This window comes from Chenopodium quinoa, unplaced genomic scaffold (genome assembly GCF_001683475.1).
Source record: "Chenopodium quinoa cultivar QQ74 unplaced genomic scaffold, ASM168347v1, whole genome shotgun sequence".
NCBI lineage: Eukaryota > Viridiplantae > Streptophyta > Magnoliopsida > Caryophyllales > Amaranthaceae > Chenopodium > Chenopodium quinoa.
Window position 1 is genome coordinate 34943 of NW_018742890.1, and position 72089 is coordinate 107031.

General features: G+C 34.9%; 5 protein-coding genes, 4 long non-coding RNA genes and 2 pseudogenes across 12 annotated transcripts in view; 4 read left to right on the forward strand and 7 right to left on the reverse strand.

The window, feature by feature from the left end:
• LOC110726875 (sterol 3-beta-glucosyltransferase UGT80B1-like) overlaps positions 1 to 3570 on the reverse strand; it is a 6584-nt gene extending 3014 nt beyond the window's left edge. The window contains exons 1-2 of the mRNA XM_021906393.1: positions 2054 to 3570; positions 1 to 1675 (exon numbers count right to left, since the gene is read on the reverse strand). The exon at positions 1 to 1675 is cut by the window's left edge and continues 78 nt beyond it. Coding sequence (XP_021762085.1) covers positions 1 to 1449 — 1449 coding nt within the window. The 5' untranslated portion in view covers positions 1450 to 1675; positions 2054 to 3570. The remainder of the gene's footprint in view (positions 1676 to 2053) is intronic.
• A 7884-nt stretch (positions 3571 to 11454) lies between these two features.
• LOC110726878 (aspartyl protease family protein At5g10770-like) lies at positions 11455 to 16440 on the forward strand. Its single transcript, XM_021906397.1, has 4 exons — positions 11455 to 11724; positions 14075 to 14401; positions 14944 to 15404; positions 15726 to 16440. Exons 1-4 carry the CDS (start codon positions 11532 to 11534, stop codon positions 16239 to 16241), a joined length of 1497 nt encoding a protein of 498 aa, XP_021762089.1. The 5' UTR covers positions 11455 to 11531; the 3' UTR covers positions 16242 to 16440.
• Positions 16441 to 19299: 2859 nt separating this feature from the next.
• Positions 19300 to 22032, forward strand: LOC110726879 (protein ENHANCED DISEASE RESISTANCE 2-like). Its single transcript, XM_021906398.1, has 2 exons — positions 19300 to 20048; positions 20869 to 22032. Exons 1-2 carry the CDS (start codon positions 19682 to 19684, stop codon positions 21405 to 21407), a joined length of 906 nt encoding a protein of 301 aa, XP_021762090.1. The 5' UTR covers positions 19300 to 19681; the 3' UTR covers positions 21408 to 22032.
• Positions 22033 to 22657: 625 nt separating this feature from the next.
• On the reverse strand, positions 22658 to 26628 carry LOC110726880. The gene is made up of 3 exons (XR_002512416.1): positions 26430 to 26628; positions 26246 to 26341; positions 22658 to 22975 (listed from the first exon to the last, which is right to left on the reverse strand). It is a non-coding gene; the product is annotated as an uncharacterized LOC110726880 (long non-coding RNA).
• A 2608-nt stretch (positions 26629 to 29236) lies between these two features.
• LOC110726881 lies at positions 29237 to 33853 on the reverse strand. The gene is made up of 3 exons (XR_002512417.1): positions 33525 to 33853; positions 33356 to 33443; positions 29237 to 29581 (listed from the first exon to the last, which is right to left on the reverse strand). It is a non-coding gene; the product is annotated as an uncharacterized LOC110726881 (long non-coding RNA).
• An 8598-nt stretch (positions 33854 to 42451) lies between these two features.
• Positions 42452 to 45298, forward strand: LOC110726882 (U3 small nucleolar RNA-associated protein 18 homolog). 3 transcript variants are annotated; one of them, XM_021906400.1, is made up of 2 exons: positions 42452 to 42615; positions 43137 to 45298. In XM_021906400.1, exon 2 carries the CDS (start codon positions 43147 to 43149, stop codon positions 44860 to 44862), a length of 1716 nt encoding a protein of 571 aa, XP_021762092.1. In that variant the 5' UTR covers positions 42452 to 42615; positions 43137 to 43146; the 3' UTR covers positions 44863 to 45298. The 3 variants fall into 3 exon arrangements, with proteins under 3 accessions (XP_021762092.1, XP_021762093.1, XP_021762091.1); XM_021906401.1 differs by having other exon boundaries at positions 43142 to 45298; XM_021906399.1 differs by having other exon boundaries at positions 43118 to 45296.
• A 7979-nt stretch (positions 45299 to 53277) lies between these two features.
• Positions 53278 to 56502, forward strand: LOC110726884. The gene is made up of 2 exons (XR_002512418.1): positions 53278 to 54996; positions 55133 to 56502. It is a non-coding gene; the product is annotated as an uncharacterized LOC110726884 (long non-coding RNA).
• Positions 56503 to 56985: 483 nt separating this feature from the next.
• Positions 56986 to 57804, reverse strand: LOC110726886. Its single transcript, XR_002512419.1, has 2 exons — positions 57553 to 57804; positions 56986 to 57475 (listed from the first exon to the last, which is right to left on the reverse strand). It is a non-coding gene; the product is annotated as an uncharacterized LOC110726886 (long non-coding RNA).
• A 348-nt stretch (positions 57805 to 58152) lies between these two features.
• On the reverse strand, positions 58153 to 60208 carry LOC110726883 (annotated as a pseudogene).
• A 1176-nt stretch (positions 60209 to 61384) lies between these two features.
• LOC110726887 lies at positions 61385 to 66982 on the reverse strand. Of its 2 annotated transcripts, none has more exons than XM_021906403.1 (4): positions 66168 to 66982; positions 64571 to 65746; positions 62888 to 63919; positions 61385 to 62387 (listed from the first exon to the last, which is right to left on the reverse strand). In XM_021906403.1, the coding sequence occupies exons 1-4, from the start codon at positions 66177 to 66179 to the stop codon at positions 61491 to 61493; spliced, it is 3117 nt and encodes a 1038-aa protein (XP_021762095.1). In that variant the 5' UTR covers positions 66180 to 66982; the 3' UTR covers positions 61385 to 61490. The 2 variants fall into 2 exon arrangements, with proteins under 2 accessions (XP_021762095.1, XP_021762094.1); XM_021906402.1 differs by having other exon boundaries at positions 61385 to 62558.
• A 306-nt stretch (positions 66983 to 67288) lies between these two features.
• Positions 67289 to 70251, reverse strand: LOC110726946 (annotated as a pseudogene).
• Between the last annotated feature and the right edge of the window lie 1838 nt (positions 70252 to 72089).

Sequence of the window (72089 nt, forward strand, 5' to 3'; positions counted from 1 at the left end):
AATCTCTAGAGCTCGTGCTTTTATATCAGGACTCATAGCATGATTTATAGCATTCTTCAAAGCATAAGCACCTTCCCTGATGTTCATGTCATCACAATTTTCGGGAAGCAATTTATTTCTTCCTAAGGGTTCAGGAGCTACTCCAAGCCAGCACATCCTTTCGGCCCAGTAAAATTGATCTAGCATAAAGGGGCATACAACTTGAGGTATTCCAGCTCTCAGTGCAGCTGCAGTGGATCCACTTCCTCCGTGATGGATTGCAATTGCACATTTTTGGAAGAGCCAACTGTAGGGAACAGAACCCGAAAAGCAAAATAAATGGTCATTGCACAAAGAAATCCCATAGTTTAGACTGATACTTTGACTTAGTATTAATGAATCAACTTCAACAGCAAAATTTTGAACAGCCACATCCAGTGGTTCATATTTAGCTGTCAGAAGGATGAATCTACACTTGGTGATCTCTACAGCAGCTTGTAAGATGCAAAGCAATGCTCTAGGATTCCTCAAGAAACCCAAATTACCAACTGAGCTCAAACCTATGAAAACAAGAGGCATTGATAAATTAGCATCAAGAAAGCTTTGTAGCCCTGTATGAGTCGAACAGAGTTCCCCTCCTGAATCAATCATATCGCTGCAGCTGCTGCATGAAAACTGCCACTTGGAAGGGAGAAACCAAAACCCAGAAACGCGAGAATTTGAAGGCCAATAATCAGGACACTCAACAACCTCTCTGCTGAATCCATACAACAGTAAGGGAGATGACAGCCTTTCATGCCACATAGGAAGACCCGTCACCGGGTCTGTAAAAGGCAAAGGGCTAAGATTCAGTTCATCGCTCCTCCATGATCCCCAATCTTCAGTAAATAGTGGCCACATCCAATGAATTACATCCTTCCAGCCAAGCTTATTATCAGGTGCCTCTATCAGGTACTGGTAAAGAAGTGGAAGTTCTCGCCTGAACTGCCTCTGAAACGAAGTGGGAGCAGTGTAATTTACGACATAAGGAGCTGCAACAACACACCGAACATGAAACAGTTCAGCAAGACTCCATCCTTCTAAAGCGAAAAAATTGATCAAAACAAAATCACCCTTCATGCTCGGGCCATCTCCATAGATCTTTTCCATGACTGTAAGACACTCCCGCCTATGTTCCCTTGTAACCGTGTTTTTCTCACTATAGAATGACAGAGCGAGAGACTTATCATTCTCACAACTTATTGGAGGAGGAAGAACCGGTGGAGAAGAAATTGGAATATATCTTATATTACTTACAGCCAAATTTGCAGCTAAGTCCTGATCGGCAGAGTGACTGATGAAAATAACTTCATACTTTCTCTGATCACAGGCAAAAACTGCAGCTACTGCGGCAATAGGGTAGACATCACCCTTGGTGCCAAAGGCCATAAAGGCTGCAATCGGCCTACTTCTTTCTGTTTTCACCTCCATCTATTACTAATACAAAGTTACAATGGTAACTTTGAATGAGGATTTAAGTTTGAAATTTTCTAATTCTCACGAATTCACGCATCCATATTTCAGGCACAATATCCCTTAGATTTCACACATGCTGAATTCTCTGAGCTACAGGATCCACGTCGTCTCTATTGGGAATACCATAAAAGATAGCAACTTTTCCTCATCTTAAGAGCACAAGGATACCATGCATCAGAAACTGCATAATGTTATAGTGTGATTCATGAGTAAGCATAAAACAATAGAAAGTTGTACATGAGGCCCATGAGCAGTCACTGATTATGCACAACACAAATATAATAGACACCTTGATCACCCTCTCTTTTTTTGCCCCTCAAAAACTATCACTCAAAATGGTTGATACTCAACAAATATACATGAATACTTTAGTTTGCTGAAACAATGGAGCTATAAAATTACACAATTTCACATTTAATTACGAAACTAAACAGTAATCCACATTCATACATCCATATACTGATATCCAGCCAAATAATTAATTAAAACCCTTAAAAAATTGAGCAATAGAAAAATCTAACACTACCCAAAAAAGGAAATTGAGAGAAAATATATATACCTTAAATAATAAGCTTGTCTTCGCCAACACCATTCTGCTTCGCCAACACCATTCACCAGCAGAAGTTGCAGAAAACGAGGAGAGAAATTTTGGGAAATCTTGCTTTAGGCTAAACCCAATAATTTCTTTTATTTTGGGGGCCCAAATAGTATATAAATATCTGGGCCCTAATTCTTCCCTCTTTATTATCCCCTCCAAAATTTTAAAATGCAGGTTATAAAAAAAAACGATCATATTTATCAGATGATTTTGGAAAATGCTGGAATTAAAGTTGGTTATTGTAGAAAAGTACATGAATTGCAAATAATACCATAATTGGGTATGCAAAATATGGGCTTTTGGGGATCGCACACCAAGTGTTCGATGAAATGTCTCGGAGAAATATTGTTTTTTTGGAATAGTATGATTGCTGGTTCTGTAGAGTGTAAACATTGGTATTTTGGTCTCACTTGGGATTTGTTCAGCGACATGAGACGGTGGTTGATGAGTACATTTTGGTAGACTTCTCAACGGGGTTGCTTGCAATGGTGAGGTTATTTGTGGGAGCAAATTAGCAATTGCACTCTTTGGTGACTTTGGTCATCAAGCATGGGCTGAGTTTTTATAATGCTCTCCATACATCATATTCTGAGTGTGGATCGCTGGAACGTGCTGAGAAGGTGTTCTATGGTGTTTTTTATGTGCATGATTTGGTAACTGGAAGGGAATAACATGTTAAGGCTTAACTTCTGTATAACAAGGAAAGGCTTGCTCTTAAATTCTTCTTTAATATGCAAAAGATTGGTTTTGAACCTGATTTATATACGTATACTAGTATCATCAGTTCATCACTGCCTGTTTTGAAGAGTCATTTTAGGTCCATGATAAATGTTTTCGTTGCTTGGTATTAAAGTGAGGGCTAGAGTCTAGAGAGTTCTGCGACAATATCAAATTCTTTGATAGCTATGTATATGAAGTCTAATGAAAAAGTCATGGTTAATCTGCTGAGGTTGTTTTGAATAAATAGACCTGAAAGGTTCTGTCTCATGGAAGTCTGTTTTGACTGGTTTTTCACAGCATGGCTTGAGTGAAGGTCCCATAAAGTTCTTTGGGTAGACGCAATCACATGATGTTGGGATTGATCGCTACTCTTATTCTGCAGCCTTGAGAATGGCTGAGATCTTGTGCTATAGAATGGCTTGAGTGAAGGTCCCATAAAGTTCTTTGGGGAGACGCAATCACATGATGTTGGGATTGATCGCTACTCTTATTCTGCAGCCTTGAGAATGGCTGAGATCTTGTGCTAACTTAGCAGCCCTGCAATTGGGTCAATAAATTTATGTGTTGGCTCTTAAATCAAAATTAGATCAACTGAGCATGTATCCCTGAAATGGAATTTTGAATTACGCCTCTGATTTATAAGTTTCTATAACATAGTGTGTTCTCCTGGATAGATTCTGTGGTTGATTGCTGATGACTCTGGCAATGTCCTTGCGGCTACTTTCTGGAACACAGTCACAGAGAAACATGTAAGTTTAAGCATGCATATATCTCACATAATGTGCTTTGAATATTATGTCAATCAATTGATCTTTATATATGAGTGATCTATATGAGATTTACATGTTAGTGGCATGGTAAACTGTGTCATAACTTGCAATATAATCAAAGCCTTAATCCCATAAGTGGGTCGACTACATGAACCAAATTTGATTATTCTGTGTAATCATCAACAAAGATCCTTCTCCTCCATAACTTGCAATATACATTATTATAAATATAATTGCTATCTTACTAGCCTAGTTCGAGACATAAGCATCTCATACAAACAAATTTTCTCAAATGTTTGTAATACTATTGAATAATAGTTAAAAACATGATTATTTATGCATTTTTTTTATTTTTTTGTGTATAATTTGATTGTATTCAGATAATGAAATGCATTTATTGTGGCGCCCATTTGATGAGTATGTTTAATAAATATGATTAGCATGAGTTTCAAACTTTATGTAATAACAAGTCAACATTGTTAAGATGGATGTTCTTTATCCATCAGCTACTGAATTCTGTGTCTGGTGGAAGCTGTTTTTGCTACCTCAGTTATCATGAAGGTTGGCTGGACGGGTTTTTTGCCTCATGTAAATAGCATAAAGTGGAGATTTATGATGCTCATCCGAGGCATAATATGGTTTTTATTTGTAGTATCTATTCTTTTATGGCTTTTATTTGTAGTATCTATGCTTTTTTAGGTTCTAGGTGGATTTTTTGTATAGGAAATTTTTTAAATGTGTTTCAGTTGCATGCTGCTCATATGATCACAATGCCCATTTGCAAGGATAGCCGGAATGACCAAATTCTAATTGCATCAAACTCAATTACTGTCGTATTTTCCCTCCCATACCTATGATCCATATAGATCAGTTCCTTCGCAAACAGCCTTCTTCACGGTAAGGCTATGTATGAATAATCTGGCAGGCACCTCCATGGTGCGAATATAATGTAGACCATATAGCGGTGGTTGTGGTTGGTAAACTATTTGTAATGCATATATATGTTTGATAATGGGAGGAAAGTTATAGCACATGCAACAAAAGCCAAGTGCTGTTATTCTGCTGAATCTCTTTATTATTTTTAGTGGACAGAAAATGAAAAGCTATCTCTAAGCGGAGCATAAAGTGTCACAATGAAAATGCCAAAGTGAATTATTGTTAGCCTGTTCCAAATTCTGTTGGTTGGTATGAAACTTCTAAGAGCATCATATAGAAGATTGTCTGAGTGACCAAGACTAGCTTTTCCATTAGAATTTAATCTTCTGTTGCAGCAAATGTGTCTGTTTGTTTAAGGTTTAACCCTGCCCGAATTTTGATAAACTAATGTATCGTAGTTAATTTGATGTCATACATTTGAATTCTTTTACCGAGTGATATTCAAGAGTTTTGATCCTCTCTAAATCCTTTCAACTATATTCCATATTGAAACGTCGTTGTGATTGATAGAGTATAAAACCAATCCTGCATTTTCTCGTCAATTATTCACTTGGAGTTGAATATTGCCAATTTTGAAAATAAGACTCAGCACTAACAGTCCAAGTGTCCAACTAGTGGGTTGTTGAGTACTTCTCAGGGTGACCAAAACGCCTTATTCTTAGAAAATTTTAGTATACAGATTACTTTGATAGTTTGACTAATGACTAATTATGCACTTGTTGATTTTTGAGAGTGTGAACACCTTTTATTTTTTTATTTTTTTTTGTGTCATGAAAAAGCATGATAACAGGAAAACATGAGTGATCAAAGAATGGATGAAAATAAATTCAGACTTTCTGAAAGTGGTAAAAAGTTCTATATGCCCTACCTTTTGCTTAACTGTGAAGTTTTTTATATTGTTTTTCGAAAAATTGACAAAATGCAAGATTTAACTCTAAATTAGCTCTGTTACTGATCACAGAAACATAATCTATAATAACTTTGGGTTAGGGATTATTTCTGGAACATGTACACAGCACATGGTTTAAACCGTAACAAACATAACCTATACGGCTATCCCCACACCCGCCTATCTCCTGAGATGAGATGAGATTCGAACCTGCGATTTTGAAGGCTTACCACCCTTTACCTTCTAATTTTGTTACATGAACATAGGTATAAAGATGACATTTATCATTCTGTAAGCATCCAAATTAAAGGATGAAATGTAGAGTCTAATTCATGCTTAAAATGATAGACCGATAATGGCTTTTGTGATGGAGCACCACCTTAGAATTCGACATGAATTTCTGTGACATGTAACAGAATGATATAAATGATTTATTATAGTAACAATGATTTAATTCTTATCGAACTACTGTTGTCTGTTAATGAAATAGCATTAACCAAGTACTATAATGATTTTCTGTTAAAAACTCATTGCCTAATTATCAATTTATTTATTTATTTTGGTGGGGGTAAGAGTCTCATTTCATGTCATAAATCATGATAACGTGTTAGCTTCTAAAACTAAGATTATCATTTTGGCTAAGTTGATTGATATCCCATCAATCCCTATATTCTTTTCTAATCAGAATAAGTCCCAATCCAAAATTATTAATTTGTTGAATTTGGTGAATAATTATTATTAAGATTCTAGCATCTTTAGCCATAGAACATGCCCTTGCTACCACACGTATAAGAGGATTCCAATCAAATAATGTATCAAGTTATTCTATTATACAAGATTTTTTTTTCGCTCTCAGCTACACCATTATGTATCATATAAATGGTACACTAAAATGTATAATAGATAATTAGGACAATTTACTCTCATGCTACTATGACAATGGGAAACCGAATTTCTTGATAAGTAAGAAATTTGGGCTGTTAGGGCCACTGCCAAACAAGATTCCAAACATAAGGACAATTGATAATGACTTCAACTTTGGTGTAATTCCCTTCAATAATGAAATATGTACAAGCAACACTTTATTTTATTTTATTTCATTTTTTAAGTTTTTATGTTTTGGCTTGCAAGCATTATTTGTTGGATAGAATGGATACTAGTGTTGGCTGCTAAATTATATAGTGAATAAAAGTACAAAGAGGACGACATTAATTGTCCCAAAAATAAAATCTATTGGTATAATAATTCATTTGGCTGTGATAGCTAAATCAGATGAAGATGGAATTAAAGCTCATCTTGTATTTTAGATAAGGAGAAAAGGGATGTATGATTGTGTGAATTCTCTGAGAAAAATGAGTGATACAAGTGCTTCAATCATATAGGATGTTGCCTCATCTTAGGAGTAAAATCTTAATAGTCCTATATACAAAATATTATTTAGATTTGAATTGTATGTTCATTTACTTTATACCAGTATTTGGATTTGAACTATATGGTCATATACGCTACGATTTTTAGTTTGTACATCATATTTTTGTCTCACCATTTTCTCCGATTGTGAGGCACACACGTTTAATGCTGATTGAACTATTGTTTCAATACGTGTGCACAGTGAGCATTGGTAAAAATTATTAGTGTCTATTGTCACTCCGTCTTTAGTTTTATCATGAAATGGAACACCACGAGCTATATTATGATTGGCCTACATAACACGAGAATATTAAAATATACTTTGTATCTTCATTAAACCTTTATTTACTTAATTATTCACAAACTTCTTTCATCACTACTTACTCCCTCCGTTTCATAATGTTAGTCACATATAAAATCAATCACATAAAATAAGAAAAGAAGAATATTTGGAAATTAACATTAAAGTACAAAATATTTCATAATTAATTTACCTTATTTAAGTTTTTTGATTTTTTTTGGGAAAGCATAAGTTATAATGCATAATTCAAGATAGAAATTTCCTTACTTAGAGTCATGTCATCAATCCACAACCAATTAACTCCAAAAAAATTAAGTTAAAATTGGAACATATTCAATATATATGGGTAGATCTTTTTGAAACGCCCAAAATAGTATATGGGACTAGCATTATGAAACGGAGAGAGTATTATTTTTAAAAAAATAAAATAAATAAACTCTGTTTACAGCACTTATTTAAAACCAAACCATGTAAATATGTAATTGTTTTTTAAGGAACTATGTAATTGCTATTCTAACCTAAATTAAAATCCTAAAATCTACCCCTTACCAACTAGATAGACAACAACATACTTAAAATTGTTATTAGTCGATTTAATTAAGAGAGAAGTGGAGTGTGATTACACTCCCTTAAATCTTTGATTAGATGTATGCTTGGTTATGGATAATCTCTAATCCAAGATTTGTTATCCTTAATCTATAACTAGAAATAATGATTCAAATGAACATCCTTTCAAAAAATAAATCATCATTATTAAATCTTGCGTATACTCCTCATCGGTCCTCATAAATAATGTCGGCCACCACCAGAATTTCTTGATTTTAATTGGTTCAATAATGATTAATGACTTAATGTATGGCATTTAACATCTTAACTGACCAGTTATTGTGTGACAAGACTTGGATTATAGCAACTGGACCTGCCTGATTTCCAACTAATTGATGTTAAGTTTGGGATTACAGTCTACTATACTAAAATTGCTAGAACTTTACCCACTTTCCACTCATTAAACCAAACCTTTAACATTGTGTCAAGCTTTATTTAGGCTTGGTTTCATTAAGCTCTAAAGTTATTGATGTTTGAAGTCTGAAATTGATTTTTGTACTATATGAGAGTCCTTTAGGGTTAAAATGTGGGTGTAATATGAATCTCCTCATGTGGTCACGCCCATCACTATATATTCCACTAAATAGAGGGGTGGATGAGACTTAGATGCGTGACCTTTTTATCACACTAATGGCTCTCTTGATATCAACTTAGAGGATCAACTCAATCGTACCAAAAACCTAAGGTGCAGTGATGGTTGAAATCTTTAGTTTTTACAATGTATTAGATAAGATAAGTTCAATAACTATGATCTGATAAAAATATTTTTAAGGATTATCCAAGCTCAATTACAACTAGAATGAGGTTTAGTAAATTATAATAAGCTACTACTTTCAATTAAATTTGAATAAATGAAAAATCAAGTGAATTGAACATATCCGTACTTCTTAACGTCCTTTTGTACAGAGTATTCTTTTCGTTTTTTTCTTTCCATGTCAAAATTTTAAGTTGGTTTGGCCCACTTTTGTTCATTGTATTTCCACTTATTTTAGGAATTAAGTTATAATCATTGTATTAAATTCTTATATATAAGATAAGTTCGGGAAAAATAGATTCAAATAATAAACTAAATTTCAGTTAATAAGAGCTACAAAAGTTCAATTTCAGTTCTCGTTATGGATGTTAAGCGTGAATACTGTTTTTTGTACCACCATCAACTATAATATTAATAAGCACTTAATTATTCTCCCTAGATGTTATTATTACATCAAGCTTGTGCAGTGGCATAAGAGGTCGCCTTGCATCCTTGAGGTCCGAGGTTCGAGGTTCGATCCTCATCAGCGACAAATTTCACCCCCATCCCTCTAGGACAAGATCAGTTAGGTTTCCTGTGATAGGAGCCTTCGACTGTGACCCAATTGACCTTATCATGTTAAAAAATTAAAAAATTAAAAAAAAATCAAGCTAACATAAAGAATGTCCATTCTGTTGACCTTGTATGGAACCTTCCATTGAATAATAATAGAACAATACCATTGTTGGTGGATGCCAGAATTTAATAAATAGTGAGTGGAAAGTGTATCATATGTGGATTATGTAAGAAAAGAATATCTTATAGGAAAGAAAATGATAAATAATCTAGAATGTTGAAAAGAAAAGCTATTTATGTAGTACTCCGTATTAAGTATTACTCGTAATAATCTTCAAAACAAAAAAGTATTACTTGTAATAATATCAATCAACACATAATTTTGTCATCAACTTATATTTCTTTTTTTTCTGTATTATACTTGTAATACATATTTTCATTGTAATTCGTACCGTTTTCATAAATTATACCTTAGTCATCTATTAATATATTTAATTACGCATTTCCTAATATTATAAATAATAATTAATATTGTAAAATTAAACATTGATATATAAACAGTTGTGTTTATAAAATACTTCAACTTTGTATATGTGAACATTGTTTTTGTTTTTTTACAAGATACTTCGTATATGTTAACATTGTTAGTGTACCTGTGTAAATAATTAGTGGAACGTGGACCCATAAGCTAGAAGCTAGTTCACAATATAGAATAGTAACGCGTGAAAAGGAGGTATCATGTATTTATGTATCATGTCCAATGTGGAAGCACATTAATGCTGGACGCATTTATGCATACATGAGTAACATGACCAATTAGAGATAGTTTTGTTTCGTGCCTTATATTGACCAAGTTTGCTGCTTCTCTCTATTAGGCAAGAGTGAAGAGCCACTAACTCATTTGATAAAATCGTAAGAGTATCACTTTAGATCCTAAGATGTGGATTCGCACCGATTCAATCCACTTACTTCAATTCACCCTTACTTCTAAAGTTTCAAATATTTATACAGCTCGCAAATACTGGACCTAAAGACCATAGAAGTTAAATTTCGATGAGTGTCACAATTCTCCTTGCCTAAATATCTTACTAAGTAAAATTACTAGTCTTTAATTAGTACTCTATAAAATTAAAGTAGACTTTAACTTAATTTTATAGATGTACTTTGTAGTTAATGCTCTGTTCTTTCTTTCAAACCAAATTTAATACGATATGCATTTGATCATGAAAATCTATAATTACGAAACAAATCATTTAAATTAAAAGGTTCTTATTTTAGAAATTCACCAATTTCCTATGAGACTTGTTTCATGCTCAGTTCTCATATATATATATGAAGTTTGGTGGATTGGTGGGAGAGTATATGTTAAATCGAGATAAATTATGCAACAAAAAGTCAAAAATCCAAACTTATTGAAAAACCACTCATATAGAGTGTCTGAGTTGTCTAATGAAGTAAATTTCCTGTATTTTCAATACTATATATAGTGTATATACAAGTTTATCACAATAAGTGTACTTATTAGAGACAAAGTCGTACAAAAACATGTATTAATAGGAAATAAATTAGATCAAAATCTGTCTCAAAAAAATGTAAAACAGTGACATATAAAGATCGAATATAAATGAGTCAAAGTAAATGATAAAATATACAATTCATGCTTGAATAATCACCAAAGTTTAATTTTTGTCAAGATATAAGTTATCAACTAACAAGAAATTAAAGCAAGTAACTTTTTTTTTTGTTGAATTATTGCTTTTGTTAAAGGGAATAGGGCATATCCGACAAAAGCAACAAGGAATCAAGTCATTAAACCAATTGATTGATCCTAACAAATATTGTCTAATAACCAAAAAGAAAAGAGAAAAAACTTTAAATCTATTCTCTTAGAGTTATATACACTTCTATCTTTTACGGAGTAAGTTATAAATATTTTAAGCAATATAATTAGTGGAATCACACCATACTTACAAAGCCCACTAATACTCATAAAAGATAAATAAAATAAATTAAACCCACTAACAACAATAACCCCACTACAAAAATAACCTTATCCCCCAAGCATGTTAATACTTGATTTTTTTTAGTGAAAAAAGTAAATAATAATAATAATAATAATAATAATAATAATAATAATAATAATAATAATAATAATAATAATAATAATAATAATAATAATAATAATAATAATAATAATAATAATAATAATAGTAAATACTTCGTATAACTAAATATAAATAAAACTTCTAAGTCCCTACCACCAAGAAAACCACCAAGAAATGCAGATTGTATTTGTATGTATTATGTAAATAATGTAATAGTGGGCAAAAGGTGACGTGCAAATTGAAAATTGATATTTATATACAATTTTAAGTTTTATAACTCAAAACCTAGCCTTATTATATAAATAGGCCTTCTTAGAGTTGGCATTTTTGCATACAAACTTGCAAAGAAAGAAAAACTAGTAGTAAGTAATAAAGAGAGTGGGGCTTTAAACAATGGCCACTATTATTATTCCTATTCCAACCATTATTATTTCTTTGGTTATTCTTTTCCTTTCTACTAATTGCCAATGTTTTGCCAAAGTTCATCATCCTCCAACTTTGGAACAAGAACATCACTTTCATACTGTTGAAGTTAGCTCTCTTCTTCCTGCTACTGATGAAGAGGGTTGCAATCCTTCCCCAAAAGGTAACGCCTTTGCCTTTTTCGATCTTGAATAAATACTAGTTTGTGTATTTATGTATGGTTTTGTTATGGTAACTAGTATATTGACAGTCGCTAAATAATTTTGTTTAGCGACGGCCATCAATAATTTTAAATTGTTATATCTTTTAGCGTATATAGTCATATATGAAACCTTAGAGTACCATTTTTTTTATTTCAAAACTTCGAAATTAAATGCCAAGCAAGGTACGTAATAAGGTAATCTTCTCGGTTTTCGTTAATTATTACTTAGTTACCAAGTCTAATCTTTGATAAGTTGCCTTATTAATTCATACAAATAATAGACTAAGAAATATTATGAAGAACAATATAGTATTAATTTCCATTATTATTCTTTTTCAATCTATTGGGATTAGAAGTGTAATAACAAGTTCATATATAGGAAGTGAAAGATTACTACTACAAGCGTAAATTTTGTCCACCAATAAAATTGAGGCAACAATATAAGCTATCCATATACATCGTATAAATCGATGTTGATGTATGGCCTATCTAATTAATTAAATTGTTTTCTTATGCGTCACCCACGTTAGCTTCTTACCTTCTTGTATAAAATGATATACATTTTTCAAGTTAAGCATAGCTTGTCCATAAAGATTTTCCCGCAATTATTGAATTTCATATAATCTTAGGTACAACAGTTCACTTAAGATCATTCATATATAGTCGGATGTAATAAGCTCATCATAAACATTTCCCCGCAACTGAATTTCATAAATTCTTAGGTGCACTTAACAACATTCGTAATCGGATGTAATAAGCTCATCATAGTAGCTAGTATATCTTATCAAAGAAGTTGAGCATTGAATTACTAAAATAGTGACAATTAGATATAATAACAAGTTAACTACATACAAAGTAATTTGATGGCTAATTAACAATGAAGACAAATATGTAATTTTCGTGTCAATAAATAGCTAGCGGAATAGAAACGTCGTAGTTGTGGCTCCCAATTTTGAGTGAGCCACTTTATCCACACAATTAAATCTTTATGTTTAACTAAGTACTTAATACACCACCAAATAGAATGATTATAAATCTTTTAATAACCTAAGACAATATGATGTCGAATTATTCATATACTGCCTAACAAAAGTAGGTGAGCACTTTACTATGTCATCATGTGACTTATATACATTCATTAATTCATGCATATATTAATCACCAACTTTGTCTCGTTTTATTCAAATATTACTACAAGTAAAACAATTTTTTGGCATCACACAAAAAATTTCTAGTGAGTAAGACTTTGCTTGTGAATAAGACTTTTCTTCTATCTAAAATATATTTTTATTAATTTATAAATAAAGTTTGAATAAATCCAATTAATATAAGTGGGTGTAGGTCTTTGAGCACGGGTTTTGCCAACCTGTTGATTATACTCAAAACAAAAGGCAACCAATAAAATTATTCCCCCTTTTTCTTCTTTACACTACTTCTTCCTTTATTTGATTATTCCTTCTTTTATGGATGGAAAGGTACTTGGTAAGAAATCTATTAGTTCTTTTATTTATTAATTATGTAGTTTATAGACGGTGGAAATGTTGTTGCATTAATACCTCTAGTAACATATATATGGTGACAATTGACAAATATATATGGTGACAAACTGACAATGGTGTACTAAATTTAAAAGTTTAAGCTCAAAACTTAACTTAAAGAGTAACAACAAACACCAAACTCCGATTTCGCTCATAAAATAAACTAGTTGACATATTTGGTGTACAATTGGTCACTATGCATAAGAGTATTTACAATTAAAGAAAAATAACTACTAAGTTGTCAACTAGTTAAAATAAGATATAGAAAACCGATTAATACAACTCTAATTTTTTTTTTTTTTTTTTAAATAAATGCAACCTTAAAAGTTGAATACGAAGTTAAAAGAAAAATTATACGGAGTATAATACTATGTACTTACATCATTGTAGAAAACAAACATCTATATATCATTTGATGCTTGATATTTTTATAAAAACCTAAAATAAAAGCCATACCCAGTATTATTTTATAAGTATATACATTCATTGCTTATAAGTAAGTTTTAAAATTGTATACATATTCAATAATCGAATCATGAATGACAACTTTACGTGCAACTTATTATTACGGTAAATGTGCTGTACATACATTAAATATACTATCTCCATTAACGGTTATTTACAATTATGAGACATTTTTCCTTTCTATTTTATATTAAATCGTTGCAGTTCTTGTAAATAATTATTAACGGAGATAATATGGTATTTATAAACTTCAGCAAAAAAAATCATACTGTAAATAGATATGACAGAAATTTGGGAAAACAATGCAGGAATTAAAAAGGGAAATTCTCTAGAAGTGAGGCATAAGCATGGGCCATGTTCAACATTGGAGTCAGACAAAGAAAGCCGCACAATCCACGTTGAAATTCTAGAAAACGATGAAAAACGAGTTGACTCAATTAGGGAGCGAGTCAAGCCTAAATCGGTGGAAGTTGACTCGGTGACGGACCACAAAAAGGCACCAAAAAAGGACAGAGTTAAACAAAAAGCAGTGGGCCTTCCAGCAAAGTCCGGTAGTACTATTGGGTCTGGCAATTTCATTGTCACTATTGGCCTTGGTACCCCTAAAAAGGACCTCTCCCTTATTTTCGATACAGGTACGTAGTAATACCAGTATAAATAGAGGTGACAAATAAGTTATTTTAAATCGGGTTAGATTTTATGTGTCGGATTGTGATTAGGTGAGGAGATTTTGGTTTGGATATGGGTTTGGTTGAGTCCATGTAGGTCTATTTCAAGTTAAATATTACAAGTAGTATCATTATTATGTGGTGGATGACAAATCAATTTTACGTATATTTAATTTTGGTTGGATCAATTCAATATTGGACTGTGTCAATTTTGAATATGGGCTGGGTTCGGATAAGTCAATTCGGTTTGGATTAATTTTGAATCTTCTAGTGTCAAGTATAGTCCAAATGCGGATTAGATATTATTTGTGTTCATTAATGAATATTAACTCATTAACTAATAATTAGTGACTCTAAATGTCAAACAATGATGAAATATATAATGAAATTGATTGTTTTAATTTGAAAGAGCAAGAGCCTACCTCTTTATCCCTTATAGTATGTACTATGTAGTATGATATTAATAGCACCCTTCATAATATCTAATATGCACTTGCTTGTGAATTTAGGTAGTGATTTCACATGGACACAATGTGAACCATGCAAAAGAAGCTGCTACAAGCAAAAAGACCCCGTGTTCAACCCCTCAGAGTCATCAACGTACTCGAACATTACATGCACCTCGACGCTATGCTCGGAGGTGAGATCGGCCACCAGCGCGAAGCCGGGATGTGCCGGCTCCACATGCGTTTACGGCATACAATATGGGGACTCATCCTTCTCGGTTGGATTCCTTGCTAAGGACACTCTAACTTTGGGCTCCTCCTATGACACAATTCCAAACTTTTATTTTGGATGTGGTGAGAATAATCAAGGCCTTTTTGGTGGGTCTGCTGGGCTTATTGGGCTTGGTAGAAACCAATTGTCCGTTATGTCACAATGTGCTACCAAATATGGTCAAGTTTTCTCTTATTGTTTGCCTTCCAAGGCAAGCTCTACCGGTCATCTCACCTTTGGTAAAGGGGGCACGGTACGTTTTTTTAACTTCCTCGGTTTCTTAATACATGATCCAGTTTAAATTTTACACTTGCTAACATTATACTTAACCATTAGTAACCTAACGATTAGAATAATAACATAGATGCACGTATTCAGAAACGAATGATATATTTAAAGATGGAATTTCTTGACAACTAAATTTAATTAAAAAAATTTCACTTATGTTTACCTTAACAAAATGTGATCAAAGTTAGTAAAGTATCAATACAAAATTTCAATAACATAAATATTGCAAAAACGTTGCATATATTGAGACAGATGAAGTATTAACACTTGATTTGGTTGACAACAGAGTTCAAAGTCGATCACGTACACACCTCTCCTATCAGGGTCAGCAGGAGCATCCTTCTATTTCATAGACCTACAAGGCATGTCAGTTGGTGGCCAAAAACTTTCAATCCAACCCACAGTCTTTACACAAGGTGGAGTCCTAATCGACTCCGGTACCGTGATCACCCGTCTACCACCAGATGCATACACAGCATTACAAACTGCCTTCAACAAGGCCATGTCCAAGTACCCTAAAGCCCCTGCCCTATCGATCCTCGATACATGCTTCGACCTCAGCAAATATACCACAGTCACAGTGCCTAAGATTGGGCTTCAGTTCGGTGGTAAGGCCGAAATCGTGTTACCTGCAGCAGGGATTTTCTATGTGAAGGATCTCTCACAAGTTTGCCTTGCATTTGCTGGAAATGGAGATGCAAGTGATGTTGGAATTTTAGGAAATGTTCAGCAACTTACTTTTGATATTGTTTATGATGTTGCTGGTAGTAAGCTTGGGTTTGGGCCTGGTGGGTGTGTCTAACAAAGAAGAAAATCATACTATTATATACTTATATTATATAGTTTGATTTGATAACATTACTCGATGCTTTGTAGTTAAATTAATTAGTGCAAGGAGAATCCTTGCAATTTGTCATTTCTATGTATTTGTAAATGTATTTGCCTTTTAAATCATCAATGAAGTTTCAAAAAAAGAAATCAAGACAAAAAAAAATTATGTATGGGCTGGCTTTAATCTTGTTATGTTATGGATTGGGCCAATATCTTTGTTCAAAGTATGACTGGGCCTGATACTGATACTTTGAGCCCAATTTGAAATATGCATCACAACTTCATAAGTAGCCAATTTTGACAATCCAAAAGAAATAAGTAATGAACTTGATTGTTACGGTACAAATTTGATTACTCAACTTAGTGCTAGTGATACTGAACTTAGTGCTAGTGTTGTAGAAGACTGTGTGTGTGTGTGTGTTACTTAGTTATATTGGAATTACTATGTCAGTGTTGTAGAGTCACTGCACTTTGTTATTTAAGGATTACTCAATTAGTATGATAAGGAGATACTCTATCAGTATAATAGGGGTTTCCTCTATCAGTATAATAGGGGTTTCCTCTATCAGTGTTAGGGGTTATTCGTTTTCTTATAAGTGACCACACGATATGATCAGCCATACAAAAGACGCGCTATAATTATATTTGTCAAATACACGTCAATTTAGCTAAAGTGAAAAGCAATTGAAAAAGTGCAAGCATGAAGCATATGATAGAAAAGTCTTTTATAGGATTTTATGCATGACCATGCATGCACATGTGATGAACTAAGATTCTGCAATTTAGCAATCTTCAATTATACACAAGTATTAAGTACAACTATTCACCATCTTGAAGAGCTTATTATTTTGTTTTTGGGCAGCAAAAACCCACAATTGATGAGTCATAATTACACATTACAGCAAAGATATGGAATCTATTACATCATTAATGACAAAATGATTAGGCCATTACAATAATTGTACAACTCTTTTCATCATGTATTTTATACCAAACAATTAATTTGGTAATTGTTGTGATTTTCATCTAATGTCTATGCCTGACCAAAAGAAGAACTTGATAAGGAAATTTGCTTTATTTGTGTCGACATTAAACAAAGTATGCAGTAGGAAAGTATCGCGTAAGTCATGACTTAACTCTGAAAAGGAAGATAACTGAGCTGAATAGTAGTACTTTTACAAATAATTAAATTTTCTTACTAGGTTGGTTGGACCGTTAGAATATAATACTCAGTATTTTGTATATTTTTCTTAATAGAGGTACATTTTAGATTGATTGAACATGTTTGACTATTTTTGATCATTAAATGCTTTAACTACTCTAATTCAGGTAACTATTGAAAAAAAAATGTTGAAGGATCAATTCAAGAAGTCTAGGATCCCATATGTTTTACTCTATCAAAAAAATGAAAAGTAGATAACAAAAACTTCTTGGTAAATGATAAAACAAATCCATTAATTTAACCACCACCCCCCCCCCCCAAAAAAAAAAAAAAAAAAAAAAAAAAAAAACCATTAACAAGTAAACTACGAATTTGGGGTTACTAAATCACGTCCAGTATTTACCGGGTAACGTCCGTATTTTAAAATAAACATACTAATATATCCCTCCCTGAAATAACCCATCAAAACATTTTTTTTTTTTTTTTTTTTACTTTTAGCTTTCTCTCTCTTCACCCTTTTCACCTACTTTTCTCTTTCACTCAAATTCAACCCCCAAAATCATCCACCACCACCGGTTACCACCAAATTCATCCACCAAGAAAATAATAATAATAATATTAATAATAATAACAATAATTAAATATTTATAATAATTAAATAATATAATAATAATAATAAACGACATAAATACGATAGTAGTAGTAATAATAATAATAATAATAATAATAATAATAATAATAATAAGTAGAAACGCCTGAAATGTTTGAATGTACCATGGAAGAAACGCCAGAATATTTAGAATCTACCATGGAACATTCTAAAATTTCAGGCGTTCCTACCATGGTTCGCCTGAAATTTGAGAATGTTCCATGGTAGATTCTAAATTTTCAGGCGTTCCCATGAACATTTGAAAATACAATGTGAGGAACGCCTGCTTTTTTTGAATCTACCATGGGACATTATAAAATTTCAGGCGTTCCTACCATGGTAGATTCTAAATTTTCATGCGTTCTAGATTCTAAATTTTCAGGCGTTTCTCCGGCAATTACTAAATAAAAAAAAAACAACAAAAATTCATCCGTACTCACAGGCGACCTCTCCGGTGGAGTCGTCAATTCCGCAAACTCGTCCATTCACCGCTTGTGTAAATCATTTTTGAATTAAGCTTTTTTTTTGTTGAATAATGGTGGCTGGTGGTTGTCTGGTGGCGGTGGCTGATTGGTGGCTAGTGGGGTAAAAATAAAATACAATAAATTTATAAGGGATAAAAGTAAATTAGGGTAAGAGTAAATTAGGGTAAAATTAAAAGGGGGCATGCTTGTAATGTCATGTTAAAATACGGACATTACCCGGTAAATACCGGACGCGATTTAGCAATTCACGATTTTTATTATGTTTTCTAATCAATTTCTGTAGTTCTATTATGCATTACTATCATATATATAGAGTTCGATATATATGGGTATATTGGTCGACATGAATAATAGACCGATCCAACATGAGCTCATCACCACAAGCCCGATGAGGCATGGGGCATGCTATGTAAGGGCTCATATACAAAAGATTGGCTTGAGATGACATTTAATTGTTCTTTTTCAAAGATGAATCACTTGAACATAAGGTATATTAGTACGACATGTGAGCTTGCCATTTTAACCCATGCCTAACTCTACATATAACCAAGTGTCCAACACATATTTATTTTGCTTGATAATTTTTCATTAGGAGAATAAAAGGTCCAAATTGGAAAGAATTAAGCTAGGGTATAGTATACCGTATTCACTTACTTTTATTGTATTGTAAATATTCAACGTGTATTATTTTTACACAGTTTTTCCGTATATATATGTTGATAAAAACGGATTCTCCAGAATCCTCACATGACTGCACTCAAAAGTAAAAGATAGATTAGATTAGAAAAAGAAAAGGAGAAGGCAACCACATTGAAGCTTCCCATACAAATGATACAATAGAATAATATCATATCATAAAATATCCTAATTTTCAATTCATGAGTTGTTATTGCTGTCTATTAGAAGGATAGATAGAACAAGGCACACGAGCCCTTTTTATTATATTTAACCTCTCCCAAAATACTCTAATTTTCCCACCTACCAATAAAAATAAAAATAAAAATAAATACTACATAAAATTCTTTTATCTCAATTTTCTTGAAGAAAATTAGAAAAGTCCAATTACTCTACTCTACTACTCAAACCTTTTCTTTTCTCTGAGAAAAAAAATTAAAATGTGCACAACCAAAAACAATGGCGAAACGGCGTCGTCTACGACGGAGGTAGACTGGAGAGAGGAAACAATCAACGGTGGATCTTTAAAACACGTGGACTTACACAAAGGATCCAACGGCTGGGCATCGCCGCCGGGAAATTTATTTTGTCTCCGATCAAAACAGTATTTGTCGAAGAAGACGAAGTCTCCGGCTTGCGTCGATTATCTGTTGAAGCCAACCGCCGTTGACTGGCTTCGGTCAACGTCGAAGTTAGAGCACGTGCTGTTACGTGCTGATAATCGTGTTATGCGCGTGCTTCGGTCTCGTCAGGCTGATGGTAGCTTCTTGAAGTCCTTCGTCTTCGCCATTAATCTTCAAGTTCCAGGTTTGTATTATTTTTATTTTTTTTGGAGAATTGGTCGAAATTCAATTGTTTTTTTGCTGAATTTTGTTAAAGAAATTGATTTTTGATGGACGGAAAATCCTAAGTATTTGTTAATTGAACATATAAGAAGTTGAATTTTGTAAGATTCAGCTGAGAATTGCTTGAATTTCCGAAAAATTATCATTATAAATTTGTGAAATTATCGAAAATTGATTAATTAGGTGACCTAATTATCTCTTAATTGCAAGATTATGTTATTTGATTTTAATCGACGGAGAATCCTAAGCTCAAATTTCAGGTTCATCATGTAAAAAGAATGAAAAAAAATTAAAATATATTTCTTATTATACGCTATGAAAAAATTACTTTAAGTGAAATTGCTTGAAAGCTTCATTATCACATCAATGTTGTGCGGTTTTATCACAAGTATTTTCTGGGATAATGTTTCATGAAACGTTGAAGAAACAGATAATGCTAAATCTTGACCTTATTATTAAATTTAGATCTGGCTTGATTATTATTATAATTTATAAAATTTTAGGCAATTTTGCTACAATTTTTCTTCATATAAGCTAAAATCATCAATTTAATCCAACCTCAATTTATCATTATAAATTTTAGATTGGTATTCAAGAAAAAACATTCATCAATCAATTGCGAGATTACTGACACTTTGAGGTCAAATTAGCTTGTTAATCTGCTTAAAGAGTGTTATTGTAGAGAAAATATGTTATTATTGTGAAATGTCGATGAATTTTAATACTGAGAAATTGAGATCTTCTAGTAGCTGAGAGAAAATATTGTGTAACGAATGTGGCAGGGAGGGAGCACCACAATGCAGTATTCTACTTCTCAACAGACGAGCCGATTCAACCCGGCTCGTTATTAGACCGGTTCATAAATGGCGATGATGCGTTCAGAAACAGCCGATTGAAGCTAGTGAACAGAATAGTGAAGGGACCATGGATAGTTAAAACAGCTGTGGGAAACTACAGCGCATGTCTGTTAGGGAAGGCATTGACATGTAGATATCACAGGGGACCGGACTACTTGGAGGTTGATGTTGATATTTCAAGCTCAAAGATAGCTGGCGCGTTGGTACACTTGGCGTTGGGGTGTGTTACATCTGTAACTATAGACATGGGTTTTGTGGTGGAAGGTCAGAGTGAGGAGGAGTTGCCTGAAAAGTTGATTGGGGCAGTGAGGATTTGTCAAATGGAGATGGACTCGGCTGAGTTTGTTGACTCAAACACGCCGTTGTGTAATGGGATTGGTGTGGGAAGGTTGGGGTTGGCGAAGGTGAATCATGTGGATGGAGAAGGAAGTAGTAGTGATCAATCTCCAAGAGTTCATTCTTAGCAGTGAATTGTTTTTAGAATTAATTACTAGGATTAATAACAAGTAATACTTGAGTTATTGCTGGACAGTCTTTGTATTTAACATTTAAGCTTGCATTATCACATGATCAAATGCGTTAAGAGTCATTTATCATACATTCATAAGGCGTCGTTGTTGACAATTAGTAGTATGGTTGGTTGGCGGTGGTTGGTTGGTTGGTTGTTTAGGTTGGCTTAAGTAAATCAATGAGAATGAAGATGGATAGCCAAGGGACCGGGGGGATTGGGAGATCAACGGTGGTGGACGTGATGATGCAATCGAGAAACAATGGTAGTGAAGATGAGATGAGGTGTTGGTTATTATTTTGACTTATACAATCTTGTGTACTACTCTTTCAATGCATGAGATGATGATGTATACACAAAGTGTTGAAGTATGCTGTCAAACCCTTTAGTGAATGGGGACTGATTTGATGGTTTGATTTTGTAAGATTGCCAGCCATACCTTTATTAGTTGGAATTTGTCTAACCTATTTAGGCTTCGTTTAATTGACAAATAAAAACATGAGAAATTGAAATTCCTAGGAATTGAAATTCTTTGGAGTTGTTTGGTTGACAAAATTATAAAAAGTAAAAATTTCCATGAATTTTCACTTCCCACAAAATGGAGGTATTTAATTATCTAGGGAGAGTTAGGTAAGTTGAATTTTCCATGGGAATTTTCACTTTTTTATGGTTAACCAAACACAATTTAACATTTTTTAGAAATTCCAAATATATGGGAATAAACATTTCCAAGGAATTTGCATTTCCACATTCAACCAAATGAGACCTTAGTTGGCGTTCTACATGATTCTTTTCTTTCCACTCTATTTGTTCTAATACAGGCAAAAAAATGTTCAAGATTCAAGCTGATTATTTTGATGTTTCTTCAAGTTAATTACTCGTACTATTCCACATTCAACCAAACGAGACCATAACTCCAATGCTAATAGTAAATAGTTGGATATTGGTTGTTTAAATGGACACCATGAGGCATGAGGTCGGCAGGTCGCATTGTACAAACATAAAACTCATTATCCTCTCATACGGAGTAACTTTTTTTTTTTTTTTTTTTTTTTTTTGGCATCATTTGCTTTTCAAGGCTTTCAAAATACATGTCTTACTATGAATTTCTTTAGTTGTATATCTCAGTATTTTCAAAATATAATTTCTAAAAAAAAAATCAATTCATGTATACAACAATTAGTGGTAAAAAATTCAAAAATTGCATTGTGAAACGGAGGTAGTATATCGGAGAAAAATGTTGAGTATATTTCAGGCCAACTTACAGTTGGTCCATAACAGTGGTGTATATGGTAAAAATGGTGTTATGTTCATTTGGAATGTTGAGCAATACATATGTTTCCAGATCCATTCAAACAGAAACATTAGCATTCCAGTTCAAAACCATCGCGCACCCTAATAGCAATAACCAAGAAAAACAATGATTCTCTGAAGGAAACTTCCAGGTTGACATTATCTCTATCTTCGTCACATTTCATCTGTTGTGTGCAGCAAGCACCGCATATACAGTCAAATAAGGTAGAGCTGCACACAGGATAACCACCAAAGTTATGAGGGAAACGTCTATCAATCTTTATAAAGAAATACTCCATAATAGATATACAACTCAACTAATATTAAAAACAGCACAAGGTAGGAGGATAGTGTTTTCTAGTTTACCATGGTGGTTGATAGGATCCAATACCTAACTGATTCATAACTATTTGAATGATTCTATAATATCTTTGATGCTTTCTATATGTTACTTGGATTCGTATATTTGTGGTAGGCAAAGCAAGAGTTTAAATACAAGGCCTTGGCCACTTAAATGAGAAATTTCCATATTCTTGATCCAAAATGAAGTTTCAAGTGTCCTTAAAATAAGAAATGCGTCATGGCCTGTGAGTACTTAAGGTGAATTGAAGACCCTGAGTAGCATAATCCAATAATGTAACTCAGAATTAGGTATACTTACAAGAAATTCAATCAAAGGAGATGCAGTCACGGGGCTTCCCTAGGTTTTGGCAGAAACCAATTCAAACGCCACAATATGTACTTTTGACTTCCAAATCCATGGAGAAGGTTATATGGAGTAAAGATAAGTGCAATGCTGTACAACTGAACTTGATTAAGCAGAAGATATCTAAGCATTCCAGGTCAGGGTGCAAGGCATAAAGCGTTTAAACTCTTGTCCATAACAAACTATACACGCAAATCATGCATTGCCTTTTGTTGTTATTTTCCCCTTTACATGTATGCTTTCCTTGGGATTTTAGAATAGAACTTCAAAGATAATTTACAGAAAATGTCTAAAGTTCATGGAAGCTTCTAGATTCAAAAGAAAAGTCAATAATCTTGTACTACAGTGATCTGTATCATATACAAACTATTTTAGAGACTTGCCCAGCTATAATAGCTCAAAATCTGAAAGCAACACATCTCAGAATTGAGAAATAAACTAGTATTGAAGGAAAACTGGTTCAATATTCTTAAACCTCAAATGCTAGACTTCCATATCGCTGTATATATGCCAAAAAATCCAGGTCCCACATCCGTTCGTCCAGATAAAAACTCACTTCATAGTAACGTTAAGACTTAGAAGTTAGAAGTCACAACCCAGGGAGGTGAGGGTAAGAAATCTAATAGAAGATAGGCCATCATGGGTAAACCATAACCTTATCTCGTTTACTTGGATCTATAAAAATATTAAAAAAAAAAAACAAAAAAAAAAACACATTAGACCTGCCTCCAAGACTTTAGTACAATTAGGCTTATAAGTCTTACAACTATGGAGAGAGGATGCCTAACAATCAATTTTGAAATTTCCCAGGAATAAAGAGTAATCTGAGGTAACTAATGGGTCATCTCACAGAAGTGACAGAAAGAAATGACTAGCAACATTAATTAACCTCCTGCCTCCCATTACTCACAAGTCACAAGGAAAAACCATCAAGAGAGTGTGGTTAAGGCCAGAAAGGTTAAACTTGTCCAGGAACAGGGTGAGATAGAGTGAAATTTAGACCAATTTGGGTATGCCGTCCAGCCAGCCTTTCCAAAAGATACACAGACAGCCACTATCAATGTGTTAGACGCTTTCACTGACTCATTTTGACTCATCGTCATCACTGTCAAACAGCTAACTGAAAGCCATGCAAATCCTCATGGGACCTCATCACCAGTTTCACCACCATGCATGGATGATAGGGCCCGAGTGGGCAATAACACCTTCCAAACTATGCTTTTAAGTGTTTTAACAAGATTATATTCACATATTTGAGCCATGAACCTCAGGTCCTCGACTAAGGCACCAACTATTAATTTGAGTACCCAATAAAGCTCTTGAAACATTCATGTAATCGATCAAATCATTTATCTTTTCCCAGGATCTATCTAACCCAACAATCCACATTTATTTTCAATAAAAAAGAAATTGGTAGAAATGTTTTCTGTCGATAAGCCTTTTTGACCAACAGCTGGACAGTGAAAATTTCAAATCTCAGAATTGCAGCTTTTAAAGCTTAGCCTAACTGCCTAAGTAATGTTTATGCTATAAGGCATCCCCCCTTCTCCCCGCCGCCATCTAGAGTGATTTGTATTTCAAGAAACATAATTCAGAACTTAAAATGAAGACATGCTTTATCAAAGATAACTAAATTAGAAGGGAATGACTTAATACCATCCAATAATTGCCTAGAACACTACCATGGTTTAATGACACAGAGAAAGGTGGGGAAATCATCATCAAGCTCGCCATTAAAAACCTCATAATCTGAGCTTCAATTGTCTAGATCTTTTGAAACTGAATGTCATCATTGGCTAAACTCAGGAAAAGCGTGGCATCAGTAACTCTTCCATTAACAAGCTGAATGTTGACCATCATAAACTAGAATAGACCTCTCATGCGTTGAAGCATGAGATACATCCACGACCAGCAATGTTTCCGATGTCCATAATGATTTAAGATACAAAATATATTTGTTACTCATGTACCATGCTCTAGCCTTCACGAAGAGTTAAACATATGACAGTTTCTGTTAATTGGAGGATATTCGCCATTGAAATAAACCACTAAAGAGATGGAGGGAATCAGATCATTTCTTCTTTGGGTAATATTTAAATACTCTAATACTATCAAAATAATTTGGTGGTACTAGAAGGTCTAGAACTCCATCCTATGTGTCGATTATAAACTAGCTTGAAAAATTAAATAGACAACTAGACAAGTACAGGTTTCTTTATAATACCCTAGCAATGTGAAGACAATTTGTTAATCCCCATTATCATCATAAAGTGAAACTCACGTATAACAGAACAAGAAATGAAATGCCCCACATAAGCCTACTAGCAAGGGCAATTCAACACGATAATTTTTACTGAATAAAGAAAATAGATGTCTTTCTCTCCTTTTACTAATGGTATATTAGCATTGAGATGGAAGGAGCACCATTTTGTGCTAAAGTGAAGTTACGAAAGGTCCGAAACTAATCATTTAGTTATGCAGCAACAATAATCAATCAAATTTACGCCATAAATCAAGGCCTAGGGCACAAAAGCAACATGATTACAAATCAACTAGATTAAAACCTATAAACACTAAACCAATCTCCAAAATTAGTTTCTTTTCAACAAATTAGTCATCACATTATCAAAAACAAACAAATTCGCTTCACATTTTCTCACTAACATCAAGAAATTAAAGCAATCGAAACAAAATCACAACAATTAGCAAACACATAAGTTCAACGATTCAGTTCACTTGAAGAATCAGCAACAAAAAATATAGAATCAGAAATTAGGGTTAGCAGAGGAACATACAATGCAGAATTGCAGAGAGAGGTAGAATCAGTGTTGTTTGGATCTTCCAGAAAATGGTTGCTGCTTCTCAGTAGCTAATCTGAACATCCAGTATACCTGAAACACAAAGATCAATCAATGTAAGAAACAAAGAATGAGAGAGAGAATTGCAAGGAAGAAGAAGGAAGAAGAGTGAGGTTGGTACCAAAGCTATTAGATGAGCAGCCATGAGAAGGACGACAAAAAATGGGACTAATTCCAGAAATCCTGCTTTGGCTGATGATTCATGTTGCGCCATTTTTATTTTAGGAGAGATTGTGTTCTTTGCATGAAGTGTGTGCCTGGAAGAATTTGACTTTGTTTATACACCCATCCCGCTAGCCCGATCCGGGCAGAAATTACGCGGGTTTGGACAAACTTATACCCCGTTCTTTTGAGATTTTGGGCAGAACAGAGCATTAAATTTCAGCAGAGCGAAAGCTCGACATTATTATTAATTATTAGTGTTATTATTATTATTATATTATTATTATTATTAATATTGTTATTATTATATTTTAAGTATTATTCTATTATTATCGTATTTTATTATTATTATAATAATATAACAATTATTATTATTATTATCATTCTTATTTTTATTATTAATATTATTATTATTATTAATATTATTATTATTATTATTATTATTATTATTATTATTATATTTTAAGAATTATTACTATTATTATGGCATTTAATTATTATTATAATAATAATAACCATTATTATTATATTATTATTATTATTGTATTTTTAAACACATTAATTATTACCATCAATACAATATTAATTATTATTATCATTATTAAATATTAATTATTATTATTGTTATTATTAATTATTATTTGAAAACAGAGCTAAGCAGATTAGATTTGAGTAGAGCAGCTCTAAAGAACAGGGCCTTATTTTTAGAGGTGATCATTGGGCGGGCCGGGCCGAGGCTAAAAAAATTTTCCCATTGGGCCAAACTTCGGGTCGAAAAATTTGTGCCCAAACCCGCCCAAAGTGGTCGGGCCGGACGGGCTTTTCGGACCATTTTCGGGCCGGGCCAAAAAATTTAACTAAAAATGCATAAAAACGCATTCCCAAACCCGCCAAAAAAAAAATAATTTTTCGGGTCGGGCCGACGGACCGGGCCAACTTTGATCACCTCTACTTATTTTATTACGGGTTTAGACAAGACTAAAAATGCATTTTTAAATCTCGCATCAACAAAATTATTTGGTCTAACCTATCTAAAATTAGTTTAATTTAGAAAAATTCTCAACGGTGACCCTCAACTTCTACTACGCAGCAATGGTCACCTCCTTTTTTCTTTATTATACAAAATGACCTTAGTTAAAAATTTCATCTCACTCATAACCTAATTTCATTAAATATTAACTATGGCTAGAAGCTTTTTTTTTTTAAAAAAAAAAAAATTAAAAAAAATTAACCTCAACCACCAAAAACCAGCCACCATCTCCCTTCCGGCGGCACCACCCTAGGTTCCATCGATTGCTGCCAACACTACCCAAACTCCCCCAACCGCCGATGACACTGCGCCAACTCCACCTCGACCACCGCCAAGCCCGATTCTCACCCGAACCGACCCTAACCTCACAACTCTCTCTCCTCTGAAATTTGATTTTCGCTGCTTCGTCGTGAGGTTTCGCTTCTGGGCGGGGATCGGAGAAGGCGGAAGATAAAGAGAGAAAGGGTGGAGGAAAGGGCGGAGAAGAAAGAGAGAGCAGGAGGATCGGTGGTCAGTTCTAGGTAATTTGGTGATTTGGGGTGGTCGGTGTTTGGCTTCGGCGGTCTTGGGGTGGTCGGGGTTTTAAGTTCGGCGATCTAGGGTGGTCGTTGTTTGGGTTTGACGATCTGGGAGTAGTCGGGTTTCTAAGTTCGGCGATCTGGGGTGGTCGTGATTTGGGTTCGGCGGTCAGGGAGTGGTCAAGGTGGTCTCGCCGGAAAGAGAGATGCTGGCTGGAAGGTAAGGGTGGCCGGTTTTGGGTGAATTATTCGGCGGCTGACGGTGGTTGTCTCGTGGAAGCGGCTGCTTGTCGGTTGTGGGCTGTTGTGCAAGGGAGTTGTCGCGCTGGGGTTGTGCGATGATGGGTTGAAGGTGGAGGTAGGGAGATGGTGGCTCCGGTGAGGGTGGAGGTGGTGCTGGAAATATCTGGCGGGGATGAGGGTGAAGATGGTGGCTGGGTTGGTGTTTTTTTTTCAAAGTTAACCGTGGTTAGTTTTTTTTTAAAAAAAAATAAATAACAGTCATTAATGTTATATGTGAGAAAAATTTCTTAATTACGGTCATTTTGTATAATAAAGAAAAAAAAAAAGGAGGTGACCATCGGTGTGTAGCAGAAGTTGGGGGTCACCGTTGAGAATTTCCCTTTAATTTATAGTGAATGACTCAATTTATCTCCTTAAATTGATAAACATATTTCGTTTATCTTGGGCAAAATAGTCAAATATAGGGGTAAAATAGAGTAAAACTACCAACACGGTTGATGGTTTTATCCCTAGATATACTGCTTTTGTTCCTTGATAAACAATTACAAAGGTTATAAACTTGTATTTTCTCAAGTTTATTATAATTTGATAAAATGTATTTTATCTAATAAATTAAATAGCTTAAGTAAGGATGAAACAAATAAACCCAAAACATCTGAAGTATCATTTTACTTTATAGGTCATACACTTCTACGAAGTATTATGTTTAAATAGCTAATGTTTCTAACGTTTGCATTTATAATCTTGTAGATTTCAATATCAATATGACTATATCAAGAATCTATTCTCATATTTTGCCAATGTATACAACTATACATGATCTTATTGCATAAACTAAAGGATCAAAAATTGAAGAAAAAGAAAATATTAACAGTACAATTTTTATTGCATGGTAAATAATAGCGTTATATAGGAAGGATCCGAAAAATGATGTAGTATGATAGTCCAAAGGATTAAAATTTGAACAAGTTCAGCTACGGAAGAATGAGTATCCAAATTGTAGACAACAAATCAATAAATATGTTTACAAGATTGTATTTACGAGATTACAAATAACTGAGATACACACTATTTGAATTAAAATATCTAGATTAAAACGCATTCTTGCTCAAATGTTAGATTGTACATTTTTACATTCATGTTTCCAGATCCATTATATCAGCTACATCAACACTTCCACTCTGGAACTTCGCCTTACCGAGCAATAACCTACAAAATAATGATTCTCTGAAGGTAACTTCAAGTTTGGCACTATCTCTATCAGTGGCACGTTCTTCCTGTTGAGTGCAAATTAATGCAAGCAACCCTTTAGTTGTAGAGCTGCACACAGGATAACCATCAAGTTTATGAGAGAAATGTACTACATTCTCCACACAAAATAGCCATCAAAACAACTACTTCGTACAAAGAAAGGCTGAGAATACAAATCAACATTAAAACAGCAAAAGGTAGGACATAAATATTCTCAAAAAGGGATTCATAAATAGTCAATAGGGGTGAAACAAATTTGGTTTAAAACCAAACCGAACCGAAAACCGAACCGAATTAGGAATATGGTTCGGTTTTTTTCTTAAGTGGTTCGGTTTCGGTTTGTAAAATCAAGAAACCGAAATTGTATGGTTCGGTTTCGGTTTCGGGAAATGAAAACCGAAACCGAACCGAATTTCGGCCCATACTATATAAGGCAAAAAAAAAAAACCCTAATCACTCTTCTCAGCCTCTCACTCTCTCCTCTTCTCTTTCCGCCCTTTCTCTCTCCTCTAATCCTCTTCTCTTTTCTCCATTTGTGAGCTTTCTCCCTCTCGGTTCTCTCTTTCTCCTTTCCTCTTCTTATCTTCTCCAATCTCTAGTTCTCTACTCTGTCCTTTCTCTCTCCTCTTCGATCTCTTCTCCACTTTCACTCTCTTCTCCTCTTCGACAGTACGACCAAGGAGGCAAGGACGACCACCTGGGCACCAGTGTTCACATTCTAAAGGTTTTAAAGGTCAAATTCGACCATGAAAACACTAGATCTAGTGTTTTCATGGTCGAATTTGACCTTTAAAACCCAAATTCGAGGTTTTTCGGTGGAATGTGAGGTATGTCCTCTTTTTCTTTCTTTTAATTTGGTTTGAGTTTTTTATTTTTATGGTGGTGTATGATTGAATTGTGGTGGTGGTAGGTAGTTTTGGGTGGGTTTCGGGTGGTCAGGATGGATGGTGGGTTTCTTTAGTTTTTGGTGGGTGGAGGGTGGTTTTTGATGGATTCGGGTTGATGCATGATGAGTGGGTTTCGGGTGGTTTTTGATGGGTTAGGGTGGATGGCGGGTGGGTTTCGGGTGGTTTTGGGGGATGGGTGGTGAGTTTCGGTGGTTTTGGTAGGTTAGGGTGGGTGGTGGGTGGGTTTTAGGTGGTCAGGGTGATGGGTGGTGGGTGGGTGTTGGTGGTGATAAGGTGGGATGGTAATAATTAATACCCTGGATTGGTTTGGTTTTGTTTGGTTCGGTTTTAATTGGTTTGGTTCGGTTCGGTTTTTTTGCAAAATTTGATGTTCATGAGGCTTGATAGGAAAATTCGGTGCGGTTTGGTTTTTTTTAAGAAAACCGAAATTTAGGTGGTTTGGTTCGGTTCGGTTTCAAAGAGAAAGTGGTGCGGTGTGGTTTGCAAAATCAAGAAACCGAAATATGGTGGTTCGGTTTCGGTTTGGGCCAAAAACCAAACCGAAAACCGAACTTTCACCCCTAATAGTCAACACGTACCATCTGAAATTCATGTAAGTTTCTATATCCACGAGGGCGAAATGTCAATGAATCAGTATAAATTAATCTGTATGACCCTTATCAAATTATAAGGAAGTACATATCAGATATTTTGTCAGCTACAACAGCTCTGTAAGTCTACTAATAAATTCAAGCTCTCCAAAATAATCTCTATTTCATGCTAATATTATACCAACTTTCAATTGAGGTTCAAAACCACAAGGCAACACCACAAGCTGACATACAGACATACAGTTCGCACATTACTGAGATATTTCCACCATGATTATAGACTCCCTACCAAAACAATTTCTTGTCAACAGTTCATAAGATCAGTATGATAAGCGTATCTACGGCATGAAAAAGTAGAAAGAGATCCAAATTCCAAAGTATATATTTATATTTTGTATTACTTTCTTAGTTATTGCATAAAGAATTACCTCATTTGTCCAAATGAAAATTAACTTCATAGTTAAAGTTAGGAGTCTTTACCCTGAGAAGTTGGGTAAGAAAACTGAAAAAAGATAACCATCACAAAGATCCTTGGCCTTATCTTGTTAAGTTCGGTATTTAAAAAGCCAGATCATATCTGCCTCCAATTATAGATTTGCAGAACACTTTGTGAATACAATCTGGAACAGAAATTTCATTAGGTTAACAAACACAAAGAGGGGATGCCTTGACAGAAAGAAAAGCTCCAAACAGCTTCGTTCCTGAGCCGTTGAATTTAGTAACCGCCTATTGTCAATGATTTTGTCCTTGACAAAATCATAATGGATGACCAACATTACCCTCCGGATTTAGATTGTACAATCCTTGGAGGAAACTAAGTCCAAGTCTGCCAAGTTGCCTATGCCATTTGCAAATCACTATAAATTCTATGTCATGCACAGTTTTAAATCCCCCTTTTACTGAGGAACAAAAAGGCAGGGATAAGGAATAATCTGAGGTAGTTAAAAGGTTATCTCACAGAACAATATCGACAAAAATCATCATTAACCTGCTGCTTGCCATTTTCCATATAGAAAAGCCATCAAGAGACTGTGGGTAAGCCCAGTGGGTTTAAATTACTGTCCGGCAACAGGCTGAGATGGAATGGAAATCAGACCAATTTGGGTTATGCTGATCAGACAGCATTCCAAAAGAAACACAGACAGTACTTACTACTATTCTATTAACCATATACTGGACAGTTGGACACTGTCATTGACTCATATTCATTAGCTCATTACAATCAAAATGCTGACTCAAAGCCTCATCAGAGTCATCTCCATCATGTATGGTCGATAGGGTGGGCAAGTACACCTTCTAAACCATGCTATTATCAAGAATATATAATATGTGTTTGCAAAAAGTGATTTTGCATGCCTGAGCCATGAGGTTATTAAGGAGTTGCTATCAATTGCTAAGCATACATCCTTGTGAAACTCCACAAAGGCACCAACTTTCAACCTTAGCACCCGATAAAGCTCTTAAAACCTTCATGAAACCTATCCACTCATCTAACTGAGGAGCAATCTAACCCAAAATTCCACTATTCCTTTACCACTTATTAAGCAGATATTGGTAGAGAAGTATACTGAAATAAGCTTTTTGACCATCAAACCTCAGAATAGCAGCCATAAAAGGTTCAGAAACTAGAATTTAAGTTACATGAGGACATACGTGGATGAAAGAAATAAACTCAAATTCTCTTTTAGGTAATATTTCATTACTGAATACAAAGAAAAATCACCAATGGATCCTAGAAAAAGACAAGTGTGGGTCTCTATCAGAACACACTAGCACTGTGAAAATAGTGTTGACTGATCCCAAATATCGGCATAAAGCAAATCTCAAGCTTTATAGAACAACTAATGAAATAATCTGTACTAGGATGAGCAGGTCAACACCATGATTCTACCGGACAAAGTGGCTAACTAATCAAAGTTTCCTGTTTTCTTATTACTAATGGCAATGAGAAAGAGGGAGCACCATTCCACGTTCAAGTTAAAGCCAACCGAGCCAATAGTCTCATTATCTCACTACGCATCAATAACTAATTATAATTGTGCCATAAATCAAAGTCTAGGCACAAAAGCAGCATATCTCATAAAATTTAAGTAATCTTCAAACTTTGTTTTAATTCAACAAAATCACTCTATCACATCATTGACGAAACATATGAATTCGACGCGCATTTTGTCACAGACATCAAACAAATTGAACCAATTTAACAAATTCCAGTACAGCTCAAAGAAACAAAAACAAAATCACAGCAATCACACACTAACACACACAGTACACAAGAAATCTTCAATAATCAACAAATATCAAACAAAATTAAACTAAAAATTAGGGTTAGCGGCGGAACATACAATGCAGAAGGAGGCAAAATCAGTGTTTTTTGGATCTTCCAGGAAATTGTTGCTGCTTCTCAGTTGCAACTCTGAAAATCCAGTACACCTAAAACAGAAATATCAACAAAAGTAAGAGAGAGAAAATTTAAACGAAGAAGATGAAGAAGAAGAGTGCGATTGGTGGTACCAAAGCTATGACATGAGCAGCGATGAGAAGGACGACAAAGAGAGGGACCAATTCCAGAAGGCCTGGTTTGGTTGATGATGGATTTTGCGCCATTTTTAGAGGAGAGAGAATGAGTGTGAGATTTGAAAATGGTTGAAGATACTGGAGAATTTCAATTCATTGAAGAAGAAACTGCTGCGACTGCGATCGTAATTGTATTGATATTGTGTCAATGGATCATGGATGTATCGTGCAATTTTTTTAGTGTAGAGGACTGGTAACACTAAAACTTGGCAATTAAACAAGCTTCATTGTTTAATAATCCATGGTTGATACACAAATTATGCAAAAATTCACTTAGTTATTGATTGTAATTGGTTATACGTGACACTCTTCAAAGTATATGATAGGTATGATGATTTGTGTTTTTAAATATTAAATAGGAAAAATTGTCTAGAACTCCCCGGAAGATAGACCCATTTGTGAACAATTACCCATTTTTTTTATTTGTTTACAACTACCCGCAAGTTTGAAAAAATTTGAGTAGCACTACCCATTAACGTTTTCCATCCAAAAAACACATTGTACACGAATCATTTTTTTATTGGATAAAAATAAATAAATAAAATAAAATAAAAAAACCTAAACCCTAACCCAACCCCACTACCGGCAACCATGAACTGCCGCTAGCAGCCCCAAAACCCAACCCAGCCCCACCGTCGGCACCCCCAGCCACCGAAAAACCCACCTAACCCATCCTTGAAACACCCCAGCCACATCGAACAGCCACTGAAAAACACCCCAAAACCCTAATATGGTCCCGGAACCCAGCCACCAGCCGCCACCACCCCGAAACCCCACCCCCCCTTCTTTCTCGCCGCCATTTCTCCGCCGATGTCGGCCCCCCTCCCTTTCCCCTCCTCTTCCCAAACGCACAAAAACGCCATTGAAGCTCCATTGAAGCTTATGCATGAAAGCTTGAGGAACATCAGTTCTTCACCAAATTTTATTAAACTTGTACCAAAATGTTCACAATTCAACATACAATCAATTAGAGCAAACAATTTTGTGAATTGCTTCACCAAACAAAAAACTCCAATTCAATTTTTTAGGGTTCTTCACAAAAATTGGTGGTGATTAGAGTTTAGGCTGGTGGTGATGGTGGTTGTTTGGTGTTGTGGGCTGTGGGTTTTCCAATGGAGAGGGGAATGGGGTTGCTGGGTTCCGGTGGCCGGTGGGCAGTGGGGATGGGGTGGTCAGGGAAGGAGGGTGGGGTTGGGTTGGATTTCTGATTTTTTTTTTATCCAATAAAAAAATGACACGTGTACAATGTGGGGCCCACTAACGGTTTTTTGGATGGAAAACGTTAATGGGTAGTGCTATCTAAACTTTTTCAAACATGCGGGTAGTTTGTAAACAAATAAAAAAAATGGGTAGTTGTTCACAAATGACCCTATCTTACGGGTAGTTCTAGACAATTTTCCCTATTAAATATAGATATAGATATAGATTTTGTTTTTTTAAAAACAAAGATAAGTATAAATATAAATAAACAATCTAATCTAGATAAGTATAAATATAAATAAACAATCTCCTAGTAGGACTAATTGTAAGAAGTTGAACCAATTTTTAGCAATAGGTCAGAAATTTGAGACGCGAGGATTAGAATAAAACCATATCACCTATTTGTTTAAAATCATTTAAGCCAATTATAAAACATGTTATTAAAATGAAATAAAAGTATATAATTACAAATCATAAGGTTTAAATAAAAAAAACTACGAGTATAATTATTAAGTATTCATAATTATAAGGTTTAATAAAAATAGCAAATTCAACCGATACAAGTCCGGATCACACACTAGTTTCCAACTTTCCAAAAAATAAAAAACCGACATTCCAAAACAAAAAAACCAACGGTGCCCTTATTTATTGTTTCTGGGATTTAATTATTTTGAAGTTGTAAATTATTATTTGAAGTTGTTATATGGTTGATTGAAGACTTGAAATTGTAAAATTGTTAAGTTAAGTTGTAATTTTGTTGATTGTAGTTGTGAAATTGTTTATAAATAATGTTTTAAAATTTGTTGATTTGAGGTTGTGAAATTTGACACTCACAAAATATATTTGTTGTACTACCTCCGGTTCTTGTTACTTGCAACAATTATCAAAAACGGATGTTTCACATTACTTGCAATAATTTTATTTCTTTTCCTTTTTTAGTAAGATTTTGGGTGTAAATGATCAATATACCCTTACTTTTTTTTTAAACAACCTTATTAAATTACAAATCTGATTTCATTAGAATAAACCCCAAGCTTAATTAGTTGTACCCTCATTCCCATAATTTTCTCTCTCCTCCTCCAACCCCATTCTCATGGTGGCTTCGTGGGATTAAAGCGGCGGGTTCGTCGGTGTTTCAGATCGTCGGTGTGGTTTCAGATTGTCGAGCATGTTCAAATCGTCGTTTCTGGTTTCAGATCGTCGATCGTGGGTGATTTCAGATCGACGTTGCTGGGTAGGTTACAGGTCATGGATGGTTCAGATCGTGGGTTGTTGTTGGGTTGTGTTGGTGGTTGGTGCTGGGTTGTGTCGGAGATCGTGGGTGGTTCAGATCGTAGGTTGTTGTTGGGTTGTGTCAGTGGTTGGTTGGTGCTGGGTTGTGTCAGTGATGGTGGGTGATGTCGGTCGGTTGGTGCGGGGTTGTGTCGGGGGTTGGTGCGGGGTTGTGTCGGGGGTTGGTGCTTGGTTTTGTCAGAGGTCGGTGCTAGGTTTTGTCGGTTGGTGGTTTCCGTGTTGCTGGGTGGTGGTGGTTGGTGGTTTCGATGTGCTGGGTGGTGCTAGTGGTGGTGGGTTATGTTTTTAATTATAGTTGAAATTGTTTTTTTTTGTTTGATTAATACTTAAGTATATGCCCTTATTTTTCACTAACTACACATAAGATCTTTTGCCTAGAAGTCCGCAAAACTTCTCTTTGTTTCGACTAACAAGAATCAGAGGTAGTATTTTTTAACTTTGTTTCAATGTATATTCATGATATCATTTTGTATCTCTAATTATGTATTAACAAGTGCAACTGTTTAGGGTAAAAATACCCCTAAGACACGTGGCCCTATAAAGGCTTGCCACGTGTCAAGTTTGCAACAGTCAGCAAAGGTCCAATCCCTTTGCGACACGTGTCATTGTACCCTGAATTGAGGTACAACTCTCCCCTACTATAAATAGTAAGGGCAGACCTCATCTATGGGGATCGAATCATTTTCCAACCACCAACCAAACACAAATCCCCTTGCAAACGCTCTCAAATCGAGAAGCATTTATTATCTTATTTCCTCATTAAGAAAGATACTAACTTAATCTTCGGAGGCGGAACACCCCAGCCCCAGCCGGAGTTTTCCGTTACTTGTGCAGGTACAGGCAAAGAAAGGAGCATACTAGGAAATTGTAACTCTCCCGTAGGACACATAAAAAACCCCGAAACAGCAACCATACGTGCGTTGTAACTAAAAGTGAACAAAGTAAAGCATCACAAGGTTCCGCCCTTCTCTCTAGCATCATCTCCTCTGTTTCTTCTCTTTTTTGTTCATCTTTTCAAGTTTTCTTCTTTCCTATGTTCTCTTTTTGCTTCTCCTTTCTCTCATGCTCTCTCCTTTTGGTCTAATTTTTCTTTGAATTAAAACAAGTACTCCTTGCTCCGCCATCATCGTCACAGCGTTGCCTCCAACAAGATTTTTAGATCTTGTTTTTTTATCATGCATGTTGGCCCTTTTGCCCCCTCTGTTTTGATTCTCAGTCTTCCCATCGCCTCTACCGCTTCGTTTGATCGGCTAGTCGCTGCCTCGTGCATGTCTCTTTCGATCTGCGGCATTCGATTGTTGTGGGGCTCCACTGCCTTAACCACCTCTGTTTGGTCAAGCTACATTGCCTCCGGCCTGTGACTTTAATTCTTGGCCTCCATTTTTGTTTGACGGCCGCTTGCTTCTGGTTTTTTTTTTTTTTTTTTTATATATATTTTTTTCTACTTTAATTTAGCTTCCTAGGGAAGCTTTTAGTGTAGCTTTCTTAAGAAGCTTGTGATTAAGTTTTTGTTTGTAATTATTTTCTTTTTTGTTTTCTTTTCTTTTTTAGTTACTCTTGTACTTAGGGGTTGTTCTCTTCAACTTAATTTCAATTCAGTTCAGTTTAGTTCAGTTCAATTTAGTTCTTAATTTCATTCTCTCAAAAAAAAATCAGTTCAATTCAGTTTCAAATAATGAAACTTTAGTACATGAAATGAAACATATTACATAAACAAGTGAGGAAAAAAAATATTTACCTAAAAATGGCTGATGATTAGAGTAGAATTTATTCCTCCATTGTTGGAGAACTGGGTATTTCGAAGAGCAGAAAATCAAGATTTAAAAAGCAATGCTTAGCATGAAGACGTGCAGTGAAAGCGGTAATGAGAATTCTATTTACTTCTTACAAAAAAAAAAAAAAAAAAAAAAAAAAAAAAAAAAAAAAAACCTAATTTTACCCATTACTTTTTTGGATGATTGACCGCGACTACAATACATTCAATTTTTTAGTCACACATATTATTATGTACGTACAACTCGAAATTTTGATCAGGCTTTTACGAGCTAATTTTGATAATGTTGATCGGATTATTTTTTTACACCTTTAACTCTCTAACCCAACATGACAATTATTGTGCATAATAAAGATTACATTATCATAATAATAAGTTTATTAATAAACCTATACTAAAGGATGACATGTATTTTGTGGTAAAAAATTTCCCGCCTTATTATTATTATTTTTTTCAGGCAAAAATCTTCATGAAATTTATTTTATGACCTATAGTATTTATATTTTTTAGCAATCATATTTTCCAATATATATATACACTCAATTAAAATATTTTACAAATGTTTCATATAATACATATTTTGCACATAGTATCTATACTACATTACTACCTAATATATATATTAAAAGTTGTTCCTAAAATGTTTATTTGCCACTTGTACCTCTTCTTACACTAATATCTCGCCAATCATTTAATAGCTTTTACCATCTGCCACTTCATCATTCAATAATCTTTATCCATGAGACCAAGAACTAAAAATGCATACAAAGAGATTTGAACGAAAAACCTTATTGAATGAAAATCACATATATTGTCATTTAGTTAGAAATAACTATGCTATATTAATCCACATATATATATAAATAAATACAAGTATTAAAATAATGTAACTAAAAACAAAAAAAAAATCTAAAATAAGTTACAGCTCGCTTTGTGTGCGGGGCACACCATGTGACCACATGTAAAAGAACAAAATAATCCCTTTAACATTGATCGAATATCCCTGTAATACAAATCGTGTAAAACCTATAACATTGACCAAGTAGGCCCTATAACACTAAAAAAAAGTAACCATTGTAACACTGACCGAATAACCCTTATAACACTATAAAAGTAACCCTCGTTATGGCCCACATATAATAATTTGGAAATCAATTATTATTGTCATTCTATTCTTATTTACTCACTACAATAAACGGGAACTTTTGATTTGAAAAAAAAAAAATAAAAAAATAAAAAAATAAATCAAAAAATTGGAAATTGGTTTTCACCACCAACTAATGAATTCCATCCAAGAATTCGTTAGTAGGGCTCACCACTGTTTCTGTCCTCTCCTTCCTTATTTACTACCTTGTATCTTTCATATTTGCTGAAACCTAAGTCAGTAAAAATCCTTTTTAAATTGTCGATTACACATCAATACACCAACAATAGGACCATCTGCCATATATCTCTTAATTATCCATTTCTCAACTTTTGTTGTCTCCTCCTCAGCCATTTTAAGTGTAATTGGATCCCTCTCACAGTAAATAAAATCCCACTTCTTCAAAAAAAAAAAACTCTTTGTCATCTCCAATTCTTGTCAGACCCATCTTCATTGTAAAATTTGTCTAAAGAGATTCCTTTAACTTTAGCATGCCGGAACACAAAAGCTACTTTAACTGAATCTTCTTTCTTCCAGCCAGGGGTTATGTTATCCTTTACATAATCCATAGCCTTGTGCACACATAATCTTGGAAAGTGGAGAAATGCTAGCTGTTTCTTTCTTTGGCCATCGCGTGTAAAATTGAGGTAAACTCTCTGCTTTATCCGCATATAAAATGGATATTTGCGCACATTCTCTTGATCCTCATCATCTTCAATCATCTCTGAAAATTCATAACGTGGAGTACAATAAATTCGCAATGACAGGAAATTAAATATGAAGTACCTATCATACTTCGTATATTTATCAATTTAGGATAGGTTAAGATATTTGATTAAAATAGCATACCTTTAACTTGGTCTTTGATATGATCTCCTCTGAAATAAATAACGAAAATTGTAGGGATCGAAAGCAGAGCCGTTTTTGATATTTTGGAGGTACAGGGCAAAATGATAATTAAAAAAATCATTTATTTATATAATTGTTAAATAGTTATGTAATTTGTTAATTCGTAAATAATTTTATATAATTTGTTAAATACTTTCTCCCTTTCTTTAATTGCACTATTTGGAATTTTCATTCACACTTCTCTTTTGATATTCTTTTGTGATTTATCCGTTAGAAAAAAAATATAATTAAATATCATATTTTTATATTTACTTAAATAAATAACTAGTAATTCATGTCAAAAAAAAATAAAAAAATAACTAGTAATCATTTATAAATAGTAACCAATCAATAATCCATAAGTATATACTTCAATAACTATATACTTAATGACACACTAAAAAAATTAGTGTGGATTCTTGGTGAGATAATGCACTATTCTTTTTTTGCTTTTTTTGTCATTCTCGTATAGAAAATATTTGTGTAAAATAGAAATGTATATACAGATAATTAGTAAAGGAAAGTCTAATATAATAAAGTAATGAAAAAAATAACCGCAATAAGTCGAACTTTAGGTGATTTTTCAATATTAAGTCAACTTTAATGAATTAAAAATAACTCTAACATTGATGTCTATATTCCATAAATAATTTAAGTACTAGATTTGACTTGTGACCGATCATACAAGTCATCAATTGACTTATATTATAATTAACTCTCAATTAAATAAGAATTGACTTAATTAAAAACAAAATATATCGTAATATTAATTTTAAATATAAAAAATTATTAAATTTTAACTATAATAAATAATTTTTTAAATAGATAGGGGTGTTGGGTTTGGTGTGGAGGGCTGGGTGGGAGTTGTGTGGGTTCGATCGATCGGCTAGGTGATAGTTGACTTATACTATAATTATTAGGGCTAGGTGAGAGTTCGCCACATAATTGTGGTTTGAGAGTAAGGGTTGGGGTTTGGGTGGGAGTTCGCCAAATAAGTGGGATTCGAGAGTTAGAATTAGGGTTTGAGTGGGTGTTCGCTGGACTGGTTGGGACACTAGGGTGTAAAGTCAAAATGTATCTAATAAAAGGAACCGATGGAGTATTAGAGCAACTCCAATGGTAAGCTAATTAGCAAGTTAGCTTTTTTGGCCACATAAGATTTTAAAGCTAATTTTTTTGTAGCTAGTTTGTGCCCTTACTGCTAGCTTGTGGTGTTTGCCAGAGAGAAGAATAATGTATTTTAGAGTAAGTGCAATTATTCTATGGTTTTGTCTCACTCTCTTTGTAGTATGGGGGATTGGCGGAAACATTATTTTGGTAATTTTGGAGAGGATATGGTGAGTTTAATTACCATTTGTTAGGTTATGTGGGGCGCAAGGAACAAACAGATGATTGAGGGTGAAAATCCGAGTGTTGAGCAAATTGTTGCCTATGCTTTGAAGATTAAAGGTGGAAAAGTTGAATAACATGAGGAATGGAGAGGTGGAAAGAGTGTCTCTGTGGGCAGGTCTCCTCCGGTATCTGGTGTGGTTAAAATTATTGTTGATGCTGGTGTTTTAGGGGAGGTAAGGACGGGGCTGGGTGTAGTCTGCAGGAATAGTGAGAGGGTGGTGCTTTGGGGAGTTACAGTGTAGTGGAGTGAAAAATGAGAGACTAAGATTGCAGAGGTAAAATCGGTATTTGGGGCATGAAGATTGCGAGACACAAGGGCATGAGCTGCATTGGGATCGAGAGATAATCTGGTGGTGATTGAGGCAATGAGGAAGCGTTTGTATGGCTCCAGTTCCTTTCATCTGATTATAAAGGATATTCTAGATTAATTTTTCGTCTAATTTTACTAGTGATTCATGGTCTTTTGTAAAGCAATGGAGTAATAACGTAGCACACAAATTGACTTACTTTCAACCATGGGAGTTGGACCAATGGGTGTGGAGTGATGTAATCCCTCCTCGCATTTTGGAAATTTCTTCGGTTGATCTAAATGGTTTTTTTTCAAAAAAAAATAGTATTAAAGTTATTCACTAATAATTTTCTGTTTTACACAGATCACTAACTAACTCAAACAATTCTACACTTGCTAGTCTGCAACTGTATTTATAATAAAAGGTATGTGACCGTCAGCTAATGTTAAAACCGCAAAGGTACCACTATCTATACAATTGAATAGTTCACACTTTACATAACACAATAAATTTGCCATAATGGTCACGACAAAAGAGTCATGCTAACCACATTTATTTTAGGAAAACTCATCCTAACCACATTTAAGACCTGATAACTTGTAACTGACTTATGTTACCATATTTTCCTTTCGTTTGTTGTAAACTCAATTTAATTAATGTAATTTCAGTCGTTTTCAAAATTAAAAAAAAAAAAAACTTACAAACAAATTATACAAGCTTTGGTGTGTGAAGAAGTATTTGAGAAATGAAAGTGTAAAGGTAAACTGTTACTCCGTACTTTTTAAATCAGGTTTACTCTAAACCTTAAAAAGTTTGCTCAACCCCTTAATTGAACGATCGTATAAAGACTCAACCCAGTTATTTATTAGACGAATCTAACCCATGAATAACTGCGGCGGGTCATGGGTCATGGCTTTTAATAGGGATCCAAGGCGTCCAATCCATTGAATTGCTCTATTGAAGCGCATTCAACGTTCTCCGTTGAAGCGCAGTTGCCGTCCTCCGTTGAATCTAGTTCTTGTATCCCCCATTGAAGCAGCTTCTGAGGTAAGTTGTTTGTATTTGTTATCATCATATCAAATATCACTAAAATTATGAGATAATTGAATCAAATATCCCTAAAATTATGAGATAATTGAATCAAATTTGGTTGCTAATGTATTGCACAACACTTTAATGTTAGCATTCAACTATGAAATCAGAGCTCTTTTCCCTGGGCCCAGGGCTGCCGCCCCTCCTGCCCTTCCTCAGGGACGGGCCTGTTTGATAAGAATTGGGTTATGCTATAAAAATTTATATTCTTTTGGGCTATATTCAAGTGAGGAAGTTGCAAAATTTGTATGAACTATGAAGATGGGTTTTATTTCCGGAGAAAATGGTATTGTTTGCATGAATTTAAATGTGGTTTCATGTTATTTACTTCGCATATGATTTCTTGTTTTAGATTGTGTTATTTTACTGGTGGGATTTTTGTAAGCTTTTCTGGAGGTGTGTTAGATTAATTTTTATATATATTTTTGTTAGTTGTTGATGTGTTATTGATTTGCAGCTGGGATTTTATGTTTAAGTGTAGTAAAGATGAGTTTGATTTCTCAAAATGCTGTTGTTAAGAATAAAGTGAAGAAGAAGAGTAAGTGGATCGGTGATGAGGGTGAGGAGCCTTCCTTGTTGAAAGGCAGGGAGGAAAGTTTCGAGAAAGAGGGTTCTGATGTTGAAGCTGCTGTAACTCATAAGAAGAGAAAGAAGAGGAATGATGCAGAGGAAAAGAAAATGCTTGCCGAGGAAGAATTGGAAATGCAGAAATTGGGGAATTTTTTGTTTGGTTCTCTTCATTCCCCTGTTGAATTTGGAAAGGGAGATGAAGATGAAGATGAAGATGAAAAAGGTGGGTTAAATGTGGTTGACTCTGCATTGTTTGTCTTGGACCGCTCTGGTAATAAAGATGTATTAGTTAATGGAGAAGATGGGGGTTATCAAGCGGGAATTGTTGACGAAGATGGTGATAAGCAAAGGAAGCCTGCCTGGATGGATGATGAGGAGGAGACTGTTGTTAATATTTCGAAGGTTAATAGGCTGAGGAAGCTGAGGAAGGAAGAAGATGAGACCGTTATATCTGGTTCTGCGTATGTGTCAAGGTTAAGGGCTCACCATGCGAAGCTGAACCCTGGCACAGATTGGGCCAATCTTGATGCGAAGGTCAGAACATATGATTCTGATGAGGAATCTGAGGTAGACAATGGGGCGGTGGTTGCTTCAGGGTATAAAAATGTTGATAATATTCTTAAAACTAATGAAGAGCTTGTGGTGAAGAGAGGAGGGAGGCTTTTGCCTGGAATTCTTGAGTACTCAAGATTAGTTGATGCAAATGCAGAAGACCCTTCTAATGGCCCAATTAACTCAGTCCAGTTTCACAGAAATCATCAGTTACTCCTTGCTGCTGGATTAGACCGGAAGCTTAGGTTTTTTCAGATTGATGGCAAGAGGAATAAAATGATGGATTCTATATTCATTGAAGATTGCCCTATCAGAAAAGCATCTTTCTTACCTGATGGCTCTCAAGTTATTGTTTCCGGGAGAAGAAAGTTCTTTTACAGCGTCGACATATCCAAGGGGTATGTGGATAAGATTGGGCCACTGACTGGTAGAGAGGAAAAAAGCTTAGAAGTTTTTGAGGTTTCACCTGATTCTCGTACGATAGCCTTTTTGGGAAATGAAGGTTACATCTTGCTGGTGTCAGCTAAAACGAAGGAACTGATTGGCACCCTTAAGATGAATGGTACAGCTCGCTCACTAGCCTTTACTGATGATGGGCAGCAGTTGTTGAGTTCCGGTGGTGATGGACATGTCTACAGCTGGGATTTAAGAACGAGAACTTGTCTCCATAAGGGTGTGGATGAGGGCTCCATTAATGGCACTGCTCTTTGTACTGCACCAGTAGGGAATCTTTTTGCAGTTGGATCGTCAAGTGGAATAGTAAATGTTTACAACAGGGAGGAATTTTTGGGTGGTAAGAGAAAACCAGTTAAAATACTTGAGCATCTCAGAACCGAAGCAAGTTTCATGAAGTTCAACCATGATGCCCAAATTTTAGCCATCTGTTCAACTATGCAGAAGAGCAGCCTAAAGCTGGTTCACATCCCTTCATTTACTGTCTTTTCTAATTGGCCTCCTGCAAACAGAACGCTACACTATCCAAGATGCTTGGATTTTAGTCCGGCTGGTGGTTTCATGGCTGCTGGGAATGCAGCAGGAAAGGTCTTGCTGTATAAGTTGCATCATTATCAGCAAGCATAACTTAGTACTACTGTCTGGATGTACTATTATCCTATTATTTCCAATTTTGCTTAAAAGGAATAGCTTCTCTCTGATTTTGAGAATAACAAAGAGAACTAACCAGTAAGATTTTGTTAGTCTTCGAGATTATTGAGTTGCTGTTCTTAGAAATTCTTCTTTAGCGGTAATGTTATCATGAGCTTAATAGCAGATATTAATTAAAAGTATTTCGAATTTAACAACAGATATTAATCCAAAGTATTTCAAACTGTATTATTTGTTATTTCATTTTTTTTTTGTTTTTTTTAAAATATAGCTTATTGATTTTTAGTCTATGACACAGCACATTCTGTAGCATGCTGGTAGTGATTTTAAGCTGCAGCTTGTGATTCTCTGTCTTCTTTGAATTTAAGCTTACCGTGGGCATTTCCTCCAATTTTTAGTATTGAATTCAAACTATTATTCATATAATTGCATCAACTATGAGAATATATGCTGCCATGCCTGCCAATGAGACTTTGCTTTACCAGTTTACCATAGGTTCTTCAATTTACTGTAATTATTATGCTTGTAGACAGAGTAGAAGCATACAAGTATAGAACATACACGACTACAAAAAAGTGACCTCCTTAAAGGCGGGCTCCTCTCATGCAGTCTCTTTGATTTCATTGGAGGTAGAGCCCTAGAGGTGATCAAAGGGCAGACTGGGCCAAGATGGAAAAAAATCAGCCCATTTGGTCAGGCCAGACTAGCTTTGGGCCGAAAAAGCTTGCTCTAATCGTAAAAATTGGGGCGGGCCAATAAAATAACTAAAATGGTAAAAAATACATGTCTAAACTCGCCAAAAATCAGGCCGGGTCGGGGTAAATGGGCTGGGCTGCCCATAATCATGTCTAATTGGAGGGCATTGTCAAATGTTAAACTTTAATGATTGATATATTTAATTATTATATTAGAAAGGTTAAATTTTAAAAATTTGATATTTTAATACTCCCTATTAAAACAATTTAATGATTACTTTTTATATATAAAGCATATATGTCGATCAAAGTAATGTATATAAATAATATAAAAGACAAATGTGACACAAAAATAGAGAGTACTTTCTACGTTCGATCAAACAATAATATCCAAATGGTTCAATTCATCGTTGGAAAAAACTTTTTCTCTCTCTACAAAACCCCAGCCTTATCCCCCACCGCTTCCCCCTTTCTCATCTACGACTCGCCAGCGATCGGCGCTCCTCTCCTTGCCATCGCCGGCAAGTGCTGTTCTTAGCTTTCCTTTAGTTTGCTTTTTTAGGAGTTTCAGGGTATAGAAATCAGGGAGCAGTTTGAAGCCTTCGAGTTCATCGACGGTCTTTGAGTTTGGTGTGTCGTTAAGTGTTTAGGAATTCAATTACCCAACGAATCAAGAAGCCAAGGCTATTCTTAACGCCATCGTCGAAAGGAATTTCGTTAATTGTTTCCCGACGGTAAAGGTGAAGTTAAGTCTAGGGTTTTCTCCCTTAATTTAAGGTTTGTTCAAGGGGGTGGTCTTCTTGTGTTGGCCTTGACGACAGGTTGTGGTGTTCGTTTCTGCCGGTGAGGTAGTTTTTGGGTAATCTCTCGTGTTGCTTTATGAGTTTTGTAAGATTTCTTTGCTCTAGTTTGTTGTTTAGTTGCTTATGATTAGCCTAGGTTTATTTATGTCTTTGCTTATTTTGCTTGTTTTGTTGTTCGTTATGTTATCCGTGTTCTGGTTCGAGCTTCTAGCTTTTAATAATACTCATACTCTGTTTGGTTATGAGTTGGAATTCATAAGGCTGGTTCTAAGTCCGGAGACTTTCGAAGCGGTGGTGTTGTTTTTAGAGTCTAGTTGGTTGGATTTACCCTTTATTTTAGGGGAAGTAAGGTTCACTGGGGTTGTTGGGTTGGTTGTCCTCTTAGTTTACTCTTTGGGGTGGGATTGTGTTAAGGGGATCTTTCCCATTGGTTGGGTGGCTTTCCTCATTAGTAGTTTGAGTGATTCCCTCTGTGTTGTTTTTATGAGGGTGGCGTATTTTGTGCAAGTGAAAGGTTTTCCCTGCTTTAGGAGTTTACAGGGAGAAGGTGGTTTTGAGGGGAGAGGTTTGATTGCTATTCCTGTTGCGTCTTGGTTGTGGGATGATTTGGGTATTCATTCAGTTACTATCATCCCATTGTTGGTGTTGGTGATGACAAAGTCAGTCATTGCTGTTAATTTCAATCTTGAAGGAGGCTACCCATCTTTCATGAGGGTAAGCAAAGTCCTCCATTATCTTGCATTCTCTGGTAGAATTGCAGGAAAGGAACTTGCAGTTTGGTGTAAAGTTCCTGATGATAGGTCGTTAAGACATACGATTTTCTTGTTTTGGCTTCCAGACTCTTGTGAGGCGGCTATGCTTTTAGATCCCTTGGAGTGAAGTCGTGTCACGGGTCTTGTTTTCAACAACAGGGTACTTTCAACTTTCGGGTGTTTTGTGTCTACACAACTTCCATCGCAAATTTGCTTAAGTGTCACTGCAAGTTTCGGTTCTCTTAATTAGTATTAACTTGCACACTCTGTCCTTCCCGAGGGTTTTGGTTCAGTTGGCAACTCTTGGTCCAGAACAAGGTTTCGGAAATAACGTTTTTGTTGTCCAGGCTCCAAGGTAATTGGTATGATGCAAGGCTACTCTGGTTTAGTCATTCACTTCGTGTTTCCTCTTTTGGTAAGTGGCATACCTAGTATGTGGATTTGTTAGGGTGTGTCGGCTCAGTCTCGAAGCAGAAGGTTTCTCTTTTGTTGCTTTTATGTTTAGCTAGGTGTGTTTGGTTGTTTTTAATTTCTTTTTTTAGCTCTGTTAGGTTGTAATTTGTTTTTTATTTATGAAGTGTTCTTTGTCAAAAAAAAAAAAAACAATAATATCCACTTAGTAGATGAAAAGTACATGGAAAAATCTTATTCCTAGGAATTTATACTTGCTACTGTTGCTAATTTTAGCAACATGTAACGCTGTAATAGGACAAATCATCGCTGTCGTAGCAACTTCCAAATGGAAAACCCTCACCAAGTTTTGGAAATTACTGTTAAGTTAACTCATCTTAACTATTGAGTGGTTAAGAATCAACGGTACGATCCTTCCATTCAATTTTTTTTACTTTCTCTCTGCTGGGTGAACTAAGACCATTGCTCGCAGTGAGGAGAAAAAAAACCTCTCAATCTCTCTCTACCCACTTTCTCACTCTTCCCATCCAATTGACCAATTCCTCTCATGAGAGGTTTTTTTTACCACACCAATGCTTAAAAAAAACTCCTCATCACTCTTCCTACACTATTTTCTATACCCCACTGCACCATAATACACATCACTTTATTTATTTTCTTTATAATTATGCTAATATAATTATGTATTAGAAATTGAGAAATTAGTGAATATAGGAGATTTTTTTGGATTTGAAAGTATATCAAAAAATATGAAAATGGATGTTTATTTATAGAGAAAATTTTTTTATGACCGTTGGTGATATTTTTTTTTTAAAGTTTAAACGGTAATATTACCGTTTGAAATAATATTGCCGTTGCAAAAATGAGAAAAAATCTCATTGGTCCCTTTTCCTGGCAGGGACGCGTGTCGCCAGCAAATTGGCCAGCCTGACGCGCGCCCTGCCAGGCTTCCAGTAGAGTTTAAATTATTTTTTTTAAACAACAAAAATTAAAAAAAGGGAAAAATGCTGATGCAGTGGAGCCCATGCCTTTTACTGTTCATCATCAAGTTCCTCTCAATAGTTGCGCGGAAACAAAAGCTCTCAACTTTGGGGATTTTTCCTCTCACTGATGTAAAGCTTGGTTTTTTCTTTTACACTCTTATTTCCACTCGTGAGGGGTTTTTCCCTCACTGGTGGAAGTGCTCTAACGGGAAAGAGAAGAAAAAAAAAAGCAAGCAAACAGCCAAATGAAACACTTCTCTGAGTTCTCTCTCTTCGATAAAATCGGCCCGTTCACTGCCTTTTGCTAGCCATTGTTGCCGCACGTCCGCCCTCCACTACTCCAATCTCTAGCCACCGCACTCCAGCTAAATTATTTTCATATTTTCATACTTAAATATGATTTTCAAGTTTTTAATATCTTATTATGTATGAGTTGTTGGGTTGATTTTAAGCTTAAATTAGTTATTTATAGTATTTAATCTATCAAATTTGTGTGTATGTTGTTTGAAATTGATGATTTTTTGTTTAATTTATCAAATTAGGGAGTTAGGGTTTCTGATTTTTTTAGGAATTGATAATATTGATTTTCTGAATTTTTTTTTCTTTGAAATTAATTGGAGTGTTTTATTTCAAAGTAACAGAAAAGACCTTTAATATGGCTGAATGGATCAGTGCCCGACATTCAGCGGTGTTGTGATCGATGTTGAACATACTTTGTGCAGGTCAGATTTGTTAAGAAAAAGAAATATACATTTTATTTTCCTCATCAAATAGAAGAGATGGATGAAAATGGTATTGCAGTTTGTAATATACATTTAGAACACCGAAAAGGAACAGAAGTTATAAAAATGAGTTGTAAAATGATGGATAGGGAGGAGGCATTGCTAAGAATGAAAGACAAAAATGTAAACGACTTCCGTCGTTAGTTGGTTTCCTGTAAAACAAAGGGATATTGTGTGTGGGTCATTATATTGGGCTTTGATTAAGGGATTGGGTTGTGGGACAAACACAAAGTAATTTATGGAGATTAGATGATATGGGAAAAATCATTACCGCTGGGCCAATTTTAATGCAATTGGCTAGAGAAATTGCCAAGAGTCTTATTGAATGCCATCAACAACAACAAAAACCATTGGGTTTTGCTTGTAGTAAGCTATATGTCCAGAATACTTTTTTCATGCTCTTTGACGTTTTTCTTTAAATTTTTTTTTTCTTTTTATATAAAGATCAAATCTTTAAGCAAATGGAATTAAAACTATTTTATGTTTTAGTTGTAGCCCTTGTAGGTGATGTAGCTGAAATTGATAAAGATTTGAGAGAATTTGGTGCTTTCATTAACTTGGTTACAACTGGTTATGATATCCAGAGCCGTTTTTGACATTTTAGAGGCTCAGGGCAAAATGATATTTAAACAAATCATTTATTTATATAATTGTTAAAAATTCATGTAATTTGTTAATTCGTAAATAATTTTATATAATTTGTTAAATACTTTCTCTCCTTTTTTAATTGCACCATTTGGACAATCTCATTCACACTTCTCTTTTGATCTTCTTTTGTGATTTATTTATTAGAAAAAAAATTGGAAATTGGTTTTCACCACCAACTAATGAATTCATCCAAGAATTCGTTAGTAGGGCCCACCACTGTTTCCGTCCTCTCCTTTCTTATTTACTACCTTGTATCTTTCATAGCTGAAACCTAAGTCAGTAAAAATCCTTTTAAAATTGTCGATTATCAGTACACCAACAATAGGACCATCTGCCATATATCTCTTAATTATCCATTTCTCAACTTTTCTTGTCTCCTCCTCAGTCATTTTAAGTGTAATTGGATCCCTCTCACAGTAAATAAAATCCCACTTCTTCAAAAAAAACTCTTTGTTTGCATCTCCAATTCTTGTTTGACCCATCTTCATTGTAAAATTTGTCTAAAGGGATTCCTTTAATTTTAGCATGTCGGAAAACAAAAAGGTACTTTAACTGAATATTCTTTCTTCCAGCCAGGGGTTATGTTATCCTTTACATAATCCATAGCCTTGTGCACAGATAATCTTGGAAAGTGGAGAAATGCTAGCTGTTTCTTTCTTTGGCCATCGCATGTAAAATTGAGGTAAACTCTCTGCTTTATCAGCATATAAAATGGATATTTGCACACATTCTCTTGATCCTCATCATCTTCAATCATCTCTAAATTCATAATGTGGAATACAGTAAATTGGCAATGACAGGAAATTAAATACGAAGTACCTATCATACTTCGTATATTTATCAATTTAGGATAGGTTAAGGAATTTAATTAAAATAGCATACTTTTAACTGTTGGTCTTCGATATGATCTCCTCTGAAATAAATAACGAAAATTGTAGGGATCGGAAGCAGAGCCGTTTTTGACATTTTGGAGGCTCAGGGAAAAATGATAATTAAAAAAATCAGGAAAAATGATAATTAAAAAAATCATTAATTTATATAATTGTTAAATAGTCATGTAATTTGTTAATTCGTAAATAATTTTATATAATTTGTTAAATATTTTCTCTCTTTTTTTAATTGCACCATTTGGACATTTTCATTCACACTTTTTCTTGATCTTCTTTTGTGATTTATCCGTTAGAAAAAAAAATATAATTAAATATCATATTTTTATATTTACTTGAATAAATAAATAGTAATCATCAATAAATAATAACCAATCAATAATCCATAAGTATATATTTCAATAACTATATACTTAATGACACTAAAAAACTTCGTGTTGATTCTTGGTGAGATAATGCACCCTTCTTTTTTTTGCTTTTTTTGTCATTCTCGTATAGAAAATATTTGTGTAAAATAGAAATGTATATACTGATAATTAGTAAAAGGTAAGTCTAATATAAAAAAGTAATTAAAAATATAACCGCAATAAGTCGAACTTTAGGTGATTTTTCAATATTAAGTCAACTTTAATGAATTAAAAATAAGTATAACATTGATGTCTATATTCCATAAATAATTTAAGTACTAGATTTACTTGTGACCGATCAAACAAGTCATCAATTGACTTATACTATAATTAATTCTCAATTAAATAAGAATTGACTTAATTAAAAACAAAATATATCTTAATATTAATTTTAAATATAAAAATTATTTTTAATTTTAACTATAATAAATAATTTTTTAAAAAGATTGGGGTGTCGGGTTTGGTGTGGAGGGATGGGTGGTCATAGGTTCGTGCCGACTAGGGTGGGTGGGAGTTGTGTGGGTTCGATCGATCGGCTAGGTTAGGGCTAGGTGAGAGTTTGCCACATAATTGTGGTTAGAGAGTAAGGGTTGGGGTTTGGGTTGGAGTTCGCCAAATAAGAGGGGTTCGAGAGTTAGAATTAGGGTTTGGGTGGGTGTTCGCTGGACTGGTTGGGTGATAGGCTAAAGTCGTATTAGCTAATCAAAAGTAATTCCTAAAACCACTAACTAAAATAGATAGGGAAGTAGGGTCGAATCCACAGGGAAACAAGTCTTTCTATTCCTAATCAATTAATATAATCTAAATTATCAAGTAACCAAATTGTTTTTAATGAGAATTAAACTAATGGAAAATAATTAAACTAAGGGAGGAGATCAATAATAAAAGGCCTAGGGTATAGGTTCACCAATAAATAATATTCCAGGGTAAAACACAACAATCAATTACCAATGCATCAATTGATCAGATTATAAAGGGCTTTCGCTACGTATTACAATCACAGAATTAATCTACCGGTATTAAATCGCATCTCTCAAATCTTGACTTAACCATTTATAAATTAACCTGCCTATTGAAACTAAGCCTAAACATCAATTCTCATCTCTCGAATCTCGAATCAATATTGCATAACTCATATAATTAAACCAGGCCTAATCTAATTGCATAGCATTAAATCAATCAATAGGAAATCAATCAAGCATTGACAATCAACAATAATAAAATACCCCTTCATATTATTTATGGATCCCCATAACCCTAGAATTAAACTACTCACACATAATTAAATCTAAACTAATCAAAGCAATTAAGCAAGACATAATTAATATAAGCAATAAAATTACTGAAAATAAAAAGGAAGAAATCGTTACCAAAATAAGTGGAAATGATGAATTGTATAAATCTCAAGAGTGTAGGGAGAGAAAGTAAGAGTATTAACAAAAGCTTAAACTAAATTCAAAAATTAAGTAAAGAGTGTAAAAAACGTCTTTAACTTCCTAAAACAAAACATATTTATACTTAGGCTAAAAAGATAAAACAAGTTAAATCATTAAACTCCTCAGAAACACGTGCCCGGTCGGGCGCGACTCAGGGCGAAGGCTTCCTTTTCTTCTATATGTCTCGCCCGGCCGGGCGCGCCTCAGGGCGAGGGCTTGCCCGGTCGGGCGAGTGTTCGGGCAAATTGAACCTTTTCATTTGTGGGCTATTTCTCTTGGCCCAATTCCGAATTTCCTCTTGGATCTCGAATACTTGGTCCATTGCCTCGATCTCTTCTACGCCGGGACCTTAATCACCGATTTGATGACTCCAACCGGTCTTGTGTTATGAAATACGGTTATAATTCTCCAATGCTCGTAGTGGCTTATCATAAGTCCGGGAAAATTCTCCAAATCTGCAATTTCCTATAAAATAGTACGAAAACTACGAAAACACTAGAAAACGCATATTAGTAATAAAAGTGACTCCGTAGAGCCAATAATACTCCTAAAAATGACCAAGGGACGGGGGTAAATCACTATATAAAACGAACATATCATTGGGACACTCGGGTGTAAAGTCAAAATGTATCTAATAAAAGGAACAGATAGAGTATTAGAGTAACTCCAATGGTAAGCTAATTAGCAAATTAGTTTTTTTGGCCACATAAGATTTTAAAGCTAATTTTTTTGTAGCTAATTTGCGCCCTGGCTACTAGCTTGTGGTGTTTTCCAGAGAGAAGAAGAATGGATTTTGGAGTAAGTGCAATTATTCTATGGTTTTGTCTCACTCTCTTTGTAGTATGGGTGACTGGTGGGAACATTGTTTTGGTAATTTTGGAGAGGATATGGTGAGTTTAATTACCATGTGTTGGGCTATGTGAGGCACAAGGAACAAATGGATGATTAAGGGTGAAAATTCGAATGTTGAGCAAATTGTTGCCTATGCTTTGAAGATTAAAGGTGGGAAAGTTGAATAACATGGGGAATGGAGGGGTGGAAAGAGTGTCTCTGTGGGCAGGTCTCCTCCGGCATTTGGTGTGGTTAAAATTATTGTTGATGCTGGTGTTTTGGGGGAGGTGGGGACGGTGTTGGGTGCAATCTGCAGGAATAGTGAGGGGGTGGTGCTTTGGGGAGCTACAGTGTAGTGGAGTGAAAAATGAGAGACTAAGATTGCAGAGGTGAAAGCGGTATTTTGGGGCATGAAGATTGCGAGACACAAGGGTATGAGCTGCATTGGGATCGAGAGTGATAATATGGTGGTGATTGAGGCAATGAAGAAGCGTTTGTATGGCTCCAGTTCCTTTCATCTGATTATAAAGGATATTCTAGATTTTTTTTTTCGTCTAATTTTACTAGTGATTCATGGTCTTTTGTAAAGCAATGGGGTAATAATGTAGCACACAAATTAACTTACTTTCAATCATGGGAGTTTGGCCAATGGGTGTGAAGTGATGTAATACCTCATCGCATTTTGGAAATTTCTTCGGTTGATCTAGATGGGTTTTTTTTCAAAAAAAAAAAAAAAGTATTAAAATTGTCACTTACAAAGTTATTCACTAATAATTTTCTGTTTTACACAGATCACTAACTAACTCATACAATTAACTAACTCATACATATCTACACTTGCTAGTCTGCAACTGTATTTATAATAAAATGTAGGTGACCGTCAGCTAATGTTAAAACCGCAAAGGTAACACTACCTATACGATTGCATAGTTCACACTTCACATGACACAATTAATTTGCCATAATGGCCACGACAAAAGAGTCATCCTAACCACATTTTTTTTAGGAAAACTCATCCTAACCACATTTAAGACATGATAACTTGTAATTGACTTATGTTACCATACTTTCCTTTCGTTTGTTGTAAACTCAGTTTAATTAATGTAATTTCAGCCGTTTTCAAAATTTAAAAAAAAAAAAAAAACTTACAAACAAATTATACAAGCTTTGGTGTGTGAAGATAGTATTTGAGAAATGGAAGTGTAAAGATAAACTAATACTTACTCTAAACCCTTAAAAGGTCTGCCCAACCCCTTAATTGGACGATCGTATAAAGACTCAACCCATTTATTTATTAGACGGATCTAACCCATTAATAACTGTGGCGGGTCATGGATCATGGCTTTTAATAGGGATCCAAGGCGTCCAACCCATTGAATTGCTCTATTGAAGCGCATTCAACGTTCTCCACTGAAGCGCAATTGCCGTTCTCCGTTGAATCTAGTTCTTGTATCCCCATTGAAGCAGCTTCTGAGGTAAGTTGTTTGTATTTGTTATCATCATATCAAATATCCCTAAAATTATGAGATAATTGAATCAAATATCCCTAAAATTATGAGATAATTGAATCAAATTTGGCTGCTAATGTATTGCACAACACTTTAATGTTAGCATTCAACTATGAAATCAGAGCTCTTTTCCCTAGGGCTGCCGCCCCTCCTGCCCTTCCTCAGGGACGAGCCTGATGATATCGATCGTAACATAAGGTTGTTTAAGGCATTGTTTCAAATTTCGCATTGGAATAATGTTGAAGGAGTATTGTAAGTAACCATCTTTACCCTATTTAGAATTGAGTTTTAATTAGTTGGAGATAAAAATGATTATGTAATTCTTTGCTTGGAATTCATTTAGAATTCAAAATTTCAAATGGCTCTATAATTTTGGATATTCTTGCTTTGAATTTTCATATTTGATGGTTTTGATACAAATTTCATGTTTATTTAATTGTTCTTAACCACAGCCTACAACTGTTTGATATAATCAAGAATTATAAAGTTGATGAGGATAATTATATAATCAAGAAGTTTGTATTGAATCTGTAGAATTTGATATAGTTTTGCTAAATTTTTCATATCATTTTCTCTTAAGCATTTCTCCAACCATCAATAATTTTGCTTACATAATTTTTTTAACCACAACCTACAACCGTCCTTTATTTTTGTTGGGCAAAATCATTATTGGTTTGAGAAATGCTTATAAAGAGAAAATGATATGAAAAATTTAGCAAAAGGTAATAACTTCCAATAAAATAATACCTCATCAATATCAAACACCAAATAATCACCTAAAAAATTGTTGAAAATGAAAATCCAAGTGAAAGGGGGAATTACTCTTGAAAAATTAAAGTTTCATCCCTGTTCCTAAATTGAAGAACAGACGCAGCCCAAGTATGAGAAGAGCTACCTGGAAAGAAGTGTTTGGTCTCCTCCTGAACTCGGGCGAGTTGAGCTTGAACTCACTCACTCACCTCCATATTCTTCTCGATCTCCTCCTCTTTCACCCTGAAAATCAACAAAGCAGAGCATTTTCAAATCTTACATTTCTGTTTGTATATCACCCCCTCCTTTCACTATCTCCCTCCTTCCTTCCATCCCTCACCGATTTTACCCTTCTCTTCTTCTTCCTCTTTATGCATTTCCAAGCTGTACTCCACTCTCTTTCCCTCCATCAACGCCCTCCTCTCTGCCCTTTTGCTCCTTAAATCTTAGTTCAAACATTATAGGAAGCCTTGTGTTATTTCCTCATGATTCTCACTGGTTTCTTTCACTCACTTCTTCAACTACATCACTATCTTTCCCTCTTCTCTCATCTCCCCCACCCCCCTCTTTCTCTATCACCACCACTCTTATCCATTACATCCACTCCTAAGGAATAAGAGTTCCAAAATTCAACTCCCCAAGAGTCAACAAACAAAGGGTTGTCCTGTTCCTTGTTTAGCACACCACATCACCAAGCAAAGAATCCCCAAGGTGGTTTTTTACCAAAAAAAATAAGATTTAAAAGGTGGGTTATATGCAAAATTCCAAACACAATCATTTATACATCATGCATATGAAATCATAAACCAAAGCATCAGATCACCAAGAAAGGAATCGATGAAATCATCAACTGAAGAGTGAAGAGATACAATCATGCAGCAATTTTGTATTTTATAAAGATAGTATGTAAAATTGTCGACCTTCCAAACCGAATCAATATTTAAATCGACCTTATAAACAAACCACAACGGACAAAAAAGATAACGAAACAACAGAAACATCCTTAAAATGGAAATGGTTAAAGGTACTGGAGAATTTCAATTGGAGAAGAAAATCATGGAAGAAGAAACTGCTGCGATTGTAATTGCACTGATATTGTGTCAATGGATCATGGATGTATCGTGCAATCTTATGTCCTAGATTCCAAGGTGTTTTGGTTTGAAATATCTATAGGACTTTGCATTAACTTTAAATACAAGTACAAAGTACGACCAAATTTTGTCAATTATAACCCGTAAAAGTACCCATTTTGCAGTTTAAACCATTGATTGTAAATTACAACAACAGCAAAAAAAAAAAAAAAAAAAAAAAAAAAAAAAAAAACGGCCACCCATTCATACACAATTACAGGAGATGTGGTCTCCCGGCAACATCCTAATCTTTTGTGCACATTATAATGAGTAACCATCTGTGCAACAACTGCAATTTCGCGTAAAAACCCTAATTTAGTGTCCTCATTATCACTATTCTGCAGCTTTACCAATACAACTCTCCCCTTCCAAAAGCCCTTGCACAGATAAAAGCAGCTACTAACAAAAATCCGATCATGTTCCACAATCATGTTGTTATCAACTGAGAAGTACCGGACAGGGTTGGCCTTACCATCAAACAAGGAAATACTTTCTTCTAGTACTTGTGCTCCATTTCGTATAAAATTTTAATCACTCCCTTGGAAAATTTTGTATTTGTCTGTTCTCTGCATCAACCAGTTGAATTATCAGATATCATCTGGTCCAATCATTAAAAAAAGTAAATGAATATGGAGTTTCATACCCTTTGATCCTGTGGTTTCTTTCTTCTCTGATTGCATAGTTGTCTGTCTTAATTAATACATTGGTTCAAGAAATATACCGCGGCAAGACACAGAACAAGAGACCATGATAGAGTAAATGATCAGACCAAGTCTTTACACTACTTAGGAAATCAACTGAAAAAAACTAAATATATAATGAAGATTTCAGATACATCCACAAGTTAAAGGACATCCAAGACATAAATGAAAATGAAATATCTATCGTACCTTTTCAACCAAGTCATCGCGGGAAAATTATGATTGACTTCGGATTTTAAGATATCTCCTTCCTGTAGGAAACATCCAAGTCGAAAGAAACATCCAATTTCTATCTCATCACTCTGTAGAAATGAGAAATGTGGACATGACAAATCAAATTAGATGAGATTTAGTTCAAGCCAACCATCATAATTCACAAGGCAATGACGTTATTCAGAACCAAGTCCTTAGTCTACTGGAATATAGTAATGGATTTAACAGGACAGTCAATAATCTTATAAAAATCATTTTACAGTTCTTTATTTGTTTGTTTTTATTTTAATCCGCTGATTGAAATAAAAAGCTGGTATATGTAATAATTATTGAATGTGTTATTTTTGTATGAGCTATCGGGTGTTGTAAATTATCTTTCAGCCTCAACTAATGAAAGCAAATAAGATACTTGGTTTAAAAGAGTTTTCATTCCGATTCAAATTCAAAAACATAAATATGAATTCTGTGTGGAAAATAGTTTATGCCTCTCTTTCATTTTGGGGCTATTTATTGGCACTTATATTATTACCATCCATTCATATTAGTTCAGTCATTATCCAAATCTATTAAACCTTGTATTCTTTAAGCTTAGCAAACTTTGTGCATTTAGCTATAAATGCACTTGTTTGAGGGCAGCAACAACAAGGCAAAAATCTTGTCAACAAATAATGAAAACACCACAACTTTGAGTCTATTGAATAACATAATACATTTAATGAGTTATGAGTATGAAGCCCTTCATGAATAAATTTAAGTTAATCTCTCATGGAGATGGAGATAAAGATCCAACATTGTACAAGACACACTATTTTGTCAATAAGTGTTAAGAATCATAAGCAAATTTCTAAATAACATAGAGGAAGAAGTATAGGTTAATAACAAGAAGGAGATGAAAGCAATAACAAGGGAATTTGGGGAGTAGTAAAGGCAAAAGCTACCTCTGTATGATAATAGAAATTGAAATTACCAAGGATCCGAAGGTGGTGCAAACGAGACAATTCTGTGTAGGAGACTCAGCTCATGGTTTAAGCAAAAAATATACTTCGTATAAGGAGTATCAACGTATCCCAAAACTTTGCAAAATTTTTACCATATGGAAGATTGTATATACAGTTTTTATTAGACAAACTAATTAAAAGTTAACTGATTCAAGAAAATTAGATCAATCAAATACAAAGCAGCATGATGAACAAGACATGTCTCAACAACTACGGAACATCTCAAATTCATAAATGTCAGATCAGGATAAAAGCACTCGTCTTGAAAGTCATACCTGAGAAGTACTTGTACTAGGGATAGATTCATGGGATCTAATGATGTTGTTGAGCTCAATTGCAATCTCCACCATGGTTGGCCTAGAATTTAGAAGACTATTTGTGCATCTGAGTGCAAGCTCTATAGATGCCCTCAGTTCAGTGGTTGGCACTCTATTTTTGTTTTTGTTTTGCTGTCAACTAAATTAGCCTCTTTGTTCTTTCCTGTTAACAGCACAAGAATAAGCACGCCAAATGAATACACATCTTCTGTACACTCTGCCGGTGCTTTGCAATTATGATGATTGAAGTTGGACAATTTAGCAGTGTTGTCTTGATCCAAAAAAACATTATTAAGCTCCAAAGATCCATGGATGATGGGCTTGGGAAAAGCTGTGTGAAGATAGGAAACAACATCTGATATCTCCCATGCAATTCTTAGCCTATCCTTCCACTCTAATTAAGGGGGGTAGTTTGCGGTGGTTTTCATCTTGAAGTAAAATACGGTCTTCTAGAGTTTCGGCTGCCACCCACTCATAAACAAGTATAGGAAGTTTAGTCTCAAGGCAACACCCTAGCAATTTATGAACATTATTATGAGTAACCATCTTTGTGGCAACCACAATTTCACGGAAACTCCTGATCTCGGCTAAAGAAGTTGACAGCCTTACCAAAACAGCTTTCCCCTCCCAAGTACCTCGGTAACAGTACTGGAAAACCTGATCAAATTCCACATTCATGTTGTTGAGCTCATGGACTGAGAAGAAGCGAATAGTGTGTACATTACCATGAAACAAGGAAAAGCTTTCTTTATGAACCAATGCTCTATTTTGCATAAAATATTCTTCACTTCCATGGAATATTGTAGTACGACATGATGCCACATAAGCAATGGCGACACGTGACGGGATTGCATGCCTTGCCATAGAGTTGTAATAATATATACTTGTACAATTTTAGAGGCGCACACAATGCGTGCACGACTACCCCCTCCAAATTTACTTACACATTTCTTTATACTTCGTAAAGTTATCTATATACTTATTTGCTTAAATGACATATTGACATAATCTATTACTTGAGAGTGAGGAATAGCTCAAGTGGTTAGAGTTCTCCTTCCGATGCCAAATGATCCTGGGATCGATTCTCATCACTCGCCCTTGTGTGGCTCTCTAAACACTAAACATAATCTATTACTCTATACTTTATGTTATAATTAGTTGTGTATTTGTGTTATACTTGTGTGAAAAGTCAATCACTCATCACATTACACCACAAAAAACTACAGTCTAACATCTATCAAAATTAGAAAATAAAAAATAAAAAGTCTAACATAAGTACATAACTACCGGGAGAAGAGATGGTACCTTACAAAATATATGAAGCACTTAAAAATGGAAATTATTTTTTTAAGGTTAGACTTAAGTAAATTTTAATACTACGTATTTTAATAGTAATAATAAATTATTTGAAGAGGGTAAAATAATCCATTTAAAATTTCCCAACCAAAACACCTATTCTCTTTATAATATAAAGATATGGAGTACTATAAAGCTTAAAGCTGAACGAGGATAAAGCAAGCATATGATAAAAGTCATAATTACATATTCAGGGGATGTAATCATGTTCTTAAGCTCTGTTAGTTGCAACCTCCACCATTGTTGGCCTATAGTCTGCTTCTAATGCGATGCACCTGAGTGCAAGATGTGCAGATGCTCTCAGCTGGAGGTCCTCAGAACTTGCCACTCCGTTTCTAGTAATTGCAGGATCTACAATCTCATTGACACGGTTGTTTTTTATGCTTTTCTGTACACGAGAATTTATATTAAAAGTAAAGTTGTAGTTGTCACGTTCTTCCCCTATGATTGATAAGCCTCTTTCCTGTCAAGAGCAAATAAAGAAGCATACCAAACGAATACACATCCGTACTCTTAGCTACTTTATTACTTTTAAAATATTCAGGATCAATATAGCCAAAATTCCCTCTTACGTCACCTTGTTCAACAAATTCTTAACCCTGGGGAATAGATATAGAAAGACTAAAGTCACCTAATTTGGCAGCATATTGTTGGTCCAAGAACACATTAGAAGGTTTCAAGTCCATGTGATGCTTCCGGCGTTATTTTTGTAATTGATAGTTCTCATTGATTTAATGTCCTTTCCTAGAAAAGAAAAAATAAATTAGGAATAAAATGCAACACCTTCCAAAATTTAATCCAGGTTTATAATAAACTTCTGAAAATGTGCAGAATGTATATACTAGTACTAAAGGCTGAATGTGACAAATAATGAAGAGATTGAATAAATAGTACAAACTTATAGGCACTCTTCTAATTGATAAAAATCTTTATTCAACTACAACTTAAAGCATTGATCAACACAAACATAAAGCATGAGAAATTGGAGTAGATGAACTAAGAAGTAAAGCAACCCCGTAGTCGAGAGAAACTGTTTGGAAGATCAGAGGATCTGATTTTCTCAAGTTCAGTAGCAACATCCACCATGGTTGGCCTTTTGTCTCTTTTGGTTGTGCACCTGAGGGCAAGTTTTATAGATGCAGTCATTTCAGTGGTGTACATTCCGGTCTCAGCGATTGCAGGATCTACAATCTTACTAACGCACATCTTTCTGACTTTTTCAGTTACCCAGTCAACTAACTTTGTCGACCTGATGTGTCCCTCTGCCGAGCTAAAATCAGCAGACTTCCCTGTCAAGAGCACTAGAAAAAGGATGCCAAATGAATAGACATCTGTACACTCGCCCACTTCTCTGTTTTCATAATATTCAGGTTCCATATAAAAGCTATTATTAATTGTATTTTGCACAAAGTTTTTACCCTCAGGAATAGAAACAGAAGAGCTAAAGTTGGACAATTTGACAGCATTGTCCTGGTCCAAGAAAACACTACAAGGTCTCAATAACCCGTGGATGATAGGCCTGCGGAAAGATTTGTGAAGATGAGAAACAACCTGAGATAATTCCAGTGCAATTCTTAGCCTGTCATTCCACTCCAATGGCAGATGTTTGTTTTGGTAATCATCTTTGAATAATATACGATTTTCAAGAGTTTTGTCAGCTTCCATACACTCATAAACAAGAACAGGAACTTTAGTCTCAAGGCAACATCCTAGTAGTTTATGGACATTATTATGAGTAGCTACTTGTGTAGCAATCACAACTTCATGCAGAAGGCTCAGTCGGATATTGTCAGAGAGCGCAAGGCTCTCCATGTCAAACAATCTTCTTGGCAGCTTTATCCAAACAACTCTTCCCACCCAAGAACCTTGATACCATTTAAAGACACCATCCTCCTGAAAAACACTATAATATTCAATATTCATGTCATTAAGCTCATTAACTGAGAAGTAACGGATTGGGTTGGCTCTATCATGAAACAAGGAAATGTTTATTTCTAGTAACAATGCTTCATATTGCATAAAATATTCTTTGCTTCCACGAAAACTCCTGTATATGTCCTTTTCCTGCAACATAAAATGAAATTAACAAAAACAATTATATCACCCTACTCCGTATGGAGGTTTTTATAGTAGAACTAAAAACAAAGGATGACAAACAAATTTCATAGGAATGTCGTAAATTCTAATTAAAATCATTGCCTCTGTTGGAAGATTGTAGGAACTGTTATTAGGAAATTTATATAAAATAAAAATAAATTATGAAATTAAAACCCTGAGAGATGATTATTAAGGATAATTCCTTGATTAAAGTATCAAACAAAAAGCAGCAAGATCAACAGATATGCTTTAATGATGAAAGAGGATACAAGCACCCCTTGTCTTAAAAGTCATACCTGAAAGCTTATTGCACAAGGGATAGACTCATGAGAACAAATCATGCATTTGAGCTCAGTTGCAACATCAGCCATAGTTGGCCTACAGTCTGCCAGACTTGTTGTGCACCTGAGTGCAAGATCTATAGATGCCCTCAATTCAATGGTTGTCACTTCATTTATATTGATTGCAGGATCTATAATCTCACTAATGCGCTCCATTCTGACTGCTTTGATTACCCAGTGAATTAGATTAGTCGATTTTTGCTGTGTTGTGGTAGTAGACGGAAAAGAAGCATTATCCTTGCCTGTTAAGAGTACAAGTAAAAGCAAGCCAAAAGAATACACATCTGCACACTCTGCCACTGAGTAACCTTCAAAATATTCAGGAATCATCAAACCACTGATAGTCTCTATTCTATGATCTTTTACCCCAAATTCATCACCCTCAACATTACAAATATAATGATTAAAATTGGACAGTTTGACAGAGCCATCTTGGTCCAAAAAAATATTTTCAGGCTTCAAGTTTCCATGGATGATGGGCCGAGGACCTGTGTGAAAATAGGAAACAGTATGTGATATCTCCCATGCTATCCTTAGCCTGTCCTTCCACGCTAATGGTGGCAACATTTTCTGGTTCTCATCTTTGGATGAAATACGATCCTCAAGAGTCTCAGCAGCCACCCACTCATAAACAAGAACCGGAAATTTGGTCTCAAGGCAACACCCTAGTAATTTTTGGACATTATTATGAGTAGCAGTCTGAATAGCCACCAATATTTCACGCCAAATTCTCAATTGAGTCTCACTGGAGTCAATGGTCACTGCATTTTGCAGCTTTACCAAAACAGATCTTCCTTCCCAAGAACCTTGGTACCAATATCGAAATATCTGATCGTATTCCACGTTCATGGTGTTAAGCTCATGAACTGAGAAGAAACGGATAGGGACCCTATCATGAAACAAGGAAAAGCTTTCTGGAAGCACCAATGCTTTAGACTGCATAAAATTTTCTTCACTTCCATTGAAAATTCTGTGTACATTGCTTCCCTGCAACAACCAATGAAATTAACAAACTCTAATTGTCATACCAATTGTTTCATATATTTAGGTACAGTATATTGTAATTAGATGTTTGTGCACGACACTTCCTCAAAACTTCCGCAACACTTGCTTACTCTTTTTATTTTATATATGTGTGTGTGTGTGTGTCTGTCTTGGATATGACAGATAAAAAAGAACTTACAATTTTTTAGGTTAAACTTTGGATAAATCAAACATAATTGACAGTTATTTAATTGTACTCATACTTGCATTATGAAAAGGCTTCATCAAGGAGACAATATTGTAATTAACTGTTTGTGCACAACACTTCCTCAATTAAAGGTAAGATGGAGTAGTACATAAAGATTTCACAAAAATATGGAAGACATAGATCATAGATGCCTCTTTAAAAGCAAAGATTAACAAATTTACAAGAATGCGCAGATAGATATTTATGTTCCTTGGCAATTAGTATACAGTATACTGACCAAAGACAAATACCACCTCTGTATTGACCAAAATTACAAAGGATCCGTAGTCTGAGGTATCAATTATCATATGAGATACATCATTGCAGTAAAAATATAACAAAGGGGATGGTTTTTTTTTTGGTAAAAACTCAATAAGAATAAAAGGCTTTATTCTAAAAAGTTGTACCTTAAAAGTACTGGTGGAAGGGATAGATTCAGGGGATGTTATCATGCTCTTGAGCTCAATTGCAACCTCCACCATTGTTGGCCTAGAATATGCTTCTTTTACTACACACGAGAGTGCAAGGTGTATAGATGCTCTCAACTGGAGCTCTTCAATGCCTGTCACTCCATTTCTAGTAATTGCAGAATCTACAATCTCACTTATGCACTTGTTCTTTATACCTTCCTGCACCCATTCCTTTAATCCAATGGAGTTATGAGTTTTGTTACTAACTTCTTTCGCAGTCAAGAGCATAAGAAAAAGCATACCAAATGAATAAACATCTATACTCTCTGCCACATGAGAATTGTTTGAAAATTCAGGTGCCATATAGCCCGAAGTCCCATGTATTAAATTAAGTTTCACAAATTCTTCACCCTCAGGAATAGAAACAGAGCTACCAAAGTTATACAATTTGGCAATGTTGTTGTCTAAAAACACTGTTTTAGGCGTCAGGTGTGTGTGGATGATAGGCCTCGGAAAAGCAGTGTGAAGATAGGCAATAGCATGAGATATTTCCCAAGCAATCCTTAGCCTATCCTTCCATTCTAACGGTTGTTTGTTTTGGTTCTTGTTTATGAGTAAGATACGATCTTCAAGAGTTTCATCTTCTATATACTCATAAACAAGAACAGGAAGTTCAGTTTCGAGGCAACATCCTAGTAGCTTATGAACATTACTGTGCGTACCCATCTGTGAACCAACCACAATTTCACGCAAGAGCTCCAATAATTCCTCCTCCTCCTCCTTCTCCTCAGGCGGTGGGAATAGCATCAGCTGATGAACATTACCCTGAGAACCCCTCATTCGAAACTCAATTGTATGCCACTCTACCTTATGATCATTACCATGCGTACCCGTCAGTGAACCAAGCACTTCACGGAAGTATTCCGACGATACCTTCTCAGGCAAATTTTCTAGCAATTTTACCAGTACTGCTCTCCCCTCCCAAGAGCCTTGGTACATGCTATCATGTTTACATTCATATTCCACGTTCATGTGATTGAGCTCATCAGTTGAGAAGTAGCGGATTGGATTTGTTTTTCCATGAAACAAGGATATGCTTTTTTCTAATACCCAAGCTCCATTTTTTATTAAATTTTTTTCGCTTCCCTGAAAAATCCAATATTTGTCCCCTCTCTGCATCAAAAATGTCAGTTTTAATTATTGAATGCATATAATTAAAATCTTATGACATAACGCCTATTACAGACTGAGTAATACAATCTGCAGCTTATAATTTAGAACAATAATTCAGCTCTAGAAAACTAGAAATTAATCCCAGCACATGGGGGACAATTTCTAATGCTATAATTGTTGTTGGCAATTAAGTAAATGCATCTATTTTAACAAAAAAAAAAATGTATAGATCTTAGCCTGTGAGACTTTTTTATGTACATAGGAAAAGAAAAGCATTAATCTGACTTAATAAGATTTTTTTTCATTATAAAAAAAAAAAAAAAAAGAAAAAAGGGTAAAGAAGAAGAATGGGTAGGCCATTTTCAGCTAATCAATACTTAGAATATTTTGAAGTAGAGACTAGAGAGTAATATTTACATACCTTTAGATACATCTGTGATTACTATTGCCAACTAGAACTCCTTCTATCACCGATGTTTCACAGGACTATCTTATCTCGTAAGCTCGATTTTATTTAACTAAAAATCATCTATAACATCAGAGATTGGAAAAATGAGTACCGATTCAGTGATGTGGCCTTCTGCAAGTATTTGTTAGATTATATATCCATGATTTAGAAAAATAGCTTCCACACCACTGAAAGAAACATTCAATTTTGTAATTATATTTTCAGAAATATAAAATCCAAGTTAGGTGAAAAGTTAATAATCAGGCAATCAGCACAATTGACTTCAAGTCAACCATCAGTCCATGACAGGTCTATGTTGACATGTTTGGAATCTTTCAATTTTATGTATTCTGCAATTAATTGAAGCAACTTCTATCATCAACATTCCTCTAATACAATAGGAAACTTCAGAGAATTGAAAATATACACTAAAAGTAAAGAAAAATAGTTCCTGTTCAATGATGTCGCCTTCTGCTATTTTTGTTTGACCACATGAAGACCTGCTGCTCAATCAAACATGAGAATTGATAGACATTTGATTTTCTCAAGAGTGAGAAATCAATGGTGGAGCAACACCCGTAAAACACTCAGTCATCACAAGTCTACATCTACTGCTAGCTTTTACAAAGTGATAATGCATGAAAATGTTCAAAAGCAAAAGCAGGGGAAAAGGAAGAGCTTTTTTCAATTTTTCTCAGGAAATTTGGTTTTTAAACACAAATACAACACACGTCTTTGAGGATAAAAGTGATTAAAAGGTTCATACTTCTACAGTCCCTTTTTAAGGGGAATTTCTTTCATTCAGATGAAATTTTCTGAGCTGATATACTCTTACTTTTTTACAGGATAAGTTAAACATTACATCATATGCGAGTAGGATAATAAGCACAGGGACATGTCTACTGACTTACCATTTCACAAGTGATCGATAAAAAAATTATCTTTTCATTAAAGTTTTGCAAGAAACTTGTAATAAACAGATCTGCATAATACAACTCTGTCAACAATATGAACACCAAACAGAAAAATGAGACAACAATGAACCAAAGGCATTGCTGTAACAAAGAGCAAGAGAAAGGTTAAAGTGTGGACATTCACACAACACTTCTGGTGGTAGGGACATATTTAGAGGACCTGAGCATGTTGTAAAGCTCGATAGCAACATCCACCATGGTTGGCCTTCTGCATTCTTCAACTGATGTGCACCGAAGTGCAAGCTCTATAGATGCACTCAATTCAGTGGTTGATACTTCATTTATAGTAATTACAGGATCTACAATCTCAGTCCATTTATAGTAATTATAGTAATGTGCTTATTCCTATATTTTTCGGTCTCCCAGTCCATTATGCTTGTCGACTTGGCATTTTCTCCAATGCTAGTAGATGAAAAGGTAGCATCTTTTCTAGTCAAGAGCACAAGAAAAAGCACACCAAATGAATATACATCTGTAAACTCTGTGAAATTTCTATGTTTTCGACATTCAGGTGCCCCATAATCCCTGGTCTCTTTAACAATATCATCAACCACAAAATTTTGACCCTCGGGAATAGAAACAGAAAGACTGAAGTTGGACAGTATGGCAGTATTGTCCTGGTTCTAGAAAACACTGCGAGGTTCCAAGCACCCGTGGATGATAGGCCTTGGAAAAGCTGAATGAAAATATGAAAGAACATAGGAGATTTCCCAAGCAATCCGTGGCCTGTCCTTCCACTCTAATAGAGGTAGCTTGCTTTGGTTCTTATTTTTGAGTAATATACGATCTTCAAGAGTTTCAGCAGCCACCCACTCATAAATAAGTACTGGAAATTTAGTCTCAAGGCAACATCCTAGTAGTTTATGGACATTATTATGAGTTGATATCTGTGTAGCAACCACAATTTCACGAGAACGCCTCAACAAGATCTTATTAGAAGAGATTAGACTGTCAAGTACACTTTCAGGTAGGTGAGGTAGCTTAACCAAAACAGCTCTCCCTTCCCAAGAACCTTGGTACCAGTTCAATTATTATGCCAGAACTCCACGTTCATGTTGTTGAGCTCATCAGCTGAGAAGTAGCGGATAGAGTCAACTTTACCATAAAACAAGGAAATGCTTTCTTCAAGAACCAATGCTTCATCCTGTATAAAATTTTCTTTGCTCCCTAGGAAATACCTGTATATTTCCCCTCCCTTCAACAATAACTAAAATTAACATACTCTATATCAAGTTATACCATCAGACCATCACCCTTTTTTTATTTATTTATTATTATGTAGTTAATTTCATCTATCCTAGTTTTTCTTGATTCTATGGAATTCTCTCATCCTAGAATATTAAAAAGATTGAACACAGATACAGGGGACATGCATTTATTGAAACAAGATGACATATATTCTTTATAACTAAGCATTCTGAGATTAAAAGTTTTAAGTGAAAAAATTGAAGGGGCAAAGCACTTTGACAAAATAGTTGACAACTCTCTGATCTTAATAGCATTACGATACAGTTATAATACGGAGTAGTTCAGTAATGCATTATCCTGTATAACAATTGAACTTTGGATTACTTTTTTTTGTGAACTGCTAAACGTCGCTCACAATTTACCAAGGATCGCTCCCATTTTGACATGAAAGGACAATATTACCTTTTCTATAACTTGGACTATATAGGCTCCACTATGACACTTATGGGCATTGTAATATTATTCCCGAGCACATTCGATCCACCACACGCGGTTAAAAAAAATTCCCGAGCCCGTCACATCCAACCCCATGACATCTAAACCAAAATTCCCGAGCCCACCCCCAAAAATCCGACTTGTTTTTAAAAAATTTTTATTAAACTTTAGCGACGAGTTTAGGACGATGGACGACAACGACGATCGTACATCGGAGGCATCATAAGAGGATTCTGTAAGTCCTCGAACTTTTTTTTTTTAATTTTTGAAATGAAAACATCCGTCTAAAATATCCGGATCCACCAAGGTAGATCCGGAAATTATGGGCGGATGTCCAATTTTTGGGTTTTTTTTTTTTTTTTTTTTGTATTGATTAATTAATCAATTTTTTTTTAAACCAATTAATCAAATTTATTAATGTAATCTTTGTATTATTATTATAATTTTTGTTGTGATTATTATTATTTTTGTGATGATTTGAGTAATTAATATTAGTATTATTAGTTAATATTAGTTAATGTTGTGATATTAGTTAATATTAGTTATGTTGTGATATTAGTTAATATTAGTAAATGTTGTGATATTAGTTAATATTAGTTAATATTAATGTTAGTTAATATTAGTTATGTTGTGATATTGTTAATATTAGTTAATGTTGTGATATTAGTTAATGTTAGTGTTAGTTAATATTAGTTAATGTTGTGATATTAGTTAATATTAGTTAATATTGTGATATTAGTTAATGTGATAATATTAGTTAATGTTGTGATATTAGTTAATGTTGGAGAATTTTGTGTGTTTTCTTTTATTTTTATAGGATTTGGAGTTTAAAGATGGTGATGATGGTGTGAATTATAGTGTGAATTTTGTAACGGACATGTTATTTCCAACATTTGATGATGCAGGTAAATGGGAGGATGCTGTTTCCATAAATCTGGGATATATTTTGGTTAAATTGTCTTACAACAAAACTAGAGATGGTCGACCGTACCGATATTTGAGATGTGATCAGGGACGGAAGAGCCAGCCGAGAGATTTTGAGAACACAATACGAAAGGACACAAAAACCAAAACTAATGTGTCCTTTCTGCATCAAGATATATTATGAATTCATCAAAGATAGTTGGAAGATCCGTGCAAAAAATGATGCAACTGGGACCCATAACCATCCAACGATTGTGTATCAAGAAGGTCATCGTAAAATTAGTGGCTTGAGCCCGGATGCAAAAAAGGTTGTGCGTGACATGACAAAGTCCAAGGTTGCACCGTGTAACATCATGGCAACTATTGCAGAGCAATTTCCTGATCATCATCCAAACATCAGACACATTTACAATTGCCGGAATGACTTGAGAACGGAGATGTCGGAAGGCAGAGGAGTTGTTCAACAATTTCTTCATTTGGCGAGATAGAGTCAGTATATTTACTGGGTCATGGCCGATGACCTCGGCGCTCTACAATATGCATTTATGGTGCACCCAACCACGGTCAACATACTACGCACATACCCACATGTAATCGGTATGGATTCGACATACAAGACCAACTGATACAGGATGCCAGTCTTTGAGATCGTAGGTGTAACACCGACAAATCAGAATTTCCTCGTTGGTTATGTGTTCATGCGCAACGAGTGCACGGCAAGCTATCGGTGGGTGTTGCAGAGATTAAGGGAGTTGATTGGGTATGATAAAGAACCATCAATATTTTTGTCAGACCGTGAGCTTGGCCTCTATGCGGCATTGAGAGAAATGTTTCCAGGGACGTCGCATTTACATTAACAAAGATGTGGAGGCTAGGGTGACTGATATGTTCAAAAATAAGAAGATCGGTGCGAGTTTTAAAAATGGCAAATGGAAACGTATCATGGATGCTACAATTGAGGCGGATTATAATGTTGTTGTAGATACAATGAAAGCTCGGTGGGCAAGTTATCCGGTAGTGATTACTTAAGTTGAGAGAACATGGCTTTGTCATAAAATCAAATTTGTGACATTTTGGACAAACCAAGCTCTTCACTTTGGTAACACAAGTAATTGTAGATCGAGTTGAGAGCCAACATTCGGCAGTGAAGACGTGGTTTGAAACATCAACAGGTTCGTTGTTATAATGTTGTAGTTGTTGTCTTTACTTCGTTTTAGTAATTTTAATTAAAAATCATAATGTTTTTTTATAATCTGAATCAACGACAGGTCCTTTGGTTACCGTATGGGCCCGAGTACATTGTCATATTGGTAATCAGATCATTGCAATTCGTAATGGTCTGGAGGCATCAATATCGAAAATTGGTGAGAAGTACAGACAATTGCCACTGTCACGTATAAATGGCAAAGTGTCTCAACATTGTTTGAAAATTCTCGATGATGAGACGAGAAGGATGAGGGAGTTAAGTTCCCAGGTGTATAAGTGTTGTGGATGTGCAATGCGTGTGACCCATGGTTTACCTTGTGCTTGCCAGATACATGATTTGCTAGTTGCACAGTCTGCTAATATATCAGGAAAATTCATCCATTCTGGAAGACCTTGGTTATTGGTGATGGTGTTGATATACCTGTGTTCATTAACGATTCAACCGAGGAAGCTGCACATTTTCGTTCCCTGGTTGATGAGTTTATTGGTAGTGATCCTGTTATACTTCAAAATGTATCTCGCATCATTGAAGAGGAGCTACATCCGGATCATACAAACCTTAAAGAACCACATGTAAACCACAATGTTCGAGGTTAGCAAAGGAACAATGATACCAGGCGTGATCCTTGTTATTTCGAACATGTAAACCGTCGAAACACTCAACGTGGTACACAACAAACAGGTACGACCTCAAGTAAGTCATGAAATTACACGCCTATTTTGAATTACACGTATTTCATCTTGTAGCGCACTAATAAATGACCATTAATTTTGATTAGGGTAAAAATACCCTAGCCACGTGGCCCAATCAGAGAGTGCCACGTGTCAGTCCCAGAGAGGGCAAGTGGGATCCAATCCCAGGCTGACACGTGGCACATCCTTACTGGTGGGGATACAGTTCCCCAACCCTATAAATAGAGTTAAATACCTCATTTATTGGGCATTCAGAAATTCAAACACAAAAACACAAAAGCCAAACAAGCATTTATTCTCTCTGAATCAGAGAGAAAACCATTTTTTATCCCGCACTATTCACTTCGAACGAATTCTAATTTGATCGTCGGAGGCGGAACTCCATCCAACCGGAGTTTCGTTGTTTTGCAGGTAC

Coding starts and splice junctions, on each gene's coding strand:
- LOC110726878 (XM_021906397.1), top strand. CDS start 11,532: ATGGCCACTATTATTATTCCTATTCCAACCATTATTATTTCTTTGGTT. Junction 11,725..14,074: donor TTGCAATCCTTCCCCAAAAG/GTAACGCCTTTG, acceptor AAAACAATGCAG/GAATTAAAAAGGGAAATTCT. Junction 14,402..14,943: donor CTCCCTTATTTTCGATACAG/GTACGTAGTAAT, acceptor TTGTGAATTTAG/GTAGTGATTTCACATGGACA.
- LOC110726879 (XM_021906398.1), top strand. CDS start 19,682: ATGTGCACAACCAAAAACAATGGCGAAACGGCGTCGTCTACGACGGAG. Junction 20,049..20,868: donor CATTAATCTTCAAGTTCCAG/GTTTGTATTATT, acceptor CGAATGTGGCAG/GGAGGGAGCACCACAATGCA.
- LOC110726882 (XM_021906400.1), top strand. CDS start 43,147: ATGAGTTTGATTTCTCAAAATGCTGTTGTTAAGAATAAAGTGAAGAAG.
- LOC110726887 (XM_021906402.1), bottom strand. Junction 63,920..64,570: donor CTTCCACCAGTACTTTTAAG/GTACAACTTTTT, acceptor TGGTTGTTGCAG/GGAAGCAATGTACACAGAAT. Junction 62,559..62,887: donor CTTGTGCAATAAGCTTTCAG/GTATGACTTTTA, acceptor TTTATGTTGCAG/GAAAAGGACATATACAGGAG.